The sequence below is a fragment of the Manihot esculenta genome, chromosome 9 (assembly GCF_001659605.2).
Source record: "Manihot esculenta cultivar AM560-2 chromosome 9, M.esculenta_v8, whole genome shotgun sequence".
In the NCBI taxonomy this organism is placed as follows: domain Eukaryota; kingdom Viridiplantae; phylum Streptophyta; class Magnoliopsida; order Malpighiales; family Euphorbiaceae; genus Manihot; species Manihot esculenta.
In genome coordinates this window covers 21,730,443-21,802,531 of record NC_035169.2, presented here as the reverse complement: position 1 = coordinate 21,802,531, position 72,089 = coordinate 21,730,443, and the positions used below count along the sequence as shown (strand labels likewise).

The 72,089-nt window shown below is 35.4% G+C and overlaps 1 protein-coding gene across 2 annotated transcripts; it reads right to left on the bottom strand.

Annotated features, from left to right (window-relative positions):
• Positions 1 to 43,218: 43,218 nt before the first annotated feature.
• LOC110623592 (heavy metal-associated isoprenylated plant protein 7) lies at positions 43,219 to 47,392 on the bottom strand. Of its 2 annotated transcripts, none has more exons than XM_021768586.2 (5): positions 47,233 to 47,392; positions 46,972 to 47,137; positions 46,225 to 46,421; positions 43,868 to 43,958; positions 43,219 to 43,723 (listed from the first exon to the last, which is right to left on the bottom strand). In XM_021768586.2, the coding sequence occupies exons 1-5, from the start codon at positions 47,239 to 47,241 to the stop codon at positions 43,380 to 43,382; spliced, it is 807 nt and encodes a 268-aa protein (XP_021624278.1). In that variant the 5' UTR covers positions 47,242 to 47,392; the 3' UTR covers positions 43,219 to 43,379. The 2 variants fall into 2 exon arrangements, with proteins under 2 accessions (XP_021624278.1, XP_021624280.1); XM_021768588.2 differs by having other exon boundaries at positions 43,868 to 43,960; positions 46,230 to 46,421.
• Positions 47,393 to 72,089: the final 24,697 nt, after the last annotated feature.

Genomic DNA, 72,089 nt, shown 5'->3' with positions numbered 1-72,089 from the left:
GGCATGATCCTCTAGGCAGAAGGATGTTGTAGTGGGATTTCTTCCACTACTTGTACTGCGAACCCTTCAAAGTATGGTTTAAGACGATGTCCATTCACCTTGAAGATTTTTCCAGTTTCTATGCTTCGGATGTCCACAGCTCCATGTGGGTATGCATGTTCTACAATGAATGGTCCAATCCACCTAGACCGCAGCTTTCCTGGGAACAGTTTCAGACGAGAGTCAAAGAGTAAGACTTTATCACCAACCTCAAATTGTTTTCTTGAAAGATGATTATCATGGGAGGTTTTGGTCTTTGTTTTGTAGTTCCAAGAGTTCTCATATGCATCTCGTCTTATTTCCTCAAGCTCTTGCAGTTGCAGCTTGCGATGGTGTCCGGCTTCTTTGAGGTCCATGTTGCAATTCTTTACAGCCCAATATGCCTTGTGCTCAAGCTCAACTGGAAGGTGACAAGCTTTCCCATAGACAAGTCTATAAGGAGACATACCTATGGGAGTCTTGTAGGCTGTTCTGTAGGCCCATAAGGCATCCTCTAATCTTAAGCTCCAATCCTTTCAGTTGGGAGAAACTGTCTTTTCAAGGATGGCTTTGATTTCTCTGTTGGACACTTCAGCTTGTCCATTCGTCTGAGGGTGGTAGGCTGTGGATGTTCTATGCATCACTTTGTGTTTTCTGAGAAGGCTTTCCACTACCCTATTGCAAAAATGGGTCCCTCTATCACTAATGATTGCTTTTGGTACTCCATGTCGGGCAAAGATGTTGGTCTTCACAAAGTCTACCACTGCCTTAGCATCATCAGTCTTAGTTGCTCTGGCCTCCACCCACTTGGATACGTAATCCACTGCAAGGATGATATAAGTGTACCCAAAGGATGGTGGGAATGGTCCCATGAAGTCTATGCCCCAAACATCAAATACCTCACAGACCATGATGGGGTTTTGTGGCATTTGATTTCTTTTGCTCAAATTTTCAGTCTGTTGACACCTAGCACATGTCCTGCAAAACAGAAAAGCATCTCGAAACATGGTGGGCCAAAATAGGCCACTTTCAAGTATCTTATGAGCAGTTTTCCTTGGACCAAAGTGTCCCCCACAACTATATGAATGACAAAAAGTAAGTACAGAGGCTATTTCTTGATCAGGAATGCATCTCCTTATCATTTGGTCAGCACAATGTTTCCACAAATATGGCTCATCCCAAACATAGTATTTGGCATCCTTTTTTATTTTATCTTTAGTGTGCTTAGGCATGTCAGAAGGTAAGTTACCTGTGGCCAAGTAGTTTACCATATCGGCATACCATGGCTCATCAGACTGAGCAAGAAAGATTTGTTCAAGGAGTTCTTCCTTGGTTTCTTCAGATTCAGGAAGGTACTATTCTGAGCTTGACTGCAAAGAAGGTGGGGTGAAAGAGCTTGCTTGTGTTGGGGACTGCTGGGAGAGGTTCGGCGGCCGAAAAGGTTCTGAGTTCAGCGGCCGAATTCCTTCAGTTTGCGGAATGAGCTATTGCGATGGATTCGGCTTCCGCAAGTCAGTGGGGTTCGGCGACCGAAAGATGTTCGGCAGCCGAAGTTCGCCTTCTTTCTGCACAGTGTTTTCCTGAAGTGGTGCGACAGAATCTGGTTCCCGAGGAGCAGTAGGGTTCGGCGGCCGAAAGTGGGCTATGTTCGGCGGTCGAATGTCTTCTGTCTGTGCTACCTCAACTTGCTGAATGCTGCAGATTGTTTCTTTTAGCTTTTGGGTTTCAAATCTGCAAAGATCATCATCTAAAATGCAATCTTGATTTTCATTAAACACATCTTGGCTCAAACAATCAATAATATCAAGTCCATAAACTGGGGACATATCATGTGGATATTTCATGGCATCATAGACATTGTACTTAATGATCTCCCCTTCAAATTCCATGGTAAGGGTACCATCATGCACATCAATTTTAGTTCTAGCAGTACTCAAGAAAGGACGTCCAAGAAGAATATCAGAACTAGTATTGCAACTATCTTCCTTAGTATCAATCACATAAAAATCAACAGGAAAGACAAGTTCATCTACTTGGACTAAGACATCTTCTAGGACACCTATGGGATATACTACAGATCTATCAGCCAATTGTATCACAACTCTTGTTTCTTTGAGTGCACATGCATTGAGAGATTTATAGATGGAGAGAGGCATGACATTGATAGATGCATCAAGATCACACATGGCTTTCTTGATACCAACATTCCCAATTTTACAAGAGATAGCAAACATACCTTTGTCCTTGCATTTGGTAGGGAGTTCTCTTTTAATAACGGCAGTAACTACCTCACCTACACTTACTTTTTCTCTTTCAGCAAGCTTCCTTCTATTGGTGCAAAGCTCCTTCAGAAATTTGGCATACCTAGGAATTTGCTTGATAGCATCTAACAATGGTATGTTGATCTCCACTTTTCTGAAAGTCTCAAGAATCTCCTTTTCCTCTTTTTCTTTTTGCGTTCTTTCAAATCTTTTCGGAAAAGGAGGTGGGATGTGAAAGCTTACCTTTAGATCAGTCTTGTGCGCATGAGGTGGTTCTGATTGAGATGGAGAGGCTTCAGGTGGCCTTGGTTCTTTTTCTTGCTCATGATTAGTATCTTGAAGCTCTTTGCCACTTCTCAAAGTAATAGCACTAACATTCTGTCTAGGGTTGGTTTCAGTTTGAGAAGGGAGCTTACCTTGGGATTCAGATCTGCTGATGGATGCAGCCAGTTGGCCTATCTCTTGTCGCACGCCTTGCATGGTATTGACCATTGTTTCCATCATTGTTTGCATAATCTTTTCAAGGTTCTGATTTGGATTTGAAGGTGCTGGTTGGACTTGATTTCTTTGGTAATTTTGGTAATTCTGATCATTGTTGGGCTTCCCATAGCTAAAATTGGGGTGGTCTCTCCAACCTGGATTGTATGTATTGGAATATGGATCATATCTAGGTTGGTTGTTGTACCTCCCAATTGCATTGACTTGCTGATTGTCTTCTTAGAGGGTAGGACATTGATTAGTGGGGTGTCCTACATATAAGCAGATCCCACATGGCCTAGGAGGCTGGGGTGCTTGAATCTGTTGCACAACTTCTATAGCAATATTTTTCATAACAGATGTTAGTTCAGACATAGTGGGAAAACTTACCTCATTGGCCCTTTGTAGTTGCCTTTCTTCTCCATACTGCCTAGATGAGGCTGCAAGAGTAGATATCAGTTCTTTCATCTCCCTTGGTGACTTGTCTAGGATAGATCCTCCACAGGCTACATTTATGAGTTTCCTTTCTGATGGAATCAATCCTCCATAGAAGAACTGAATGAGGGCTTTGTCTGACATATCATGTTGTGGACAACCTGTACATAGTCTTTCAAACCTTTCCCAATAATCATATAAGTCCTCAGTTGGTCTTTGCCTTATGCTAGTGATTTCTCTTATTATGCCAATTGATTTAGATGGTGGGAAGTATTTGTCCAAAAAGGCTTGGACCATATCATCCCAAGAAGTTATAGATCCAGGTGGCAAATAAAATAACCAATCCTTAGCATGGTCATCTAATGTAAAAGGGAAAGCTCTTAGTTTAACATGATCTTCAGAGATCCCTTGAGGTCTCATGGATGAGCAAATAATTTTAAATTCTTTTAAGTGCTTATGTGGATTTTCATTCTCTCTACCTCTAAACTTAGGAAGAATATTTATTAAACCTGTCTTGAGTTCAAAGGGAACTGTAAGAGGTGGATAGGTGATGCAAAGTGGAGCATAATCACCTATAGGAGTTGCTAACTCCCTCATGGTTCTTTCCCTTTGTGCTTGTGGCCTATTTGCTGGATTTTCTTGAATTATCTGGTTCTGGACAGCATGTCCATCATGGGCAGCAGCTGGTGCTTGAGGTTCTGCCATTGGTGAAAGATTTGGTTGCTGGAGTTCAGGACTTTCGGCGGCCGAATGTTGATGAGTTTCGGCGGCCGAAGGTTAGGCAGAAGGTTCTGCATTTGAGGCTTGCTTTCCTAGCCTTCTGATGGTGCGTTCAATTTCTGGATCAAAGGGCAGAGTGTCCCTACTTTCAGATCTGGTCATGAAAGAAAAATAAACAAACAAGTAAAATCAATTCCCCGGCAACGGCGCCAATTTTTGACAGGAGCGATTGTCGAAGCCGGTAAAAAATAACCTTCTTGGTTACCTACTGTAACGACCCGGAAATCGGACCGCTACCGGCGCTAGGATCCAGATCGGCTTAAGGCCGCCGGGACCCGTAGCAAGCCTGACATATAACCTGTAAACCTGTATAATCCCATACATGATCAACAACATGCATAAAAATTTAAACTTTTCTTTCATTCATTTCTCATACACCAAACTCAACCTGTGCATGCACTAAAACATAATCATAAACTTGACCCCTCTGTGGGATCTCATCAATGCCCCAATGGGCGATATACATGTGTTGAGTTGGCTAACATCTGAATCATCAAATATCTAAGATCATGCATTAACAAGGGATTACAATACTCATAGGGTCAAGCACATCTATAACCTCAATATACCTCATTACATAACATATTGCAATCTCTTACATTACATCATAGTACAATTGTCATGTCCACAATCTAGCTATTACATAGACATACTTCAAAACTCTGGCTAACCTCCTGGTCTATCCTGTACCTGCACAGCTGGGGTTAGGGGAGAGGGGTGAGCTTACAAAGCCCAGTGAGCAGAATAGTGAAATCATATATTAAAATTTCATGCTTTCATGAAATGCAACACATCACAACAAATCACAACAAATCACATCTCGGATGGTATTGTCACCGATAGTCCTCTACATAGTCCAACTGTGCCGGGACGTAGAATGGGTACAACCGGTCTTTCTCTTAACATAACATATCATATAGTCCAACTGTGCCAGGGACGTAGAATGGGTACAACCTGGACTTCCTCTTACATCGTGCCAGGGACGTAGAATGGGTACAACCTGGACTTCCATACCATATCATGCCATAACATTATCATATCATATGAGGACTAAAGGATCATCCAATAACCAATCCACATCAACATCAACATCATAAATGCAATGCAACATATTCGTGAATACTAATGCAAACAACCTACTATATCTCATGTCATTCATGATGCATGGATCATGCTCAAAATTCATATTTCATTTATTTTAAAACTTAAGGTTTATTCCACTCACCTCTGGCTAGCTCTGACAAACTCTGTAGCAGCTAGCTCACTGCTGGGGTCCTCAGTTCCTCGGGTCCGAACCTACACAGGTGGACTCCAATGAGGGACCAAACATACATAAACATAACTCTAATATACTCCCCAAAAACCCCCTAAAACATCATGAAATAATCATAGAAACACATGCATGAAATGGCTGGACAGGGCACTTTCGGCGGCAGGTTCGGCGGCCGAAAGTCCCTCCAGAGCCGAAAGTCAGGCACTTTCGGCGGCACCTTCGGCGGCACCTTCGGCGGCCGAAAGTCCCAGACAGAGACGAAAGTCTCTTTTCGGGGGCAACTTCGGCAGCCGAATGCTGCCTCCACAAAGGGGGTTCGGCGGCCGAAACTCCCTTCGGCTGCCGAACCTGGTTTCTGCCAAAGGGCAGAAACTTGGCTCAAACGAGCCTCTTGCCTCCCAAAGCCTCAAATCATGAAAAAACTAGTTCTAAAACATGCATACATATCATACATTACACCTAGGGGTCTCAAACTAGCATATACCCCAACTACAACACTTCAAACACACAAAATCAACATACATTGTTCATCAAAACATCAAAACCCATAAACTCATCAACAAGCCTAAACATGCATCTCTACCCATAAAACAACTTAATGCTTGTTTAAAACACATAACAAGGGTGGATCCGAGCTTACCTCTTGAAGAAACGAGAGGAAGGCGATCCTAGCTTGGAGATGGAGAGATTGAGCTCTTTGAACCTCCAAGTACCCAAAACTTGCTCTTTACTCACAGATCTTCAAAACAGAAGTTAAAACCCGTGAAAATCATGGAAGATCTAAGGAAAACACTCAAGATCGAGGGAGGGGTGGCGGAGACTCACCTTGGCCGACAACGGGGGAGAAAAAGCTCGCCCGTGCGGACCTAAGGGACCCTTTTATAGGTGGCTGGCCAGGCCACGTTCGGGGGCCGAATGTGCCTCCGCATGCATGCCATGTTCGGCGGCCGAACTTGAGTTTCGGCGGCCGAACCTGGACTTCCCTCACTCATGCTTTTGGGGGCCTAACGTGCCTCCAAAACGCATGCACGTTCGGCGGCCGAACTTGACTTTCGGCGGCCGAACCTGGGTTTTCCTCCAAAAACTTTTCATGCAAAAACTCATTAAATTTTCATACTTAAAACCATGAAATACCTTAAAACATTTTATGAAAACATGTTTCTACCCTACTAGAGGCTTCCGACATCCGAGATTCCACCGGACGGTAGGAATTCCGATACCGGAGTCTAGCCGGGTATTACATCTCATGGTTCTTTCTCTTTGTGCTTGTGGCCTATTTGCTGGATTTTCTTGAATTATCTGGTTCTGGACAGCATGTCCATCATGGGCAGCAGCTGGTGCTTGAGGTTCTGCCATTGGTGAAAGATTTGGTTGCTGGAGTTCAGGACTTTCGGCGGCCGAATGTTGATGAGTTTCGGCAGCCGAAGGTTGGGCAGAAGGTTCTGCATTTGAGGCTTGCTTTCCTAGCCTTCTGATGGTGAGTTCAATTTCTGGATCAAAGGGCAGAGTGTCCCTACTTTCAGATCTGGTCATGAAAGAAAAATAAACAAACAAGTAAAATCAATTCCCCGGCAACGGCGCCAATTTTTGACAGGAGCGGTTGTCGAAGCCGGTAAAAAATAACCTTCTTGGTTACTTACAATTTACAACTGCAGATAGTGTTGAAGGATCGTATCCACAAAGAATTGATTACCTATTTATTTATCTCAATCAAGACCAATAGAACTAATTGAAAGCATAAGTGAAAGCAAGTAATCAGAGAGAAATAGAAACAAGTGCAAGGAAAGTAAAAGGGGGGTTTTGAGATGATTTGATTAACAACTATTGAAAGCAATTAAAACAGCAAGTAATCTAAAATAAGAGAGAAATCAATAAGAGAAAAGTCTAGTTGAAGATATGGATCCACTTTGGTTGTTTGGCTTGATCATTGAAACATGGTTATCTTGATTGAACCAATAGGTTGGTTATGGGGGTGGAAGACGCTTCTCACCACCATGTCTTTCCTTATGAACAAACTGATTAGGGAACGTCCTCTAATCAATTACTAATCAACAAATTGCCAAGGAACGTCCTTGGGCCATAGGCGTCAAAACAATTGCCAATTGCATGAAGAACAAGAAAGATCCAAACCTTAACTACTCAAACGCATGAGATGATGTTAGATCATACAATTCCTTGAGTTTTTACACCAAGTGTTCAATGGACAGAATATTTCCAGCAATTACGGACTAACAAATATCCTAATCCAACAATCAATTAACTTTGCAATCAAGAATCAAGTGACCAATTTGATCAAAACAACAAAGCAATCTTAAGAATTAAGCACAATTGCATGAATATTGAATAAAATCAAAGACAATAGTTTCTGTTCAGATCTCACAACCTTTTAAACAACCTTAGTTTCAACCAAACTTCAACTAGAAAGAGGGTTTCAACCACTCATGGCTGAACCAAAACAGAAAATAGATGAAAAGAAAGCAAGAAGATGAAGAACTAAGGTGGAGAAGGGGCTGCTCTTGCTTGGCCTAATTTGGAGGATGAAAAGCTGCCTTTCTTGTCTTCTTGAAGCCTTTAAATAAGTCTTGAGAGGCTGCCTAGGGTTTCATGGAAGTCCAGGAGACTTTTAGAGGCTGTCCAAAGTGTCCTTGGTGTTGCATGTGCCTTGTTTGTGCATGAGTGAAGGCAAAACCGAGTCACATGTGATAGAAGGCAAGTGGGGGCTCTTTGGTCTTTTTAATTGCTGTCCTAGGTCTCCAAGATGTTGCCTTAAGAGTTAAGAGGCTGCCCATGCACTAATAAGGAAGGTGGAGACTCCTTTTGAATTTTGAATGTGCATGGCACTAAGTAGGAAACATGTGATCTTTGGATTTTCTTTCCTTAATAAGGGGGATCTTGAAATCCAATAATTGAATGTGAATCTTGAAGATTTGGATCTCAAGATACTTCCCTTATTTGGCTCCTCGAATATGGCAACTCGGGATATGGCTTCTTGAATAAGGAAAGAGTGCAATAGAGCGCATTTTCGGCTGTCTAAGTTGAGTTTCGGAGGCTGGACTTTTGGCTATGTTCTGAAAGTTCGGCGGCCGAAAGTAGAGATTCGGCTGCCGAAAGTAGTGGACTTTTGTCTCTGGACGCATGGTTCGGCGGCCGAAAGTGCTGCCAAAGGTCTTCTTTGCATTTTTGGCACTTTTTGGTGTTTTTAAGAACATTTTCTCCAATTTGTCTCTTCACACCTAATATTTGCAAAACATGATTAAAACCACAAAATTAGGTAGAATAGGTGCAAATAAACATCAATAAGATTATGAAAATATGGGCTAAAATATGCTCTATCACACATGCATACAATCATAGCATTACACATCATCATACATTTATCAAGATAGGATTATATATTCTATCCTAGTGGACATGATTTTTCCTAATGTGCTTGCCCTTCTATAACATCTATGAGCCCAACGCTCTAGGTCCGACCATATAAACCTAGGGCTCTGATACCATTCTATAACGATCCGGGATTCGGACCGTTACCAGCGCTAGGATTCAGATCGACTTAAGATTGTCGGAGCCCGTAACAAGCCTATCATACATCCTGATACACCTGATAAAATCCCATACATGATCACACGATATAACAAAAATATAAACATTCAATGAACCAAGGCTCGACTTGTCCATGCATCAAAACTGAAAACATAAAACCCATACTAGAGCCATCATCAAATGCTCCAGTGTGGTGAACATCACATGTCTCAAGCTTAGTTCGAACATAACTCATAAGCATCATGTTAACAGGGATTACAAGAACAACCACTAGGGCAAAACACAATTCTAAAACCATAAAATAATATATGTCCACATCTATATTATTACAAGGGACTATACCAGCAACTCAGCCGACTCTCCCGAGCTAACTCTAATCCTGCAAACCTGGGGTTAGGGGAAAGGGATAAGCTATAAGAGCCTAGTGAGCAGAACATGAACACAGTTTAATAAACATATGATCGAATGAAATGCGTCACAACACAAACAATTCACATCAAGATGGATTTGTCACCAGTAACCCTCTACAAATTTCAATAGTGCCTGGCCCACGACTGGTGCTCCTCAGGACTTCCTCTTAAACATAACATAACATAATAAATCCATAGTGCCAGGGGCATAGAATGGGCCTCGACCTGGACTTCCGTATACATTATAACATATCATACTCGAGGACTAGTGGGTCATCCAACATCCATCCACAACAACAGTAATTTATGCAATGCATCATATTCGTGATTTCTAATGCAAACAACCTAATACATATACATGGCATTCGTGATGCATGAGCATGCTTAAAAAGTTTGAATTCTTTAAAATAATAGATTAGTTCAGTTCTACTCACTTCTGGCTGACGCTCGCCTAACACTGATGCAGTTATTTCACTTTAGGCCTCTACGGTCTCCCATGTCCGATCCTACACAGATGGACTCAAATGAGGGACCAAACATAACCTTTACAAGACTCTAAATAACTCCCCAAAAACCCCCTAAACATACCAAAGCATGCATATAAAACAAGCAGAAGAAGGCTAGGCAGGGGACTTTCGGCGGCAGATTTGGCGGCCGAAGGTCCCTCACAGATCCAAAAGTCAGGGACTTTCGGAGGCAAGTTTGGCGGCCTAAAACCTTTCACAGATCTGAAAGTCAGGGACTTTCGGGGGCAGGTTCGGCAGCCTAAACCCCTTCACAGATCCGAAAGTCAATATTTTTTGAGGCAGTTTAGGTGGCCAAAATGCTGCCTCTGCCTGCAGGTTCGGCGGCCGAACCTGGGTTCTCCAGCAAGGCAGAACCCAATTCTACCCTATCACTCAGCCTCCTAACAGCCTCCAAAAAGGCACAAAATGCACATGCAAGGCCCTAGAAGCTACCAAAAACATCTAACCTACTTATGGGACATCAAAGATTGCCTTAACTCAACATGCATCACAGATTTTTAAGAGAAAAATTTTTTTCATTAAACTTGACCATAAAGCCTTAGAATAAATAATCATGCATCAACAACCCATTGAACCCTCAAAACACTTATTAAAAACCTTTCAAAACATATGTAGAGCAGGGGTTTGAACTTACCTCTTGAAGTCACAAAGGTGACAGCAACATGTCATTGGAGAAAAGGGAAAAAATTTCAAGCTTCGAAGGTCTCCAAGGTTTAAAACTCTAGATTTGAACTCAAAACTTCAAAAGTCACAAAGTAAAACATGAATTCTTGAGGGATTTGAAGGAAAACAATAAAAGGGATCAAAGATGGGCAAGAATACACCTCTGCCTGAAAATGGAGAAGGAAACCTCTCACTTTCGGGCTAGTGGCTATTTATAGGTGGCTGAGGGAACCACGTTCAACGACTGAACTTGAAGGTTCAGCGGCCGAACCTTGTGATTCCTCAACCATTCACTTCTCTTCTTTCATTAAAAACGTTTTTCAAAAGAAAATTTAAATTCATTTAGAAAAACTGTATTTTACCCTTCTAAAGATTCCGGCTTCGAGATTCTAAATTCCAATGGAGATTCCACCGGAAAGTGGAAATTCCGATGCTGGAGTTTAGCCAGGTATTAGATAAACCAAACCTAGATTTTCTAAAGTTTAGCTCTATATAGTTTAATTACACTCTTAATACTTGTATATATTTTGATCGTTAAGATTTAAGAGCTTATCTTTATAAGTTTATGAGTTACTTTGTATATATACTTATTTAACTAAAATTATTTAGTTTTAAACTTATTAGTTTTAAATTAAAACTCATTATACATGTAAATAAATTAAACTATTGGTGAACTATTCGAGACTAAACTCGATAATAAACTCGACTCATCTAAGTTTGTTTGCTAAACGAGCTAAGCTTGAGTTTCTTAATACTAGGTTTGAGTTCAAAAATAAATAAAGTTTGAGTTTGGTTTGAGCTCAAAATGAATAAAATTCGAGTTCGATTCGAGTTTGAAAAATTTTTAACGAACCAAATTTGAACTTTTTAAATCTCGACTCGATTTGATTCATTTATATCGCTATTTATTGGGAAGACTAGGAAGCCGCAACTGCAGAAGAAAAGGAAGAATAAATGAGAGAGGGAAAATAAGTTAGTATTGGCAGTTCATTGGTTCCTTTCTTTTCTATTATATTTTCTATTTTAAGTATGACCCACTTTTAATAATTTAAAAATAATTTTAAGAATTTATGTAAAATCGAGTAATCAAAACTAATAGTGTAATAAACAAGTCTCACTTAGCTAATTGTATAAAACCATAAGTGTTTATTGAAAATTTGTAAAGCTACAAATCATTTTTTTTATCGCATTAATAATTCTTAGTAGTTTTGGATGAAAAAGTTTTTATTTACTAACGATATGTCATCATAAAATACTATTCTATCATAAATTTAATTTCATAATCTAATTTGAAAATAAATGCAAACATAGGTAGATCTTTATAATTTTCTCAAACATAATTTATGTAGATTAACTACAATTTTGCTTGCTTATTAGTGGAAATTCATTCCTCCACAATTAATTGAGTCATTCCATATCACAAAGATCCTAACGATACTGCATCTCTCCTCCTATTTTCTTTGTTTTCTATTCTTCTATGACTTGAAAAGACCAATTCTGTATGGTGTTTACTGCCGAGCTTTTGGTTGTCGTGCGTGTTATAAAGATGTTGTGTAGGCTTGATCGGAATGTCAGCTTCACCCGCATTTTCAGAAAAGCAAATAGTGCGCTGACTGGTCGGCGGGAATCGCATCGTCATGTATGAATCAAGACAGAATCTCGTTTATGCTGAGCCAACTCACTAAAAGGTGTATATATATATAGTTAATTTAGGACTCCTAACAAAAAAATAAAAAAAAAGTATGCAATCAAAACTAATAATGAAATAAGATATCCAACCCGTATCAAATTCAGTAGGGTTAGTTTCACCCAAAGATATCAAAAGGATAAAGAAAATGATTCTATAGTGATTTCAGTCTCGAATAGCCATGTGACAGTTTCAAGGAGGCATTTCACCTTTCAGCACGAAGTAATCCATTGAGTCTATTGCCCGAGGCAATAATTAGTCAGAGAAAGCATAGGCACATTGAATCCAGCCCATGCAACTAGTAATTGACAGACCGTCAGACAGAGTGACATGTAACAATTCTCAACATTGACAACCATAAACAAACAAAAAAAAAACCGAACCCAAACAAATGTTATAAAGGCAATAATAGAAAAGGGCCCAAAACCATTTATGGTTTATTCTAGAAGGCTCAAAGGGAATAACAAAATTGATAACTCAGCAGGGGCACATGAGAGAGGCTAATAGCATGGAGAGGTATCAATTATAAATAAAAGAGTATAGAATGAGAAAGGCATGTTTTGATTTCCTTGTATGTGGTGACTCTTGTGAGTGGCTGATTATACTTTGCTGTAATTAGATTTTTTTTTTCTTGGCTATTTGGCCATTAATATCAGTAAAAGAAATACCCATTGTGATACCCGACTAGACTCCGGTATCGGAATTCCTACCGTCCGATGGAATCTCGGGTGTCGGAGACCTCTAGAAGGGTAAAATCATGTTTTTATAAAATGTTTTAATGTATTTCATGTTTTTAAACTAGAAGGAAAATGAGTTTTTGCATGAAAATAGTCTTGGAGGAAGACCCAGGTTCGGCCGCCGAACCTCAAGTTCAGCCGCCGAACATGCATGCGCTTCGGGAGTGCTTTAGGCCCCCGAAAGCTTAAGTGAGGGAAGTCCAGGTTCGGTCGCCGAATATGACATGCATGCGGAGGCACGTTCGGCTCCCGAATGTGGCCTGGCCAGCCACCTATAAAGGGGTCCCTTAGCCGAAAACGGGCGAGATTTTCTCCCCATTTTCGGCCAAGGTGAGCTCTCCGCCGTCCCTCTCCGATCTTGAGTTTCTTCCTTCAAATCTTTCACGATTTTCACAAGTTTTCACTTTGTTTTGAAGATTTTCGAGCATAAAGCAAGTTTTGGAGCTTTGAGGTTTGAGAAACCCAATCTCTCCCATCTTCGAGCTAGGGTCGTTTTCCTCTCGATCTTCAAGAGGTAAGGGCCGATCTTGAGCTCACTATATGTTTTAAACAAGTTTTAAGTTGATTCATGGGGGTAGAAATGTATGTTTATGTTAGTTGAGCATTGTTAGGTTTTATGTGTTTTATGGATAATGTATGTTGGATATGCATGTTTGATGTGTTGTAGATGGGGTTTAGGATAGTTTGAAGCCCCTAGGAGCTGATGTATGTATCTATGCATGTTTGGATGAGTTGTATGCTTGATTGAAGGTTTTGGGAGGCAAATGTGCATGAGGAGCCGGGTTTCTGCCCTTTTGGCAGAAACCAGGTTCGGCAGCCGAAAGACTTTCGGCCGCCGAACCTGCCAGGGAGGCCAGCCTTTCGGCTGCCGAAGCTTGCCCCCGAAAGAAGCCTTTCATCTCTAGAGGGCAGTTTCGGCCGCCGAAAGTGCCGCCGAACATGCATGAGTTTCGTCTCTGTTTGGAAGTTTCGGCCGCCGAACCTGCCTGACTTTCGGCTCTGGAGGGACTTTCGGCCGCCGAACCTGCCGACGAAAGTGCCCTGTTCAGCCTTCCTTTGCATGTTTTGCATGATTGTTTTGAGGTGTTTTAGGGGGTTTTTGGGGGATGTTTTTAGAGTCATGTTCTAGTTGTTTGGTCCCTCATTTGAGTCCACCTGTGTAGGTTCAGACCCGAGGAACCGAGGACCCCAGCAGTGAGTCAGCTGCTTCAGTCATTGTCAGAGCTAGCTGAGGTGAGTAGAATAAACCTTTACGTTTTAAAGCAAATAAATTAGAAAGTTTTGAGCATGTTCATGCATCATGAATGCCATGTGATGATTTAGGTTGTTTGCATTAGAATTCACGAATATGTTGCATTGCATATTATGATGAATATGATGACGTGGATGGACCAAGGCGACCCCAATAGTCCTATAGCTGTTGTAAGACCTGGCCGGGCTGGGCATACAGTTGATGTAAGACCTGGCCGGGCCAGGCATCCAGATGTCTAGATGTTGTAAGACCTGGCCGGGCCAGGCATACAGATGTTGTAAGACCTGGCCGAGCCAGGCATACTAAGGTTGTAAGACCTAGCCGGGCCAGGCATACTGACACTGGAGGAATTTTTGGTGGTCATGTCCGTCCTTGATGTGAAATGTTTATGATGTGATGCATTCCACGATAGCATGTATTTTAAAATGTTTTATTATTCTGCTCACTGGGCTCTTGTAGCTCACCCCTTTCCCTAATCCCCCAGGGTTGCAGGTACGGGCTAGACAGAGAAGTCAAGATGAATGAAGTCATATGTATGTAATAGTTAGAATGTGGACATGATAAATTGTAGAATGATGTAAAAGTTATGAATAGTTATGTCATGTGAAATGTTGATTTTGAGATTGAGGTCTAGAAATTGTGCTTGACCGAGTTTATATAGTAAATCCCATTTGTAAACATGATCTATGTTTTATGATGCTTATGTTCTACCAAGCTCGTATATGATGAGATGCCCCATTGGAGCGTTTGTTGAGAGCTCCAGTGTGGGGTTTATGTTTATGTTTATGTTTATGTCTATGTATATGCTTATGTACATGCACAGGTTGAGCTTGGTAAAAGAAAAGAAAAGTTCAAATTTTTATGTATGTTGTTGATCATGTATGGGATTTAAACAGGTATACAGGTTGTATGTCAGGCTTGCTACGGGCCCCGGCGGCCTTAAGCCGATCTGGACCCTAGCGTCGGTAGCGGTCCGATTTTCGGGTCATTACACCCATTCATCTCTCTCGGATTGTGTTTGTCTATAAATTATTCTTTACTCTACCAAAGTGGTCCGATCTGCCGGAGTTAGTCCATGCCTAAGATTGGAATGGAGTCGCATGTCGATCAGGTGGAGAGGAATACGACAGCCCTCAAAGATGCCTTTGAATCATTTCAGCTGGAACAAGCTACCTGGCATTCCAAATAAGACCAGCATTTCACCAAACTAGAATCTCTTTTGACTTTCTTCATCTGGGTTTGTAGCTCTGGATGATTCCACCGCTACCCAAACACCCACTATTGATACATCTCCTTCCACTCTTCTTCTCTAATCATCAACACCATCTTCTGCTACTTCCCTTATTGAGAAAATTGAGATGTTGTTGTTTGACGGGGTAGACTCGGTGGGTTGGTGTAATACCCGGCTAGATTTCCGCATCGTAATCCCTACCTTCCGGCAGAATCTCCGTTGGAATATGGAATTCTGAAGATGCTAGAGTCTTCTAGAGGGGTAAAATGTATTTTCTAAAATGTTTTCACATGATTTTATGGTTTTAAATGGAAAAGAAATGAGTTTTGAAAAGAAAAGGCCAAGGAGGAAGAACTCAGGTTCGGCCGCCGAATCTCAAGTTCGGCCGCCGAACATAGGGCTGTTTCGGGAGTGTTTTAGGCTTCCGAAGGTGTCTTCCGAAGGTGGCTTCCTTTCGGCCGCCGAACCCCAAGTTTGGCCGCCGAAAGTGGTGAAGTTTTGCATGAAGCTTTGGCCGCCGAAGGTGGTTCAGCCAGGCCACCTATAAAGAGCCCTCAGATCGGAAATGGGCGAGTTTTCTCCCCATTCTCGAGCTCAGGTGAGTTTATACTCTCCTTTGGTTGTTTTCATGCTTTCTCTACCCATCCTTGAAGTTTTCATGAGTTCTACCCTTGTTTTGAAGTTTTGAAGCTTAAATAGGAGTTTTGGGAGCTTGGAGACTTTTGGAGCTTGGATCCTCCACACCTCCGAGTTAAGGATCGCACTACCCCTCGATCTTCAAGAGGTAAGTGTAGATCCTTGCTTTCCTTGTGTTTTAATGAAGTTTTATGAAGTTTTAATGTTTGTGTATAGGTAGATATGCATGTTTAGGTTTATGTGGGTTTTATGCCCAATGTATGTTATGTGATGTTTGTGTTGGGGGTTTAAGTTAGTTTATGCCCCTATATGCATGTGGGAGAGTGTATGCATGATTGGGAAAGAGCAAGTGAGGTTTTGAGTAGTTTTGATGGTTTTGGCTTATGTGGGTCATAAGCTATTTATGTATGCTTTATGATGTTCTTTGTTGGAGTTTAAGCTTGTTTAAGCTCCTTTGTGCATGGTTAAGGGTTTATGTGTGTTTTTAAAAGGTTGGGTGCTTGTTTGGGGTGTTTGGTAAGGTTTTGGAGGCTGGTATGCACGAAAGGCTGAGTTCCGATGAACTCAGGTTCGGCCGCCTAAGGTAGTTTCGGCCGCCGAACCTGCCTATGGATGCATGGATTGGCCGTCTAACCTTGCCCCGAAAGTTGTGTTTCAGATCTGGAGCAGACTTTCGGCCGCCGAAGGTGATGTTCGGCCGCCAAAAGTGCCTGACTTTCGGATCTGGAGAGAGGGTTCAGCCGCCGAAAGTGCCTCCGAACCTGCATGGCTTTTGGCTCTGGAAGGGACCTTCGGCCGCCGAAAGTGCCCTATCCAGCCCTTTCATGGTTGTTTTCTATGCATGCTTTGAGGTTGTTTTAAGGGGTTTTTGGGTAGTTGCTTATGAGTTGTTTAGAGTGTGTTTGGCACCTCATTCGAGTCCACCTGTGTAGGATCAGACCCGAGGGACCGAGGAGGCCATCAGTGTTAGTAGTTGCAGAATTAGTCCAACGTTTGCCTGAGGTGAGTAGAACTAAACTTAATCTTTTATTTTACGAAATCGAATGCCTAAAGCATGTTCATGCATCCTAATTATATGTAATAGGTTGATTGCACTAGTGTCACGAATATGACGCATTGCATTATTTACTGTTGATGTGGATGGACCAAGGCGACCCCAATGGCCAACGATCTGTCCTGATAAGAGAAGTCCTGTGGAGCTCCTTTGAAGGCCGGGCACCATGTTATGTAATGAAAGTCCTGTGTGAGCTCCTTTGGGGGCCGGGCACCGACAGAGGGAGCTTTGGAGGTCATGTCCAATTCGTGATGTGAATTGTTTGTGCTGTGATGCATTTCATAAAAGCATGTAATTAATGAACTGTTTTTATTGTTTCTACTCACTGGGGTTTTTAGCTCACCCCTCTCCCCTAACCCCAGGTTTGCAGGTCTGAAGAAGATTGAGAAGTCTCAAGGGTTAAGGTCATGTTTATGTATTAGACTAGTACTGTTAGTGTGGACATGTAATGTAAATTGAGATAATATATTGTAAGATAATGTAATGAAATGTAATGTAAAGTAGAGATTTGTTTATTGATTAGTACTGTGCTTGGCCCTAAGACTTGGTTAGTCCCTGTTTAGTACATGATGTATGTAATGTTTTAAATGTTGAGTTGTGTTTGAACTAAACTTGTGGCATGTGTTGTTTACCACGCTAGAGTATTTGATGAGGACTCTAGTGGAGGTCTTATGTTTGTGGTTTGATGCATGCACAGGTTAGGTTCTAGTTCTTTGGATGTGATCCCAGCTTGATGTATGTTATGTTGACCCAGCTAGAGTTTTGATGAGGGCTCTAGTAGGGGGTTCTTTATGTTTCCAGTTATGTCGCATACAGGTCAAGCTCGGTCTATACATCATATGTTTAAGTTTTTATGTTAAAGTTTTGATCATGTATGGGATTTAACCAGGTGATAGGATGTATGTTAGGCTTGCTACGGGTCCCGGCGGCCTTAAGCCGATCCGGATCCTAGCGCCGGTAGCGGTTCGGGCCGTTACAGAGGGGTATCGGTTTCTAGGTTGTTACAGATTGGTATCAGAGCCCTAGGTTCAAATGATCGGACCGATAGGGTATAGAGAGCCCTAGGTTCATATGGTCGGACCTAGAGTGTGTCGGGCTCATAGATGTTATAGATGGGCAAGCACAATAGGAAAAATCATGTCCACTAGGATAGGATGTAGAGTCCTGTCTTGTATAAATGATGATGTGAAATGCCATGATTTTATGCATGTGCATTAATGTTATATTATGTATGCATGTATGTTGCAGGTTCATATGTTTTCATATGAACCGTATGATGCTAATGATTGTTTGTATGCTTGTGTGTTGTTCTTCAGAGGAGCCAGAATGCGAGGTGCTCGTCGATCTGTGGAATCGAGTGGAGTTCCATCTGAGAGGGAAGGTATGGATACCTTTCCCCCTACTCTGCCAAGAGCGCAGTCGTGGGGAGTCAACAGATGGGGAACATCAAGGGACCCTGGAAGGTCTTTTGATGTAAGCAGAGAAGGAATGGCTCCAAGAAGGATGTCAGCTAGTATGAGGGGAGTGGAGTTGGATGTTCCGAGAAGAGATATCAGTTTGGGAATCAGAGTGCTAGAAGAAGGCATGGGAGATTCTCAGGAGGATGCTCAGACTCAGGATTCCAGAATCTCGGGTTCAGGAGGGATTGATCCCTCCACTTTGAGTACAACCTCCACAAAAAGTAAGAAGTGGGGCAGAGGCCTCAGAAGGTCTGGAAGAATTTGAAGTCTAGTCTGGGATTAGGTGGTGGCTCAAGCTCTGGCTCAGGCAGTTCAAAATGCATGAGGTGCGGAAGGCCGCACAAAGGAGTCTGTCGGTATGGGACCAATCTATGTTATAGGTGCGGATAGGAGGGGCACATAGCACGTGAGTGTCCCACTGCTCCCTGGTTGGCCCAGTCCCAGCAGGCAGTTTCAGGTAGAGCGGCCCAGCCAGCAGCTTCAGCCATGTTTCAGGTCAGTGGTCGAGGCAGAGGGACAGGGTCAGCCTTTCTTTCTAAAGGTTCCCGTAGAGAAGGTCCGTCAGCTCTAGCTCGGATCTTCACCCAAGCTCAGCAGGAGGCAAACACATGGAACACGGTGGTGTCAGGTATGCTCACTTTTGAATGTTCTGATGTGTATGTTTTGTGAACCCTGGTGTTTCTCTTTCTTTAGTTGCTCTAGGAGCCGTCGAGAGGTTGAGTTGACAGCTTCTGGGCTAGAGTGTTCTCTTTGGGTCAGTGGACCCGAGTGTGATCCATCTATGGCAGAGTCAGTCTGCCGGTTCAGTTCTGTGACAGTTGAGGGTAGATGCCTTCCACCCGACTTTGAGGTCCTAGACTTGACTGTCTAGACGTCAATCGAGGGATGGATTGGTTTCTGCTCGTGGTGCTATCTTGGTCTGCAGAGACAAGGTAGTCAGGTTCAGAGGATGGGATGGATCAGAGGTAGTCTACTGAGGGGACAGTGTAGGGATGCCTAGAGGTTTGTTGTCAGCCTTTCAGACTCGTAGGGTGCGTAGGAGGGGTTGTCAGAGGGTTCTAGCTCTTGTTTGAGAGTTTAGTAGTCGGGTAAGGGAACCAGCCACAATACCAGTTATTAGAGAGAGTTTTAGATGTCTTCCCAGACGAGTTGTCAGGTTTAACACCTGTCAGGGAAATGGAGTTGAGCATAGGAGTGGTGTCTGGACCCAGAACCATTTCTATTATCCCCTACAGGATGGCACCTGCAGAGTTGTAGGAGTTGTTAGAGCAGTTGTGAGACTTGGTAGACAAGGGTTTTATCCGACCTAGTACCTCACCCTAGATTGCTCCAGTATGGTTGTGGGAAAAGAAGGATGGATCCTTGAGACTTTGTAACGATTGTAAGCAGTTGAACAAGGATGCTACCAAGGACAGGTATCCCTTTAGGATTGACCTATTGGATCAGCTACCAGGAGCTGGTTGTTTTCCTAGATAGATCTGAAATCCGGGTACTACCTGTTGAGAGTTAGAGATAGTATAGTTCCGTAGAGAAGAAGAGAGAAGAGAAATGATCAGTGTAGCGCAGTGGAAGTGTGTTGAGTTCAGGAGAAGGTTAGGTATTGCTAAGTTGTTTCCAATGGAGAGGGTGATTCTTTATGAAGAAAATCCATTCGAATTTCCATGTTCCTGTGTTATGGGAGTTCGTGTCAGGTCCTAGTAAGGTTCTTAAAGAACCAGAGGTAGAGACCTCAGGAGGTCTCACCTATGTTGAGCAGTTAGTGCGGATCATAGACACACAAGTCAGAAAGAGAAGGAACAAGGAAATCCCGATGGTGAAAGTCCTTTGGGATCGCCAGTGTGGGCGAGTTTGCTTGGAAGACCCGGGAGTTTATACTCCAGCAGTACCTGTGTCTCTCTTTTAGGAGAGAGGTTTTTAGGTTTTGCTTGCTTGTTTGCTTGCTTGTTTATGTATGCTTGATGCTATGTTTTGAGATTGCCTGTTTGTTTGTTGAACATTCGGGGATGAATGTTCTTAAAGGGGGGAAGAATGTAATACCCGGCTAGATTCCGGCATCGGAATCCCTACCTTCCGGCGGAATCTCCGTTGGAATCTGGAATTCTAAAGATGCCAGAGTCTTCTAGAGGGGTAAAATGTGTTTTCTAAAATGTTTTCACATGATTTTATGGTTTTAAATGGAAAAGAAATGAGTTTTGAAAAGAAAAGGCCAAGGAGGAAGAACTCAGGTTCGGCCGCCGAACCTCAAGTTCGGCCGCCGAACATAGGGCTGTTTCGGGAGTGCTTTAGGCTTCCAAAGGTGTCTTCCAAATGTGGCTTCCCTTCGGCCGTTGAACCCCAAGTTCGGCCGCCGAAAGTGGTGAAGTTTTGCATGAAGCTTTGGCCGCCGAAGGTGGTTCAGCTAGGCCACCTATAAAGAGCCCTCAGATCGGAAATGGGCGAGTTTTCTCCCCATTCTCAAGCTCAGGTGAGTTTATACTCTCCTTTGGTTATTTTCATGCTTTCTCTACCCATCCCTCAAGTTTTCATGAGTTCTACCCTTGTTTTGAAGTTTTGAAGTTTAAATAGGAGTTTTGGGAGCTTGGAGATTTTTGGAGCTTTGATCCTCCACACCTCCGAGTTAAGGATCGCACCACCCCTCGATCTTCAAGAGGTAAGTGTAGATCCTTGCTTTCCTTGTGTTTTAATGAAGTTTTATGAACTTTTAATGTTTGAGTATGGGTAGATATGCATGTTTAGGTTTATGTGGGTTTTATGCCCAATGTATGTTATGTGATGTTTGTGTTGGGGGTTTAAGTTAGTTTATGCCCCTATATGCATGTGGGAGAGTGTATGCATGATTGGGAAAGAGCAAGTGAAGTTTTGAGTAGTTTTGATGGTTTTGGCTTATGTGGGTCATAAGCTATTTATGTATGCTTTATGATGTTCTTTGTTGGAGTTTAAGCTTGTTTAAGCTCCTTTGTGCATGGTTAAGGGTTTATGCGTGTTTTTAAAAGGTTGGGTGCTTGTTTGGGGTGTTTGGTAAGGTTTTGGAGGCTGGTATGCACGAGAGGCTGAGTTCCGATGAACTCAGGTTCGGCCGCCGAAGGTAGTTTTGGCCGCCGACCTTGCCTATGGATGCATGGATTGGCCGCCTAACCTTGCCCCCGAAAGTTGTGTTTCGAATCTGGAGCAGACTTTCGGCCACCGAAGGTGATGTTCGGCCACCGAAAGTGCCTGACTTTCGGATCTGGAGAGAGGGTTCGGCCGTCGAAAGTGCCCCCGAACCTGCATGGCTTTCGGCTCTGGAAGGGACCTTCGGCCGCCGAAAGTGCCGCCGAAAGTGCGCTGTCCAGCCCTTTCATGGTTGTTTTCTATGCATGCTTTGAGGTTGTTTTAAGGGGTTTTTGGGTAGTTGCTTATGAGTTGTTTAGAGTGTGTTTGGCACCTCATTCGAGTCCACCTGTGTAGGATCGGACCCGAGGGACCGAGGAGGCCATCAATGTTAGCAGTTGCAGAGTCAGTTCAGCATCTGCCTGAGGTGAGAAGAACTAAACTTAATCTTTTATTTTACGAAATCGAATGCCTAAAGCATGTTCATGCATCATGATTATATGTAATAGGTTGATTGCACTAGTGTCACGAATATGACGCATTGCATTATTTACTGTTGATATGGATGGACCAAGGCGACCCCAATGGCCCATGATCTGTCATGATAAGAGAAGTCCTGTGGAGCTCCTTTGAGGGCCGGGCACCATGTTATGTAATGAAAGTCCTGTGTGAGCTCCTTTGGGGGCCGGACACCGACAGAGGGAGCTTTGGAGGTCATGTCCAATCCGTGATGTGAATTTTTTGTGCTGTGACGCATTTCATAAAAGCATGTAATTAATGAACTGTTTTTATTGTTTCTACTCACTGGGCTTTTTAGCTCACCCCTCTCCCCTAACCCCAGGTTTACAGCTCTGAAGAAGATTGAGAAGTCTCAAGGGTTAAGGTCATGTTTATGTATTAGACTAGTACTGTTAGTGTGGACATGTAATGTAAATTGAGATAATGTATTGTAAGATAATGTAATGAAATGTAACGTAAAGTAGAGATTTGTTTATGGATTAGTACTGTGCTTGGCCCTAAGACTTGGTTAGTCCCTGTTTAGTACATGATGTATGTAATGTTTTAAATGTTGAGTTGTGTTTGAACTAAACTTGTGGCATGTGTTGTTTACCACGCTAGAGTATTTGATGAGGACTCTAGTGGAGGTCTTATGTTTGTGGTTTGATGCATGCACAGGTTAGGTTCTAGTTCTTTGGATGTGATCCCAGCTTGATGTATGTTATGTTGACCCAGCTAGAGTTTTGATGAGGGCTCTAGTAGGGGGTTCTTTATGTTTCCAGTTATGTCGCATACAGGTTAAGCTCGGTCTATACATCATATGTTTAAGTTTTTATGTTAAAGTTTTGATCATGTATGGGATTTGACTAGGTGATAGGATGTATGTTAGGCTTGCTACGGGTCCCGGCGGCCTTAAGCCGATCTGGATCCTAGCGCCGGTAGCGGTTCGGGCCGTTACAGAGGGGTATCGGTTTCCGAGCTGTTACACTTGGATTGCTTGCACTGAGCAATATTGTGAAATAAATAACACAGCTGCTCACCTCAAAGTGTCCTTTGTAATGGTTGCCATGGATGGAGCTCCACTCTATTGGCTTTTTTGGCTGGGGCAATGCAAACCTGATCTCTCAGTCATGACCACAATTCACCTTTGATTTGCTTCTTCATTATCGGGGGAATGCTATGGATAATCCTTTTGAATATTTGGCTACAGTGCGCCAAACAGGATCTGTTGCTGAGTACATAGATGAATTTGTGAGAGATGCTCAGGTACCCCTTCTCTCTGATGCTCACTCCTTGGATTATTTTTTGAATGGGTTACAGGCTGAAATTTGTGTTAGACTGCATTCCCATGAAACGCAAGATATGCATTCTATGACGAAGATTAGTAGAGAAGTAGAAAGGGAACTACAATATCATTTGGGCTCTCCATATTCTCCTCAGGCCCTATATCCCTTCAAATATTCGGTTAGGCCGTCATCTAAATCTTCTCCTTCAATTTTTTCTTACCGTCCTTTATCTACTTCAGATCCAAATGACGAGTGTCGAATCCGTCAATTTAGAATTTACTTTCATTTTCTTGATTGATAAGAACTGTAGACAGGGTAAATGAGTATCGATCCCACAGAGACCTTAATCCTATTTAATTTAGATGACCAATTTGAAATAGAAGAGTAGTTTAATACAAAAAGTGAGAAGAGAGAATTTTTTAATGAACGTGGTATTGCCTTGGACAAGCCAATAAAAATAAACTTAAAAGAAAAAAAATAAATAATGTAATTGAAAATTGAAAAATAAATAATTAATTAAAACTGTCAGCTGAAGGTGATCAAATTGAAGTGTTCTGCAATTGATCATTGATTAAAAAAATAATTCATTTTATTATCTATTGTTTGGTTATAGTGGTCAAACACGCGAATCCCACCAATTCTTCCTTATGAATAAATTAATCCGCTTCACGCTTAAATTAATCCCTAGTTAACTAACAACCCCAACACGCGTGTAGATTTAATTAGTCAACTGCATTAAGAGAGAAGAGCCCAAACTTGACCAATAAAAACACGCGTTTTATTTAAATCAAATCTGCCAATTTCTTAACATAAACTAATATGTTAATTACTACTTGTTATTAACCCAATTAAATAATTACAGATTTAATTAGATTAATTAGTTATAAGTTGTTTTCCCAAGAGATTCAATAGGCCTCTTAAATTCTTAAAAAAACAACAATAGAGATGGTGTTTCTCGAAATCAGAAATTGACAAAAAATAAAAATAAGATGAAGAGAGTTGTAGTGCATAACTTCACAACTTGAACAAACCTCAAATTAATTTAACCTTCAACTGAAAATAAATGTTTAGCTACTCATGGCCATAATAAAATTATAAAAATTAAGCAAAAGGAGAAGAAGAGAAAAAAATGGAGAAGAGAGTGGGGGGCAGCAAGAGAGGAAATGAGAGTGAGAGGTAGAATATGATCCCCTAGGTTTAATGCTAGGAGCCTTTATATAGGCACAAAAAGATAAAACTTAATAATTTAAAATAAAATCTATTATTCCTATCTTATCTCTATCCTAATCTGATTGAGTTTGATTCAACTTGATCCCATTTGAAGCTGATCTTATCTTATCCTTGCTTAGGTGACAAAATCTATCTTATTTCCCCATCGCCTTAGGCTACCGATTTGGTCAAGGTTGTAGCCTCCCGGTATAAAAAATCCTTTAATTCAGCCTTTTTTCTTCATTTTCTCAACTTCTGCTCACAACCCTGTCCAAAATTAAATTCAAATTAAAATTAAATATTTATATCAAAATTATAGTAAAATCAAGGAATTAAATTAGGAAAATAATTGTGAGTTTTGCAACTCATCACCAAATAAAAGCCCTAAACAGACCCTTCAATACTCCAAAGATCCTCATCCTTCTCGACCACCCAATAAAAATCCAATCCCACCCATTGCCAGAACACTCTTACCTCCACCGCCTATTTAAACATCCTCCATCCCACCTTGTCAACGTTCCCTTTGTCATTATTCCCACTAGGAATACCAGGAGCTACATTCTAAGGGCCTCTGTTTTCGGTGTAAACAACCTTTTTTTCACTTGCATGAATGTCCCAATAAGTCTCTTAGAACCCTTATTACTGCAGAAGATGAATTGGCTTTAACTGAGGGTGAATTGGATAACTTAATGGTCGATTGTTCTGAGGTTCTTCCTCCTTATATTGACGAAGGCCATTTCTCTATGGTTGAACTTCCTTTCTTTGCTGTTGGGGATATTACACATTCCAAGAATATGAAATTTTAGGGCTCAGCAGAATCTCTCCCTATGATTATCATGGTCGATAGTGGTGCTTCTTATAATTTCATCTCACAATGGTTTGTTGAAACTTAAAAAATTACCTATACAATCAACCTCTCCTTTCTCTGTGAAGCTCGGTGATGGATCCAGGGTATCTTCTACTAGTATTTGTCGTAATCTTCAGTTACAGGTGTTAGTGTATTTGCCCTAAGCCATTATCTTGTATCTTTTTGTATGTCATTTTGGTTATTAATAAAAGATGTTTTATTATCATTATTATTTGTTTTCATGTACATAATAATGATTAACATCCCTGATTACTTATTATTATGTTGATAATAATAAAATATAACTAGTATGATTATTGATTGACAATCATGAGATGATTATGTATATGTTGATATAATTCAATAATCATAAATATTTGCTAGAGAACAAAGTATTGGATAAACCCGCATTGAGATCACTATATGGGTTATTGTCATAAGTGAATCTCAAAGTAGTTATGTCTTAATCCTTTGACTTGAGATTGTTATAGTTTCCAACATAAGGATTGTTATGTTTTGATATAACCAAACATTGTCTTTAATCGGACAATCATAAAGGTTATGATTGTGCATAATAGAAATTATGTAGAGGATATTGAACAATCAAGATAGAATTTGTCACTCTCTTTGAGAGAGATATCTTCTGGGCCCTTCGATAAGTGAGACTGAGAAATGCATGGCCGTGCTCAAATGAATTGATAGTGTGATCAATATCATTTGTTTTTATCAGTCTACTTAGAGATCGAGAAATCACAAGTTTGAACACTATAAGTTTGACATTGACCATGACTTATGTTCAAACTAGATATCGTGTGACAAAAGGATTAATACATGTTCTATTTATTAGGCTTTATCGGACTATCGATCCTCATATTATTTGGATAGTCATAATGTCTTGCTAAAGGCCGATTATGATTTATAGGCCTTGTGAGACTGGGCCTATTGCCAATTAATGTGAGTCTATTGGGTCACACACAAAAACACGTTGTTCATGTGCTATGTCATAATAATTGGCTAAAAGCCCATTAGTATAATTAATAATAATAAAGATGTTATTATTATTAATATTAATTATTATTATAAGATAATAATATTTAAAAAGATCTGCAGTCTATTTGTAACTATTACAGATAAAAGATTTTTCGGTTTTGCTTATCAAAATAAACTATCACGTAAGATATTTGAGTATCTGCGAGATTGTGATAGTTGGTTATGAACACAACTCTTTTACAAAAAGAATTATGGGAAAACAAAAGACTGAAAACGAATAAAAACCTCTTCTACGAATTGCAGGAGGAACGTTTTGGAGAAATCGTTTTTGAGTTGCAAATTGGGGAGCACATAGCTTATTCATTTTTTAGAGAGCTCGCACTCTAGAAAGATAAAAAACATTCATGTAGATACCATTGAGGGTGTTCGTTTCAAAAGCAACACCATCAGTCCAGAATAGTATCTTCTTGTCGAGTCTAATAGGTTAGTCTCGCATCCTTCCTTTCGAAATAAACGAAGCACTCGGATCTTATGAAGGAAACTAGAGATTTTTATTTTTCCGGTGCTTGTTATGGGTTGCAGTAATCTCTAGATTTCCTAACAACAAGCTCAATCCTTATCCTTCACTGCTGAATATTGTTTTTCCACTAAGTGGAGTTGATTTGATATTGGGCATGTCATGGCTTGAGAAATTGGGAGATGTCTAGGTTAATTGGTAGCATATGACATTGTCATTTCTTTTTGGTGACACTCGATCACTATTAAAGGCGATTCTTCTCTCTGCCACACCCCTCTATTTGCTCATGTAATAAACAAGACAAATGAGGTATCTTGTGCTGCCCTACTATGGTTGGTTATTTCTCTCTTGGTTCTAGAAATTACACTACCACCTGCTCCTACTGATACTCACACTAACATCACCACTCTCCTATTTAAGTTTCAACAAGTTTTTTCAGATCTACTACTCTGCCTCCCTAATGCCATTCAGACCACCATATTCCTCTGAAACCAGGAAGATTCCATTACCCTTAAACCTTATTAGTATGGGCACACCCAAAAGGATGAAATTGAGAAGTTGGTTGTTAACATGCTTTCTGTAGGGATCATCAAGCCCAGTTGCAGTCCATTTTCTAGTCATGTATTATTGGTCAGAAAAAAGGACGGTAGTTGGCAATTTTATGTCGACTACCGCCAATTGAACAAGGCCACTATACCAGATAAGTATCCCATTTCGGTGATACAGGAGATGTTTGATGAGCTACATGGAGCTCGATATTTTTCAAAATTGGATTTGATTTCAGGATATCACCAGATTCAAGTAGTTTTGGAGGATGTTCATAAGACGACTTTCTGAATGCATTCGAGTCATTGCGAATTCTTTGTAATGCCCATTAGTCTTATGAATGCTCTAGCCACTTTTCAATCAATTATGAATGATGTGTTTCGCCCATATCTTCGCCGCTTTGTGCTAGTTTTTTTTTATGATATTTTAGTTTATAGTCCCAGTCGAGAATCTCATTTGGAGCACCTTCGGATAATCTTACAACTTTTTTCCTTCATCAATTTTTTGCTAACAAGAAGAAATGTAGTTTGGGTAAGACTTCAATTGAGTATCTGGGTCATATAATTTCTGCCCACAGTGTCGCCATGGATCCCTCCAAAATTTTGAGTGTCTTGCAATGGCCATAACCAAAAACTACCACTGCCATCAAGGGTTTTTTGGGCTTAACAGGTCATTACCGTTGTTTTAATCATAATTATGGACAGATTGCTCGACCCTTGACAGCCTTGTTACAGAAAAACTCTATCTTCCTCTAAAATTCTAATGCTCAGCGTGCTTTTGATCAGTTGAAGTCAGCCATTACCTCTTCACCAGTATTGCAAAACAATTTGTCTTGGAATGTGATGCCTCCAGTTCTGGTATTGGCACGTCCAATTGCTTTTTTCAGCAAAGCCCTTTCTTCCTATACATTGGCCACTTCAGCCTATGAATGAGAGCTGATGGCATTGGTGCTTGTAGTGAATCATTGGCATCCTTACTTAATGGGATAAGTTTTTGTGGTCAGAACAAATCAACAGAGCTTTCGTTACTTATTGGAACAATCTATTACAACTCCGGCTCAACAACAGTGGGTCCTTAAGCTTTTGAGGTACTGTTTCACTATTGAATAAGCCTAGAAATTGTAATCACACAGCTGATGCCCTTTCTCGAAAGGAAGAGGAGTCGTTAACTCTGTTTGTTATTTCTTTTCCTACTTGGTTGGATTGGGACTCACTGGTAGATGAGATATCCAAGGATTCTTTCCTCCAACAGAACATCTCTGACTTGGGTAGAGACCCATCCCTTCATCCTCATTATACTATCATAAATCAACACCTGTATTTCAAGGGTCGTTTCGTACTTCTGCTACCTCACCATGGATTTTCAAATTTATTTCAGAATTTCATTCTACATTATTGGAGGCCATTCGGGTGCCTATTGCACTTATAGGCGGATAGCTGCCTCTTTTTATTAGTAAGGGATGATGAAAATGATAACTCAATTTGTGGCTGCTTATTTGATTTTTCAACGTGTTAAGTATGACCCTCAATCTCCTGTTGGTCTCCTATAGCTGCTGCCCATTCCATAAAATATCTATGGGATATTGCTCTTGACTTCATCACTGGCTTGCCTCGTTCTAATGGTACTGATTGCATCCTGGTTATTATTGATAGACTATCAAAATATGGCCATTTCATTCCCATGAAGCACCCATTTATAGCCAAGAGCATAGTTGAAATTTTTACAAAGGAGATATTCGCTTGCATGGTAAATTCCTTGAACCATGGTAAGGGACAGAGATCCCATCTTCGTTAGCTCCTTTTGGACTGAAATTTTTCGCTTACAAGGAACTTAGCTTTGTTTTAGTTCTGCATACCATCCGCAAATGAATGGACAAACAGAGGTTCTTAACAGGACTATTGAAATATATCTTCGCTATTTTTCCAGTGAACAACCAAAGATTTGGGCCAAATGGTTAAGCTAGGCGGAATACTAGTATAATACAACCTTTCAGAATGTTGTGGGCAAGACACCTTTTAAGATTGTGTATGGTCGTTCCCCTCCCTCCCTCACTCAGTTTCTTCCTGGTGAAACACAAGTTGATTTAGTTGCTCATTCCTTAGCTGATCGAGGTGAAATATTGAGGTAATTGAAGTTTAACTTACATAAGGCCCAACAATGAATGAAAAACACAGCAGACAAGAAACGTCGAGATCTAGAATTTTATGTGGGTGACCATGTTTTCCTCAAGCTTCGCCCTCATGGACAACAATCTATTTTTGCAAGAGATAATAAAAAATTAGCTGCCTGGTTCTATGGTCCTTTTCAAATATTGGCCAGGGTGGGAGCTGTTGTATACAAGTTAGCATTGTCGGCCTCTTCTCGAATTCACTCGGTTTTCCATGTGTCCCAACTGAAATGTGTCATTGAAAATCATACTCCTATTTCCACCTTACCTACAGACTTGGTTATTGATGAGTTACCCATGGCTAAACCGGTAACTGTTTTGAATACACGTACCGTTCATAAACAAGGACTTCCGGTTCAACAACTCTTAGTTCACTGGATGGGCCAATCAATTGAGATGCTACTTGGATTAACACAGCTGATTTCAAGGGCCAATTTCCTTTATTTAGCCTTGTGGACAAAGCTTCTTCTTCAGAGGGATGTGATGTTAAAAATGTAGCAATAGAAAAGGGCACAAAACCATTTATGGTTTATTCTAGAAGGCTCAAAGGAAATAACAAAATTGATGACTCAGCAGGAAGCACGTGAGAGAGGCTAATAGCAAGGAGAGGTATCAATTATAAATAAGAGAGTATAGAATGAGAAAGGCATGTTTTGATTTCCTTGTATGTGTTGACTCCTCATGAGTGGCCGGTTATAGTTTGCTGTAGTCAAATTTTTTCCTCGGCTATTTGGCCATTGATATCAGTAAAGAAACGCCCATTTATCTCTCGTCGGGTTGTGTTTGTCTATAAATTATTTTTTACTCTACCAATAAACCACTGTAAAACCATTAAATAGATCTGAGCAAAGGCACAACTTCTCAAAATAGGGAGATCCAAAAAATATACAACCAAAAAGACCACAGTTGGAAGAATTGCCGAGGTGAACGACATCCTCCGCTGAAAATCGCTTCTCTCTTTTCTCCCCTCTCTTCTCTTCTCTCTCTTGTGACAACTTTTTAATAATTAATCTAGCTCATTATTCATTTATACATATAATTTATTTTACATGTACATCTAAATACACTAAAATTAAATTCTTGATTCGTCCCTATGCTGAACCCAACTCATCGAAAATTGTGTTATAAGCTGCTAATAATATCCGAATGAATGTAACAAAGTTGGGCAATATCTAAACCCAATTAATAATTACTTCACAACAAAAATTAAATTAATTTTATGAGAATATTTATATTTTATTTTATTTTTGTTTTTAAAAATTTCGAACTAAATTGAAGAATTGTACTAAACTGAATTAAAATCGAAAAAGAACTGATAGTATAGGAATCAAACCATACTGAATTGAATTTATTTAATTATTTGATTGTGATTCTGATTTTTTGTGTGAATAATTATACTGAAATCAAATCGTAATCTTACCAAAAAACTAATATATATATATATATATTGGTTTTTATATATGAAATTCAATTAATATGAAAATAGTGTAATAATATAATTTATTTAAATAGAACGAAATATAATTAATAAATTAAATTAATTAAATTATACTTTTATAAACTTTTAATAATCGATTAGTGACTAAAATATATAATAATTATATATATATATATATATATATATATATAATTATTAATAACAATTATAAGTATATACACACATATTAATCTATATATAATTATTTTAATCATTGATATTGTAATAGTATAATTTTATTAATATATATATATATATAGAATAAATTATAATCCACAAATAAAATTGACTAAATAAAATGGTAAAACATATTTAGTAATTAAATAATATTACAATGTAATTTTATTAAAATTATATAATATATAATTTCAAGAAATCGATTTTAAATTTTGATTTCGATTCCTATAAAAAACCATTTCAAAACTGGAACTGCACACTCTCATTTAAAAAAATATAAATATAATATTTTTGTCATTTTAAAAAATAAAATATGTAATATATTTCTATTTTAGAAATTTATAAAAATATATATTTTTGTAAATTAATTATTATATAAAAAATTATTAACTTAATAAAAACTGTGATATTTTGAAGAAATACGAAAAAAAAAATAGCACGTTAAAATATAAAGACAATAGCATAATTTAAAAATAATAAAATAAAATATCATTTTTAGTTAATAATAACATTATTAATTTAATAAAATTTTTAGCTTTATCAGTTTGTATATAAATCACCTTTCATTAATTTAATATATTTTCTGCATGTAAAATTATTACTTTACAAAAAGTAATTATAACTTTCTGTAAATTTTTAATACAAAATATATCATTTCCGTAAAATTTTATTTATTACCTTATGTGTATTTTACCTTGTATAATATGGATATTCAATTTAGTTCATTTTTAATTTTGTTCCAACTTAACTTGAAAAGTTTCAATGTAATGCATGCAATGCAACTAAAAAAATCAAAATTTTTAGTAAATTTTTTTAATTTTTTGATTTAATTTTATTTTTTTATGAAAAATAATTTATATTTAAAAATTATTTTTTATTATTTAATTTTAATTTAAAATATAAAATTTATTAATAAATTTATATATAGAGGTATTATTGAGAATATTAGGAAAAGAGAGTATTTTTTAAAAAAAGTCTTATTTTTATTTTTTTATGAGAAAAAATATTTTCTATTAATTAAATTTTTTAAATATTTTAAATATAAAAAAATATGAAAAATATTTTTTTAAAAAATATTTTTTATGAAATAAATCGATCTTTAAATAGAAAAAAAAATCAAGAAGCTCAATTTCATCATCTTTAAGTTAAATATTTTTATTTATTGATCTATCTTAAAAATTAAGAAACTCAATTTTTAAATTTTAAACTAAAATTGAGTTTAAATTAAGATGTAAGAGCTAACTTAAATTAAAAAAAATAAAAATTGAAAATAATTGTGACAGGGAATTGTGTGTTGGATAAGAAGAACCTTTCCCTCAGTGTGTACATAGAGAAGAATTTAGCATGAAGACGAATTAATAGCGTAGTGGCTATGGGGTATTCAGATGGCGATAGATAAGGCATCTTTCTAATCAGCAATGTATTCTTAAAAAATCCAAAATAATAATAATAATAATAACTTCAAGATAGCAACGGGACTTGGTGGGTTTATATTATAAGAAAAATACAATTAGACAAAAAAAAATAATAAAATTCCAGATATTTGGATAGAAGATCCGTCACCCTCCACACCAAACAAAAGAAATGGGCTTTCTATTATTTCATAACAATTAATCTATTTAATTTTTTTTTTTTTTCATTTTTGAATTTATAGTTCAAAGTATTCATGAGAAGTAACGTTAATAAAGAATAGGTGATTGGAAATTAATCTTCTTAAGAAATTGCTCCCAAGAGATCAACCTAACCAATTGAAACTGATAGAGATTGAGATTAGGCGGTAAGTTTATAATTTCCTTAATGATTTATATCTGAAAAGAAAGGATAGGTGATTGGAAATTTTATTGGACATCAATATCAAAAATTTTACTGGTGGTTTCCGATCTTACATGCAACTTAGGGTTGGATATTCACAAGCCTATATGAAGTTTTGCTGAGTATCAGGAGATTGGTTATGGATCTATTTAAATATCAACATCTACCATAGTTTTGTTTTTATTGTATCCTTTTGAGTCTTTTGGTTGCTTTTACCATTCTCTGTTTGACAATTCAAAAGTTGATAAGCATAGTTTCAAATTTGGTGCTTGGCTGCTAGCATCTACTCATAGAATCAGTTCTGCCGGTGATAGAAGGCTTCAAATTGAAACTGGTGCTTCTATTAGTATGGTCACAAATATGAATGGTAGTCAGTTTATGTAGTTTTTTTGAGACTGAACTATTGCATGGCCAGCCCATGAATATGGGACGTAGAGTTAGTTTTTTAATAGACATGATTACTACATTTGAACATGCAGAATTTTATATTAACAATGCAATCTAAAATTTTAACACACAATAATATCCAATCACATATCAAAATTAATTCTCAAGCATTCTACTACACTCTTAAATAATAAATAAATAAGAATATAGATAATTGAACAAGAAAACAAATGTGAAACCGCCACGAAATTACTATCTTATTAAAATGTCAATTCTTGATACAATACAAAGTTCAATAAAATTCTCACCAAAATTTTATCATCCAAGAAAAATAATGATTCATAAATAAGTCTAAATTTGTGGCTATCAATTAGAGAAGTTTTTATAGCCTTCTAAACCCTAATCCTAGTTGTAAAAGGATTAATTCCAATGTTCAAGAGATTCTTAGTCAAACAGTTAAATTTTCCTTTTTAGATGGACTAAGAGAAATTTTTCTCATTATGAGCTGCACGAATTTAGCTGCCTAAAATAGGCCTAATTAAATTAAAATAAGTCTATTAAAATATTAAAATAACAAATTTAGTCTAAGTGTAATTTGAGCCCAATATGCTATATGGCCATAAGTGTGCTGCAATCAACCTATGTGGCTTCCTTTTTCAGCTCTTTTACTCCTTTGTTTTAATTATGTTCACGAATACTTATCTTGTGGATTTGAATATGTCAAGAACTTGAAATTTTTTTCGCATGCGTTCATTCCATCGCGAAGAACTTGTTATGCTAAGTGTTCAAGTGATACTTTGATTTTCTTTGTACATGCTCTTAATTTTTTGTCCAAGAGATATTGTGACATTCACGTCCATTTTATTGCTCATGTGCTTATCTTCCATGTTCGCATCACCATATCATTATGAACAACTTGATCTTGCATCTACTATTCACGAAGATGATGCAAAACTATTATTGACAAATTGGAGACATTGTATTAGTTATAGCTTTGGAGTAATTATTCTTTGTTTGATGTACTGAAAAAATGTCGACTGGTTCATTAGGATCAAAGAGAGAATGATATGATGTGTCATTAATGCTAAAGACATTAGGGAGAGTATTGTTGTCTTGCAAGATGTTCTCTATGTTGAGATTTGTTTTTTCTCTACCTTACATCTCTCTTTCTTTTCTAGATTAGAAGATGTGCAACTATTTTATCTTTTATTTCTTAGTTTATAGCTAATTCTTTCCTTGATTTTTTTTCTAATTTACATCTTAGTTTCTTGCACAATTGTTTATAAATTCCCATTATAAGCTGTATGCAAATAGAATTATGTGAATAATAAAGTAAATTCTCTTACTTTCTCTTTTCAATTTGGTATTAGAGCAAGGAGGTCCCTTTTTTTTCTTAAAAAAAGAGCGAGAAAGGAGTTGGAACTTCTGAAATTAAATCAAGATCAATGTCAACTAAAGAAATAACTTATTTCTGTGATACTAGTCCACCAACAGATACAAGTTCTTCAACTGAATAGGTCGATTTTCCTTCTAAAACACCATACCAATCGCTTGCCGAGGATTGTTCTATTCCTAAAGGTGAGTTACCTAGAAAACAACTATCAAATCGTGTTAATAGAGGCATTCCTAAATCCACATATGAGTCTCAACTTTCTAGAAAAATTAAATATTCTATGAGCCATTATGTATCTAACCAAAATCTATTTAAATCAAATCAATCATTTGTGAATCAATTATCTAATATATATATTCCTAATAGTGTTCAGAATGCATTAACTGATCCAAAATAGAAAGATGTTATGAATGAAGAATTGGGTTCTTTGAAAAAAAAAAAAACATTGAGTTGATTGATACTCCAAAAGGAAAGAAACGAGTGGGTTGGCGATGGATTTATACTGTAAAGTATAAAGCAGATGTCCCTATTGAACGGCACAAAGCGAGATTGGTGGCAAAGGGATATTAACAAATTTACAGTATTGATTATACAGACACTTTTTTACTTGTAACTAAAGTTAATGTTGTTAGAGTGTTGTTGTCTTTAGTTGCAAACTTGGATTGGCCTTTACAATAATTTGATGTAAAAAATGCCTTTTTACATGGAGAATTATGTGAAGAAGTTTATATGGAACTTCTCCCAGGATGTATGATGCTAGAAATACATAACGGGAAGATATACAAATTGAAGAAATCATTATATGGACTAAAATAATCTTCAAGAGCATAGTTTGAAAGATTCACAAAGTCTATGAAGACATTCAGATACCATCAATGCAATTAAGATCACACTTTATTTTTAAAGAAACGACATGGTAAGATCACTGCTCTCATTGTATATATGGATGTCATGGTGGTTACGGAAAATGATGTGGAAGAAAAAAAGGAACTACAAGAATACTTATCAAAAGAATTTCAAATGAAAGATCTTAGCCCCCTGAAATATTTTTTTAGAATTGAAGTCTCGAGATCTAAGAAGGGTATTTTCTTATCTCAGAAAAAATATGCATTAGATTTATTATAAGAAACAGGTATGTCTGCATATCAACCAGCTAGTACTCTAAAAGATGAAGGCCTGAAGCTATATAATAAGGCAGATCAAGTGCCAACGGACAAAGGAAGAATCAACGACTTGTAGGAAGGTTGATGTACTTTGCACACTAGGCCAGATCTTGCGTATGCATTGAGTGTTGTAAGTCAATATATGCACAATCCAAGGGAACAATATATGAATGTTGTCATGCGTATTTGAAATATATAAAATTTGCTCCTAGAAAAGGAATATTCTTCACAAAAAAATAAAGAATATCGAGAAATTGTGGTATATACTGATGTTGATTGGGTAGGAGTAATAGACGACAGAAGATCGACTTCAACTTCACATTTGCGAGAGGTAATCTAGTTACTTGGAGGAGTAAAAAATAAAACGTTGTTGCTAAATCAAGTGTAGAAGTTGAATTTAGAGGTATGGCACTCGGACTTTGTGAAGCTTGGTGGTTGAAACTCCTTCTTCAAGAATTGAGATATTCAACTGAACAAGCAATTTAGTTATACTATAATAATAAAGCTGCATGTGACATTGCCCATAATACAGTTCAACATGATTGAACAAAACATGTTAAGGTGGATAGATTTTTCATCAGAGAGAAGTTAGAAGATAAATCTTTGGAGTTGCCAAAGATTCAATCTTTAGATCAATTGGCCGATGTTCTAACTAAGATAGTCACAAGTCAAGTATTCTTAAAATTTCTCGAAAAGTTGGGTATGTATGAATCTATGCACCAACTTTAGGAAAAGTGTTGAAATATTTTTTCTCTACCTTAAATCTCTCTTTCTTTCCTAGATTAGAAGATGTAAAACTATTATATCTTTTCTTCTTAGTTTAGAGCTAATTCTTTCCTTGATTTCTTCCCAATTTACATCCTAGTTTCTAGCACAATTGTATTATAAAATTTTCATTATAAGCTATGTAGAATTAGAATTTTGTGAATGATAAAACAAATTCTCTTACTTTCTCTTTTCAATTTGGTATTAGAGCAAATTCTCTGTTAAATTAGGAAGATCTGAGGTTGAAGCTTTCGAGAAAACTAGTGTGATTATTATTTTACTCTGTTTCTAGCAAATGCTGGCTCTTCATGCTCAACATCTATATTTTTTTAGAAATGTTATCCAATATCCTAATATGTATTGTCTATGGTTTCATTTGTTGTGTTGACCTCTTTTGAATATTCCATATCATCACCTTCTCTAGGTGAGGGGGCTAGAGATGAAGAATTAGATTTTTTTTTACTTGAAGAAGCCATGGTTTTCTGCTTGGGAGAAAAATCTAGTCTAACCAATTCATGGCAGGGTTCTTTATAAAGGGATTTCATCACAATGAAAACTTATTTTATTATAATATAAGTGTGGTATAAATAGATACAAGAGAGTCCAATATACAAAGAATTCCTATAACAACCAACTCAAAGCTAACCAATTAAAATAACTGAGTTACAACATAAGATAAATTCAAGTAGCTGATTTTGATTTTATTCCAAAACCGAACCAACATTATATCTAATACTCCCCCCACAAGATTGAGGATCCATCATGGAATCCAATCTTGGACCTTTTAATATGAAATTTTATCTTTATCAATGGTTTTAGCAATAAATCAACGAATTGATTATTGGACAAAATATGAAAAACATGAAGAACTCCTTGTTGAACCAAATCACAAATAAAGTGAATATCTATTTCAAGATATTTCATCTTGGAATGAACAACTGGATTTTGACACGTATACATCGTGGATATGTTATCACAGTAGATGATCGGTGGTGGTACCTTATAGCCGATTTCAGTTAGCAAGGACTTAACCCATTGAACTTCAGCTATTGTTGAAGTCACTGCCCTATATTCAACTTCTATACTAGACTGAGCAACTGTTCATTGCTTTTTAGAACTCCAACTTATCGATACTTTTTTAAAATACATAATAAATCTCGTAGTTGAAGTTCTATCAGAAGGATCTCCCACACTCTGCATCAGAAAAGGCATGAAAAAAAGTTTGGATTGAGAGGTGATAGTAATACCAAAATCAATAGTGGACTTGAGGTATCTGAGCAGCTGTTTCAAGGTTAGCCAGTGCGACTGATTCAAATATTGCATGAACTGCAACAACTTATTAACCGTAAAAGCAATATCCGGTCTAGTAAGACTAACATACTGTAATCCTCCAATTAATTTCTGATAGGCAGTAGGATCCACAGTAGAAGACCCAAAAATCGATTTTCTCAAGTTGCTATCTACGACAATTAGAGTAGACACTGCTTTAGCTCCATCCATATTACCTCTTTCTAGAAGCTTTTGGATATAATGATATTAGAAAAGAAATAGATCAATTTTCATTTGATGAACATCCACACCAAGAAACAACGACAGGAGCTCAGGGTCTTTCAATGAAAACTTGTTTCTCAGAGCTTGAACAAACCGAGATACAAGTAATGAATCATTCCCTATTATAATGAGATCATCTACATGCACATGAAAATAACAACAGATGGCTCTTTTTGGATTAAAAAAAAAAGGAATAATCACATTGAGATAACTGAAACCCATATTGTATAGTAAAAGATTGAAGAGCTTGATACCATGCTCTAGGAACCTGGTTCAAGCCATAAAGAGGCTTAAGTAACTTACACACATGATTAGGCTTCGAAGGATCTTTATATCCAGGCAGTTGTTGCATTGAGACCTCCTCCTGCAAAAAGCCATGTAGAAATGCGTTGTTATCATCAAGCTATGCTAATGGCTAAGAATTCAAAATTGACAAGGTTAGCACTATTCGAATTATAACCGGTTTCACTACTGAGTTGCATGTATCATTGTAATCAAATCTTGGTCTTTGATTATATCCACGAGCTACCAATATGGTCTTATATTGTTGTATAAAGCCATCCGCATTTCTTTTAACCCTATAAATCCACTTACAACTAACCAGATTATGATGAGACTCAGATGGAACAAGAATCCAAGTTTTATTATCAAGGAAGGCGTTAAATTCATTCGATATAGCATTACACTACTCATAAATAGCTAAAGCCTATTTGACTGTAGCTGGTTCCGGTACTTCAGGTAATGGGCGCTTAGAGACATGATTTAAAATTTTTGATTTTTGAATATTGTTATTTGAATGTGTAATCATGGGATAATTATTCATAGTCGGGAGAACGATATTCAGCAGTGGAGGAGTAACAGTCTCGATAGAAGTAGAAGAAGGGGGTGGAAGTCGGTGAGGGCTGCGAAAGAGATGAAACTAGTTGATCATTTGATGATACAGTGGTTTGTAAGTTTGTAGCAATAGCATGAGAGATAGAAGAAACTACCATAGATGTAAATAGAACAGTCATTAAAATAGGATCATTAAATGGAACATTATACCAATATGAAGAAGACAAGGACTCTAGAGATTGTTGAGTTAGAAACGGAAAAGTTTTCTCTTAAAATAAACATAATGGGACTCAATGTACCTATTTTGACTGACATAATAACAAATGTGCACACTTTTGTTTGAAGAGTAACCAAGCAAGACACATGAAATAGACTTAATATCAAATTTAGAGTGCGTATAGAGCCTTAAACACAAATAACAAAGACACCCAAACACACGTAGAGACTGATAATTTGGTGATCGACTAAACAATTTGTAATAGGGAGACATATAATTGAGAATTGGTGTAGGTATACGGTTGATTAGATAAGCTATCGTTTTAAAAGCAAAAATCCAAAATGAGAATGGTAAACTAGCCGTTTGCAATAATGTAAGATCAATTTCAACCAAATGTCGACGACGGTGTTTGGCTACACGATTGTGTTGAGGCGGGTGTGGTGGGGTTTGTAAATGATTTATATAAGATTTCTGAGAGTATTTCTTAATAACAACATACTCACCACTCCATCTGTATAAATGGTTTTTATTTTAGAATTAAATGTATTTTTGACAACTTTTTAAAATACTGAAAATATTTCATAAATTTCAAATTTTATCTTTAAAGTATATAACCAAATATACTTTGTGTAATGGTCCATAAATATTATATAATAGCAAAAGCCATCAATAGAATGAACTAGAACAGGTCCTCATAAATCCGAATAAAGAAGTTCAAGAGGATTAGTACTAGTTAAAAAAAAAAAAACAAATGGGAACCTCTAGCTTTTGTTACAATGACAAGGATCACACACACTTTCCTTAACTATAGACACAAGAAGAGAAAATTTCGACAAAACAAAATTAAAAATCTTCGAATTGGGATGACTAAGACGTTGATGCCATGACACAGACGAAAGACGAACATGCTGACAGCCAAAAGACACCAAATTTTGAAACGGCCTAACCTTATAAAAAGACTGGTCAAGTAGGCTTTTGGCTAAAATCTCTCCCATGGATTGATCCTTTATTAGATAAAATCGAGAAAAAATTCAACCGAAACTTGATTAGAATCACAATATTATTAAACAGATATAAGATTTGTTTTGACTTTTGATACAAATAACATATTGGAAATATAACAAAGCTTAAAAGATAAAGGAAAAGTACCAGAACCAATATGAGTAGTAAAAACCTGAACCATCCGTGAGCTGCAATTCATCATTCCCATCATATGGAGCATGAAGCGAGAGATTGTGCAAGTCATTTGTCACATGGTGCGAAGCTGCAATATCGAGAAACCATGAAGAATCACCATTCTGCTATGTACTCACACAATTTGCTTGTGGCTGTTGAGTCAACAAAGTTCAAAAAAAAAAATCTTAGCTTTAGAACACTATCTAACAGTATAGCCATATTGTTCGCAAAATTGACATTGAATTTTTGATCGACAGCTTTGATTACGATCGAACCCATAAGATTGGAATTTACCATTTGAATACCCATTCGATTGGTTAACAACAAGAACATATGCAGTACCAGTATATTATCGACCATAGCAGCCTTGTTTGGATGATGAAGACTTGCAATAGTTCGATTTTGAACATGATTAGCAGTAATCGGAGCAACCTCATAGGATGGATTAATTTACTTTAGATACAACTCATGAGCTAACAGTTTGTCTTGAAGCTCATCAAAGGAAATTATAGTACTACGCGCATGGATGGCAGTAATGATATCGCGAAATTTAGGTCCAACACCTCCTAGAACCTGAATAACCAAATCAACATCACTAACCAAGACTATCAAACAAAGACAGTTCCTTAGCTATATTTTTCACAGTATTAAGATAATCAGAAACTGAGCAACAGTCTTATTTTTTACGAGATAACTTATCACGCAGTGATAAAATTCTTATAGCCAACTTATTTGCATAAGCAATCTGCAGCTTTTTCTACACCTCTATAGAAGTCTCAGCATCAACAACTACATTTATAACAGAAAATGAGAGTGAAGATCGAAAAGCAGCAAGAATTAATTAATCTTGACACTCCTAATATTCATAATATGGATTTGAAATCTGTTTTCCTTCTTGAGTAACAGACGCAGAAGGAATCTGGACAGTATCAAGAACATACCCCATAAGACTATGACCTTTGAGTAGAGGAAAAACTTGAACTCTCCATGTCAAGTAGTTTGTATTTGTGAGCTTTAATGAAAAATGAGTATCATTGATGGATACAAGAGAATGACTTGAGGCATGAGCAACATTGGTTATATTACTAAACACCATAATTGAAACAAAAGAAACATAAAAAAAATTGAGAGATTTTTCAAATCAGGCTCTGAGACCATAAAGAGATTTTATTAGAATAAAACTTATTTTATTTCTGATATGAGTGTGATATAAATAGATATAAGAGAGTTTAATATACAAAAACTTCCTATAACAGCTAACACAAAACTAACTGATCAAAATAATTGAGTTACAATAGAAGATAAATTCAAGCGGCTGATTTTGATTTTGATTTCAAAACCGAACAAACATTATCTCTAACACTTCAAACACTTTCACATTGAACTGAGTGTTTTCAAATTCCACTGAAATAAAATTGTTTATAGGGAAAATTACTTCTTAGTCCCTGAGGTTTAACGTAATTAACACTTCTGTCCCTCTATTTTGGCGACCCAACACTTAAGTCCCTCACTTTCTCTTCCGTCCAAATTCATAGTCTTTCCGTCCATTTAAACCGTTTGGTCAAAGAGTCAAAAGTGAGAGGTGATAATTTTTTTTCAGAAATACCCTTCTCTTAATGTGAAATTCCTATTTTTTTTCTCTTTCATATTTTCTCCAGTTGCAGAAGAAGAAGAAGAAGTTGCAGCAAGAGTAGGAAGAAGAAGAAGAAAGAAGAAGAAGAAAAAGAAGAAGTTGCAAAAAGGGTAGGAAGAAGAAGAAGAAGAAGAAGAAGAAGAAGAAGAAGAAGAAGAAGTTGCAGAAAGGAGGATAGGAAGAAGAAGAAGAAGAAGAAGAAAGAAGAAGAAGAAGAAGAAGTTGCAGAAAAGGGTAGGAAGAAGAAGGAGAAGAAGGAGAAGAGGCATTTGGGTTTGGGTTTAGTGAGGGTTAATTTTGTCAATTCACGTGTCCCAAACGGCTATTTTGGACGGAAGGACTACGAATTTGGACAGAAAATAAAGTGAGGGACTTAAGTGTTGGGTCGCCAAAATAGAGGGACAGAAGTGTTAATTACATTAAACCTCAGGGATTAAAAAGTAATTTTCCCTTGTTTATATGTTCTTATGCTTTTATAGAAATTAGGATATGGACATCGTCTAATTGAGCTTTTATTTGAGTTGGACCCTCCACATTTATCATACTTTCAAAAAGGAGCCCACCCATTTGAAAAAAATACCTCAACCATGCTACAAAAGAATTCATTGTAGTCTTAGCCAAATGAGCCATTTATGTGGTGTGAGGTTTTCCTTCTATGATTTAATATCATTAAGCCACTGATTCAATCAATTATGACATTTATTTATAAGACTATTCATTGCTTCAAGAGATTCATAAGTTAATAAAATCTTATCTCCATCTAAATATGTTACTTTAATTTGAAACACCCCTTTGAGATATGAAGTGATCAATGAGATTTGTGATAAAGAACACATTCTACTAAGTTCCCATTATTGAGTGTTCAAGCCACTCTTTGGTTTTTTTTTTTTTTTTTAACTATTGCTTTTGGTATTCATATGTTTGATCGATTATATAAGCTATTTAGTTCTTGAATTCTCCAAGTAGATGGATCATTTAATTATCTAATGTCTTATATTCTTATTAAATTTATTTTTATATTTAAATATATAGACCCATGTAATATGAGAAAAATTTTATTCATTATGCAAATAAAGTCTTGATTATAATAAGGCATTAAGAACTATGCTTGTCTTGCTAATGTTTATTAGCATATTATTACATAAAAATTATAAAAATAGCCAACTAAAGTTCATCAAAAGTTCAATATAGTTTAACTGGTCACATGACATAGCAGGCGTTTGGGTTGTCTTCACTAAACATTTCAGGGGCACAACAAGCATACTCTAAGTAAGACTTTGAGGGCCAATATTCATTTCTGTTGGTGTATGCCTTTTCTTCTTCATCATCATCCTTCTTTTCTTCTTTCTTCTCTTCTTCTTTCTTTTCTTCTTCCTTATTCACCTCTTCTTTCTTTTCTTCTTCTTTCTTCTTTTCTTCTCCTTTTACTATGAAAGCTTGCTTTCCGGTCTTCTTGTACACATCACTAATAAGTTCGGTTGGATCAACTATGCCTTTTACTATTACTTGACTTGTAGCAACATTTGTTTCAACTGATTCCACACCTAGTCCATTACGAAACCCAAAAAAAAAAATTTCTTTAATAATTTTACACGATTTATATAGAAAATAAATAACTAATATTAGCTTAAGACTCGATAAATGTATTGAAAACAAATCAAAATATTAAGAGATAATAAATTAAATACCTCTGATCTTTAGAACTCGCTTTTGCAAAGCTTGGGCACATGCTTCGCAATGCATTCGAATGCTCAATACAACAGTTACTACAGGAGGAGGCTGCCACAGATATTGCATTCATCATTAGAAGTCACTATCCAAAATTAATAATGTGAAATTAATATCAGATAATTTAAAGAAAAAAAAAAACATAACTCATTACTCATTAGTATTATATGCATATTATTTTTATTAATTATTTCTAATCAAATTGAAATTAAATGGGATTGGTTTTAGTAGCAAGCTCTTTCCCAACCCCATGTTTGTATGCTAAATTTTATAGGGAAAATGAGAGAAATTAAGAAGGAAAATATAAATGATATTTTCTCTTTATTTTATGAGAGTTATACTCTCCTAAAATAAACAATATACAAAAATTTTCATTAGATAGAAAATATTAATTTATTTGATATCTTTGAACTTTCTAATTTTATTTGATTTTTTAATGATAATTTAAGAATAAATTTAAATGAAAAAAATAAAATTTAATATTTTTAAATTTAAAATATAATTAATGGATAAATTTAGCCTTTTACACATAAGTTGCCTATTTTAATTGGGTCTTGTTTAATTAAAATCAAATTATTTTAAGAAAAGTACACCACTTAATTTCTGATTGGACATGTGGATAAAAGTCAAGAACGTAATTTATCCATTCCTTTACTCTTTGCCACTCAATTGCCCTCAAAATCAGTAGCTCTAATTGTAGTTGTTTAGAGAAAGAGCAAGGTGGGATGTCTTAACTTAAGACGGACCACAGAGGATTAAAAATTACTATTGAGTCTTTGCATTTTTAGAAAATTAATTATTTTATTTTTATTTTAAAATTATTTAATTAAATTTTTTTATTAAACTCTTTAATTTTTTTATTAAAAAATCACTCATTAATTTATTTTAACTTTAATTAGAAAAATTAAATAATATAAGTATTTAAAATTATAAAAATTAAATAATATATGTAATTAAAATTATATAGACTAAATAATATAAATAATTCAATGAAATAATTTATTTTTTAACAGAAAAATTAAAAAGTTGAATTTTATAAAATATATAAATAATAGTAGTAAAATATTATAATTAAATATCAATTATGCTCCATACATTTAAATTTATCTATTGAATAATTTATAATTTTCTTCACAAGGATGAAGTTATTTCCCCTAATACTTTGAATCACACGGGCCTTACAATTCATGACATTGTACAAACCTTATCTTAGCTTTTTGTTTTTTTTTGTTTGTTACCTTCTTGCATGGAGATCTTCTCAGCTTTTCCTAGTGTTATGGACAAGACAGTGTAAAATATTTATTCTGATAATGATTCAATTTTAATGCTCTTAATTTAGATAGATTTTTATATATATTTTAATTACATGGTTAATTTATTCAAATATTTGAAATTATATGGAGTAAATCGTGAATAGAAAAAGAAAATAGAGACTAATTTATTAAATTTTTTTAATTTATAAGTATTAAATAATTAATTTTTTAAAAATATGTATATTAAATTAAATTATAATTTAGCCATTCAAAATTCACACTTGCAATAAGGTATAAATAAGACGAAACACTCCGTGACCGTGATTTTAATAGCACAGCAAGATGAGGGGTCAACCCCTATTTGTAACGTTACTTTCATGTCAGCAGCCAAACAGTCTTCCCAAAATTCACCACTTCCCAATCTTCTCTACTATTTACTTTTTTTTTTTTTAATTTAATATATTAAAATTTTATATATGTTAAAAGTATATTCTATCAAATTAATTAATTTTATAAAGTCACATGCCACGTTCATTTTTTTTATGACATTAGAACTGAAATTTATAAAAATATAATTATCTAACATTTAATAATTATATTTTTATAAAATTTAGATATTAAATAAAATACAATTAAATGTAAAAATGTTAAATGAGTTTCAAAATATAAATTTTTATATATATAAAAGGGTAATCTTTTTATAATATAATGTAAAAAAATTCGTTAATTAATTTATTAATTTTTAAAAATATATTAAAATATATTTTAAAAAAATTTATTAATCGGTGTTTTATTAAATTTAAGTATCGAGTGTTTTTCTATTTAATTTTTATTATTAGTCATTTAATTTTATAAAAATATAAACTGCAGAATGGAGGACATTTTAAATATTTTTAAGTTTTTAATAGATAAAATTAATAAAAAAATTAATTAGTAAAATTTTTAAAATTTTTAAAATATTTTAATTTATTTTTTAAATTTAAAAAATTAATTAATAAAATTTTCTATATTATAAGAGTTAAATAGTAATTTTCTATGCATATAAGAGAGAATTGTTATGTTACCTCCACCATTTTCTCTTCCTTTGGCGGTGGTGATGGATCTTGATTGTTTTGTTCCGGTGGTTCTGGCAGAGGTGAAATTAAAACAACCTTCCTTCTAGTTTTCTTTTTGAGCCTCTCGTATATCTTCAGAGGATCTGCTGCTTTGCCTTTCACCACCACCTTTCTGGCTTTGCTATCTGTGGTTACCTCCTCTACTCCTGCACATATATATCCACAACTAAATAATTTATTATAAATTAATCCTTCAATTATATTCTATTAATTTTTATTTTTAAATAGAATAAAGAAAAAATATATAACTTAGGATTCAATTTGTTAGATTTAAAATTAAATTAAATTAAATTAAATAAATTAAAAACTAAAATTTTAATATTTGTAAAAATTAAATTAAATAAATTTTAGATAGAAATCAAATAAAATCGAATCGGTCTGATTCTGTTTAATTTGATTCGATTTAATTTGATTCGATTTAATTGATCAACGCATTATATTTAGTATTATAAAATTTAATTAAAATATTTTAATTTTAATTATGATATAATTTTTTAATATTATAAAAATAATATACTATTATTATTAATCGGTTCGATTCAATTTTTTTATTAAAATCGAATCGAATTGAATTAACTAAAATTTTTAAAATTAAAAATCGAATTGAAATGAATAAAAAAAAATTCATTCTCACCCAAGTGAATTTACAAAAATTAAGATGGTAATATAGAAAAATAATTTTAAATTAGTATATACCTTGAAATCCTTTCAAGGCTCGAGCAACTTTTCTTGCACAAGCTTCACAATGCATATCAACCTTGAGTACAATCTCAGGAGGCTCTTCCACTTTCTTCTCTTTTTGTTCTTCTTTCTTCTTCCCCTCGTCCTTCACTTCGTCTTTCTTTTCTTCCTCCTTCTTTTCCTTCCATAGCCAAAAAACCAAATAAGCTTAACATCGGATCTGCATAACAAGCATTCATGAAAACCGACAAAAGATATATAAAAGTAAACCCTTACTTCACCCATTTCTGTAGCCGAGGAGATGAACTGATAAATTTAGTTGCTTTTCAGAGCTTGGTTCTGGTCTCTCTCTGCAGTTGAGGTTTGGTGGAGCAACATTTATATGCTAAGTGGAGGCTTCTCAAATTATGACCTGGATTTCTAAATATACGGACACATGGAAAATTTTCTCCAAATATATACAACCAATTAAATCATCCGGTGTCAAAATTTACTGATTTGACTAATTTAGATTCGCATCGAGCAGGTCCATAAATAACTCCTTCCTAAATTTTAAATCGAGACCTCTGATTAAGAGAAAAGAAACTCCACTATCCTATCTCACCCATTGGAATTAATGCATAGATGTTTATTGTAATATCACTGGTTCGACTCATTCAGATTCGTATCGAGCAGATCCAATAAGAAGTAAATAAGTGTTTTTTAAATTTTAAATCGAGACCTCTAATTAAGAGAGAAGAAATTCGTATTATTCTATCACACCTATTAGAGTTAATACATATATGTTTACTGCAATATGACTGGTTCGACTGATTCAAATTCGTATCAAGCATGTCCATTAAGGGCAAATAACTTCTTTCTAAATTTTAAATTAAAACCTTTGATTAAGGTAAAAGAAACTTGTACCGTCCTATCTCACCATTAGAGTTAATGTATTAATGTTTAATGCTATTGCAAATGTATAGTATCTCATAGTTTTTTTGTTAATATACATATTTATTTAATAATATATAGTTAATATTTATTATGAGATTAAAGTAATGGAAATTGAGACTATCAAATAAATCATATGACTTTTTATTTTTGAAATGGATATGACTTTTAAATATTAGATCACATCAAATTAAGCTAATTATATATAATTAATATTTATTATGAGATTAAAGTAATGGAAATTGAGGCTATCAAATAAATCACATGACTTTTAAATATTAGATCACATCAAATTGAGTTAATCTTTTCATGAATTTTGTTTAAAAATTTAGTAATTTTTGTTTGATAATATAATATTATTAATTTATGATAAATTAAGTATTATAAATCAAATTATTATAAAAAAAGTATATAAATCAAATTATATATTTTTTTGAAGAATAATTTTCTTCCCATAAATTACCCCTAAATTGTACTTTTATAACTTTTATGACGTGTGGGGTATCTTAGTCATAAATATCCTTACAATATTTAATTCTTTGTCATGATATCGGTTGTTCAGTACACCTCAAGTATCATTTTTTTTTCTTTTTTTCTTTTTCCAAATTTAATGGAAATGAATATTTTGGAATTTTAATTTTTAAAAATAATGAAATAATTATTATTTATATTTTTATAATTATATATAAAAGTTTATATATTTTATAAATGAGTTCATACTAAAAATTATATATTTTTTATTTTATTGTAATTACATCGTTTTTTTTAAATTAAAATTTTAATTTTTAAAAGAAATCTTGTTATATTATTATTTATACTGTTAAAAAACTAACAGAGTTATCATGTCACTTGTTATCTCACCATTATCTCAGCAAAATTTAGAATTAATCATAAAAATATTTTATATTTTATTTTTATATCTAACTAAATACAGTTTATCATTATGTGTATAATTGGAGATTTATAAAATTATCAAGTTATTCATTTTCACTATTAATTTTTATTAATAATTTTATAATAATAATTTATTTTAATTTTATTTTAACTAAAATTATTATCAACCGATTTTTTTAAATTTATCTAATATACTTATTATTTAGTATTACTTTTAAAACGATCGAGTTATAAAGTATTAAAAAATAATTTAAAATAATATTTAACATGATTCAGTTTGAAAATATTAAAAATAATAAAATACTTTTTTAAGATATTTTTTTAATTATTCTTTTAATTCTCAAATATAATACTAATTTATCAATTTTTTCTAAATTATATTAATATTTAGTGTGAATTTTAAAAAAAATTAATAAAATAAATAATTTATCAAAAAAATTCTATACTTTTAGTTTTATTGTAAATTTTTAAATTATTATTAATTTTACTCTGAAATTTATTGACTTGACATGCTGACTTGGCGAGTACGTTACAATTCTGTTAATTTTTAACGGTACAAATAATGATAGAGTATAATTGAAATAATTTTAAAAGTTAAGTTTTAATCGATAAATAAAAATATAGAATGTAATTGCAACAAAATAAAAAATACAAGCTTTTTTTTTCATTAATTCTTTATAAATTCAATTCTATAAACATAACTTTTCTAAAATTACTATTTTGGGGTCAATGAAATATCAACTAAAATCGGAAGGAACCATATAATTTTTAATTTATTAAAAGAAAGGTAGTTGAAATAGGGTATAACGTGGTAATGTTAGTTTCATTTTTATCGAGCACACGTTTTTCAACCGTGAAATAATAAAAACTATTTTAAAAAATAAAAAGAAAAATATGAGAAAAACATTGATTTGTTTTATTTCATGAGCTTTGAAGGATTGAGTTTTTGCTAGTTTTCCATTTTACGGAATTCTAATATTATAAGTTTGAGTAACATAGAAGTGGATTTAGAAAAGGTCTAAAAATCACACTCGTACTGAATTTAGATCAAATTCAGTTTTTGTATTTTTTTAAAAAATAGAAAATTTCATGAAAGTTCTAACCTGAAATTTAATACAAAAGGAAAATGTTGTATTATAAAAATAAAGATTACTACAGCCCAAATATAAAAAAGCCCAACACCATAAATAAACCCATAGAGCCCTAATCCTAGTAAAAGGATTTGGAGCTTCACACTATTCCGATTAAACAGCAACATCAATGGGAACCTAACACAAAAACCTTTGGCAGCCAACACTTCATCACCAATCACCTCTATATTTGAGGCTCAACCCTCAAATGGAGCACATGCAAGCTCAAAAAACTCAATCAAGTTGCAAGATCTAGAAGATAGGAAGAAGTCATGATAGAAGGAAAACCACCAATGACGCATAGAAGGCTATCCAACATACTGAAGATGTTGAAAAAATAGGATAAAATAATAAAATCTGAATCGTGTTGCATACTGTCCTTAAAGATTTATTTCGTAATCCTCTAAGATTAAACAGGTTCTTTTGGGATTTAATTTTCAGGATCAGAACAATAAGAATTTATTTTTAATTTATAACCCAGCAGAAAATATAGAGAAAAGAGAATAAAGTAGAAAAATAGAATTGCTTTTATTTGTAAAAATAGAGGCTATTTATAGTGGGTTGTAAGCGATTATAAAAATCTTGAGATAATATAATAAAATCATAACGGTCATATTTACTATTAGATTTAAATATCAAACCTGCAACAGCAAAAAAATCTCATAAATAAAATTTTTAACGATCATAAAATTTTCAACGACCACAATATCTTTTGAAATCTAAACTAATTTTACAACAATCTCCCACATATTTCAAATGATTTTCCATTGCTGGATTTAAAAATTTAGTGTATATATTTCGAATCTGGTGTCTTTTGGACTATGAACCAGACCTATATTAATAAGACTTAACATACAGAGCAATCGGTGAAACTTTAGTTTCTATAAATCAAAAACTCTTTTTTGTATGCTAATATTCCATCAATCTCATAACACTCCACAGATCTTGTTGTCAATGTTGTTTTGCGCTAATAAGCCATGCGCGTGTCTAGTAGTTCATAAGTGCTTTAGAGATTATGTCACAATCTCATAGAAACGGCCCCACTCAACACTTATATAGGTGATATCATTAAGTATATATTGCAATTTATACACCACCCATAAGGGATATGAATATCATTAAGAGCTTTCATCTCATCCTCTCATTAATGCAGTCTAGCACTTCTCACACCATAGGAAGGGACAATGACAAATAGTGTTAGCAGAACTAACAAGTGACTTGTTATTACCCATATGAACCTTTTTCATGGGATCTCCAATCATAAAGGCTGGGTTTCTATCACTGTTAATTTTAAATTAGCTCAAGTCTCATTCCCCTTGATGTTTCATCTATTAGTTTTCTCCCCAAAGGTTTAGTTAGAGGATCGGCGAAATTCACTTCTGACTTCACATAATCAATGGAAATAATTTTTTCTTTCAGCAGTTGCTTAATAATATTATGTCTCAGACAAATATGTCTATTCTTACCATTGAAAGTTTTATTCTTTGCAATGGCTATTGCCGCTTGGCAATCACAACGCATTGATACAGATGGTGTTGGTTTTATTCCTAATGGAATATTTGCTAAGAAGTTTCTTAGCCACTCAGCTTCAGTTCCCGCTAATTCCCGAGCAATAAACTCTGACTCCATAATGGATTTAGCAATGATATTTTGTTTGATTGATTTCCATGTAATTGCACTACCTCCTAGAGTGAATACATAACCACTAGTGGATTTTATCTCATCTGAATCTGAAATCCAGTCAGCTTCACTATATCATTCTAATACAATGGGAAATCCACTATATAAGATAACATAGTTCATTGTACCTGTCAAATATTTCATTAATCTAACTAATGCAGCCTAATGATTGTCATTGGGATTATGTGTATACCTACTCAATCTACATACAACTTAAACTATATCAGGTCGTGAAAAATTCATTAAATGCAACAAACTCCCAATGATCTGTGCATATTCAGATTGAGCAACAGAGTCATCTCTATTATTCTTTAATTGACAGTTAGGATCATAAGGGGTACTCACTCGTTTGACATTGAAATGTCCAAACTTCCTTAGAAGCTTCTCAACATAATGCTCTTGTGATAGCATTAGACTATCATTCTTCCTTATGATTCTAACTCCCAAAATCATATTTTGCCTCTACCATATCTTTCATATTAAATTTAAAGACAAGGAAAGCTTTTGATTTATAAACTATATTGTAACTCGTATAAAAAATAAGTATATCATCCACGTATAAACAAATAATCACAGATTCATCATTTATACATTTTGTATATACACACTTATCAACTTCAATAGAGAAAAAACCATCATTCAACAAAACTTGATCAAATTTCTCGTACCATTGTTTGGGAGCTTGTTTTAAACCATATAATGATTTAAGAAGTTTACAAATTTTATTTTCTTGACCAGAAACAATACAACCATCAGGTTGTATTATATAAATTTCTTCTTCCAAGTCTCCATTTAAAAAAGCTAATATCCATTTGATGAATAACAAGTTTATGTATAGAAACTAAAACAATTAATATTCTAATAGAAGAAATTCTAGTTACAGGAGCAAAGGTGTCAAAATAATCTATATTTTATTTTTGAGAAAAACCTTTTGCTACTAGCCTTACTTTATACTTTTCAATTGACCCATCTAGGTTATATTTCCTTTTGAAAATCCATTTACAACCAATAGGTTTAGCTCTTGGAGGCAAATCTACTAAAGTCCAGGTACCATTTTGAGTAATAGAATCAATTTCAGCTTTAATTGCTTCTTTGCAAAAAGGAGCTTCAGAAGATTTAATAGTTTCAGAAAAACTTAAAGATTCATTTTTAACAAGATAAGTATAAAAGTCATTTCCAAAAGAAGTCTCTTTTCTTTGTCTTTTACTTCTTCTTAAATCATCATTATTATTTCCAAAATCATTTTCATAAATATCTTTATTAGGTGCATGGGAAATTTTCTCAACTTTTAAAGGAAAAATATATTAAAAAAACTCAGCATTTTTTTGTCTCAATTATAGTGTTACAATCAAGCACATTACTTTTCAAAACAAGAAATCTATATGTAGCACTATGTTCAGCATAACTTATAAACATGCTATCAGAAGTTTTTGAATTTATTTTTCGTTTTTTAGGATCAAGAAGAAATATTTTAGCAAGACACCCCCACACTTTTAAATATTTTAAGTTAGGTGTATGACCTTTCCCAAGTTCATAGGATATTTTATCAGTTTTCTTATAGGGTATACTATTTTGTATATGACAAACAGATAATAAAGTTTTTTCCAAAGGTTATTAGGTGAGGAGGAACTTATTAATAAAACATTTATAATTTCTTTTAATGCTCTATTTTTTCTTTCCACTACTCCATTGGATTCAAGTGAATAAGATGGAGTAACTTCATGAATTATTCCTTTTTTTCACAAAAGTCTTTAAATAAGATATATTTTCCACCTCTATCTGATCTAATCCTTTTTATTTTCCTATTTAATTGATTTTCTACTTCAGCTTTATATAATTGAAACATATCAAATGCTTCATCTTTGTTTCTAAGCAAATATACTTTAGTATATCTAGAATAGTTATCAATAAAAGTTACATAATATTTTTTACCACCTCTAGTCATAGTTTATTTTAAATCCCCGAAGTCTGTGTGTATTAAACTAAGCAATTCAGATTCTCTATGTGTAGTTGAACATGAATTTTTAGTTGACTTAGATTCTACACAAATCTCACATTTATTTAAACATGTATTGCCGGTGCCAAATATTATACCAAAATATTGCATTTTTTTAATATAAGAAGCACTAACATGTCCTAATCTAGCATGCCATAAATCAAAACAATTAAGCAATTCAGCAGAAGAATATACATTTTCATTTGTTATTGCAGAAATATTGAGAACAAAGAGTCCCTGATTACAATAACCTTTTCCAATAAAAATATTTTTTTTAGTTAGTACAATTTTGTCTGACTTAAAAGACACCTTAATCCCAACCTTTTCCAATAAAGCTATAGAAATTATATTAGCTCTTATATTAGGTATATGGAGTACTTCGTTAAGTGCGCCAAGGTCTTGCCAGATATAAGTTTGAGAAGAACTTTCCCTTTACCAAGGCCACTTGCAGTCTTAGAATCACCTAAATATATATGTTCTTCTCATTCCTCCACTGTAGTGTAGGAGGTAAATGCATTTCTGTTTGTACAGATATGCCTAGTAGCACCAGAGCCTACTACCCATTCTTGCACATTAGCTATAAGAAAAGTTTGAGAAATGATCACAGCAATAATGTCATCTCCTTCAACTAAATTTACTTTTGGTTTAGGAGGATTATCATTTATCACTCTTTTCCTGCACTGAGGTGCATGATGACCCGACTTACCACATACAAAATAATGTCCTTTCTTTTTAAAGGTGGGATTATTAAACATAGGTTTGTAATTAGGTTTCTTATTTTTGTTATTTGATTTGTGCACTTTTCCTTATACAAGATTTGCTTTTATAGCCAACTCTTTACCTTTTACAGCTTTAAGTTCCCTCCTATTTGTATCTTTAATCTTCGAGATGTCAGAAAAATGTTTGGAGTATGGAACAGCAGACAGAAGAGGGCCACCATTTACAGTAGCAGGAAGCACGGCAGCATGAAGCAGAATAGAAGCAGAGGCAGTGACAGTGTCATTGGAAGCAACCGATTCAGAAAAAAAAAGAGAAGTAAAGTCGTACTTCCAAAAGTAAGGACTAAAGCCAAGGAAAGGAAAATCAAACCACTAAAAGAGAAAAATGCCGATGAACAACAATCGCAGGAGAGTGGTGACTAGAGTTCCATTCACTTGTTGATGATTGAGTCACCAATAATAGCAAAAACCTTGGTATTGACTCTTGGAGAATAGCCACCGCCAAAAATAGCCCTCCCTCCGAACTTGCTCTCTCTATTAAGAAAAGCAAGATTTAAGAATACTAAGATCATGTAGTTCATTCATGCAATAAAAGGAGAAATAAATAGACAACCAAATACAAAATAAAAATGAAAAATAGAAATATATATGCCACCCACCCAAAGTTGGAGAATAAACCCACAATTCTAAAAGAGAGGAAATAGTACATCCTCTGCCGTAAATCCTAATTTCAGCAAGAAAACAAGACTGATTCCTTAAGAAAAAGAAAATACAAAGAGAAGAATCTCTCTAAAAAAAAACTAGAGAGAGAAGTTCTTCAATTTTTCTACATTGAATATTTAATATATGAATCTATTTATCTAAATAAATAATTAAATTTTTTTATATATTTTTATAATAATATTTATACTTTGAAATTTTAATAATTAAATAAAATATTTAGGTAACATGTGTGAAAAAGTATAAATTAATATTTTCAATAGTATTTTATGTAAATTATTAAATTAAAATTTATAAAACTCAACATATTAGGGTATTTTTGGTAATAGTAATTTTTTAGAACGATTCCAAATAATTCAACATAAATTTTAATCTATTTTTGGGATGGAGTTAAACATTAAATTTATTAACTGATATGGATTCAAATATAATAATTTTTGCGGGTGCCTTATTCACTATCATCCCTAGCTTTAACATGAAACAGTGTAAAAGAGAAAAGATAGTGATAAGTGAATAAAGATGGCCGAATCCACCCTTGATGGGCTAAGATTCAGGCCCAAGTTGGCTCACTTGTAGAGTTCTTGATACTAGTCATTTATTTTTTATTGTATAAAATAATTAATAATATTATAATCTTAATAATCTATATGTTGTAGATAAAATAGTCTAAACTGAGAACTGAGTTTTAGTACATTTTATTATATATATTAGATGAATTAACATTCTTCACAAGCATATTGATAGAATAATTTGACAAATTAAATGGTTTAGTTCTTGAATTTTGTAATCATCCAAATTAAAGTTCCTTTTATCAAAAATATCATTGTAAAATATAAAAGACCATATTACAAAATTACTCATCGGAAGAAGCTAGTATTGCCATGTGGCCTTTTCTTAGGTAGCACTTGTACTTGAAATAAGCAATTGAACTAGAATTGGCACAACATGATAGAGATAAAGTAACATCGAATAAAGTTTTCAAAGGCCTCATCACAAGATCAATGGCAAAGAAGATGTAAGGGTTGGTTTAAAAACACATTTATCTAATCTACAAAGGTCAATTGGAGCAAAGATGAATCAACATATTGCAAGTTAACTATGAAGGTGCCTTGGCTGAATTCTCATCATTAAAGACACACCATGACCAAATCAGCTAATAGCTTGGTGTCTCACATTTTAAGGACTTTGATTGCTGCCACACATTTAAAAGAACATTAATGTCTTCCATTTAACTATTATACATTGTGTTGTTTGTATAATTTTCATATTAGGAAGTAGTCAACTTACTTTCTATATTTACTTTTTCTTTTTTTGTTTTTGTTAAGTTGTCACTTTCAATTTGTAAGAGTATAAGAAAAATTTTATTTTCATTGGCTGTTATATTTTTTGGCAAAGCTAACTTTCGAAATATTAAAATAGGTGTTACACTATTATTTTGGATTGGAAACAAGATGCACGAATTTGTAAGAGTTTATAACTCATCTTCTTCTTCATTTCAATAGAACATGACTTATTTTTTAGAAATATGACTCCATTAAGAGCTTTTCTCTTCAACCATTCTTGAAGAACTTAAATCACTCTAAACAAATCTGATCAAATTTATTGAGTTTTAATTATATTTGTTGGCTCCTACTATAAGTTAGTGAAGGGTTTCGAATCTGATTTCTCTTCACTTATTTTTCCCTTTGGTTTGAACTTTATTCAAGAATTGGGTCAGAAAAGCTAATATCCATAACCTGATTTTGGCTTTCGTTGGAGTTTCATCAACAAGAGTTAGAAGGTTCCTTAGTTTTTCTTGTGGGTTCACACCATCTTGGTATCAGAGCTTTGGCTCTCAAAATCAGGTTCATTATCCTTATTTCATTTGTTTTTTTTACCTTGTTCTATGTTTTCCTTGTTTGTTCATTCTTCCTTATGTTTTGAGTTTGAGTTGCTATTTAAAATATATCTTTTCTTTGAAACTCATAGCATTTACACCTCCATTGCTTGGATGAGATTTTGATTTCACAAGTGTCTTTTTGTATTTCTTTTTATTCTTTTCTAATTTTATTTATTATGCACGTTTTATGCTTAGCCATCTTTCAAACTTGTGCTTTGTCTCTTCAAAGTCTTGTTTTCTCTATTTATTTGTGATTGTTTATTGCTGCATTCTTATTCTGAATATTTTTCCTTTTATAAACTTTCAGCCTGTCAAGTGCTTAAACAAAGAGAGTAAATAGACAGAAAGGACACAAAAAAAAAAGAGGAGTAAAAGGTATGTAAAAAAATAAATTGGTTGAGTTCTTTTTTACAACTTGGACATTTTCTTGGACAGCTTTCTGAATTTTGTGAGTCCTATCAAACCAATCTAGAAATTCACCAAACTTCATGGGGGTTTAAATATATGAAATTAGACCTGCATATCAAATGTAGTGCATAAATTCATCCATTTGCTTATTGAACTAAATTTACCATCTAATTGCAGTCAATTTTGGTAGACATATCAAACCTATACAAAACTTTACCAAACTTTATGGAGAATCTAAATACATCAAATTAGATCTAGATATCAAATTTGGTGCATAAATTCATCCATTTGCTAGGTGAATCAAATTTACCATCTTATTTTGGCTAATTTTTGCGAGACATATTAAAACCATCCAGAACTTTACCAAACTTGAGAGATGATCTAAATACATCAACTTGGACTCAAGTATCATGTTTGGTGTAGAAATTCAACCATTTGCCTGGTGAACCAAATTTACCACTATTTGCAGTCAATTTCGTCCTTGTCTAGAATTTTGTGTTTTTTATGGTCTAAACTGACATTTTTATTTGCTTTAATGTCAATAAAATAAATCTAATTTAGTTTTATAATATCATTTTATTTAGTCAACATTTACTCAAATTTGGTGTCTTCTATTTTATTACTTCTAGTGTCAAATAAAAATTTTCTTATATACTTGTTTTGTTCCTGTATTGTCACTGAATATAGACTACAACTTGTTTATTGGTTACTTTGTTGAGGATTGACTTAGTTCTCAAGAATGTAAAGAGGTAAAAGGTTAGAGTGTATGAGGCATAAGAGGGCAAAAGACAATTGTGAGGGAAACATGTAAGGGAGTGTGAGAATTTTATACCTAACTATTTTCTTGTAGGCTTAAATTATATCTCAAGGAAGGAGCAATGGGAGGATGAGAGGGAGAAGGATAATCATTTATATAGTTAAGCTGTTGGGCAACAATTTCAGAGAATGATTTGTGATGTTAAATGAATTCAGAGATAGGTTTTAAAGGCTTAAAACTAATATAACTAAATTGAGAAATGGGGTTGAATTTAGGAGGGTGCCTACACCATCCTTGGATAATGATTGGAAAGATAACAATGATGATGAGATGGAGTTTGATAATGATCGAGCCTCTATTGCCAATGATGACTTTAGGCTGAGATGGGTTTGAGAAGGAAGAGGTGGTAGAGGCGAGAGGATACCTATAATGAGGGATCCAAGAGGGAGAGAGAGAGAGTAGATGGGAATGTGGAAAGCATTAAAATGAAAATCCCTTCTTTCTAAGGGAAGAACAATCCTGATATGTACTTGGAGTGGGAAAGGAAGGTTGAGTTGATATTTAATTACCATAATTACTCTGAAGAAAAGAAAGTGAAGCTAGCTGCAGTTGAGTTCACTAACTATGCATAGTATGGTGGGATCAAATAGTGATAAATAGGAGGAGAAATTTGGATAGACCTATTAGTACATGACATGAGATGAAGGCATTGATGAGGAGGAGATTTGTGCCTAGACATTACTATAAGGAGTTCCATCAAAGTTTGCAAATGCTTATGCAAGGCACTAAGAGTGTTGATGAATACTTTAAGGAAATAGAGATAGCCATGATTAGGATTAATGTAGAAGAGGATAATGAGGGTACCATAGCTAGATTCCTATGGGGATTGAACCTTGAATTACTAATGTGGTGGAATTGCACCACTACCTTGAGATAGAGGACATGGTTCATGTGGCTATGGAGATGGAAAAGCAACTTAAGAAAAAGAGGGTAGCCAAGCTTGGAGCTAATGCAAATTTGACTATCACTTCAAATTGGAAGTCAAAATGGTCTATGAATGAGATGAAATATGATGAAAGGATTATACTAAAGAGAAAAAGGATGATGGTAGAGGTAATGGTAATCCACAAATTATAGAGAAGGGAAAAGGAGTGGCCTCTAATTCTAGTGGTAGTACTAAAGACATTAAGTGCTTTAGATGTTTGGGAATTAGGCATTATACTTCACAATATCCAAATAGAAGGGTCATGATTATGAGGAATGGTGCGATAGAATTTGAGGATGATGATGTTGGTGATGAAAATGCTAGTGAGACTATACCATTATTGGAGGATACTAGTGATGTGGAGTATCCAGTAGATGGTAGTGCCTTAGTCATGATGTGTCCTTTGAATACACAAGTGAAGGAAGCTAGTGAGCAATTGCAAAGGGAAAATATTTCCACACCAGGTACTTGATATAAGATAAGGCTTATAGTATGATCATTGATAGTGGGAGTTGTGTTAATGTGGCTTGCACCTTGTTAGTGGAGAAGTTGGGACTATCCACTAAAAAACACCCTAGATCTTATAAGTAGCAATAGAAAATGAGAGTGGTAAAATGAAAGTGAATAAGCAAGTGTTGGTTGCATTTTCCATTGGAAAATACAATGATGAGGTACTTTACGATGTAAACCTATGCATGCTGGTCATATTTTACTTTTTAGGCCTTAACAATTGGATAGAAAGGTAATACATGATTGATATAAGAATTAGTACTCTTTAGACATGAATAATAGATAAGTCACCTTAGTACTTTTGACTCCTATGCAAGTGTATGAAGACCAAATGAGAATAAAAAGGTCCATGGAAGAGAAAATTCAAAGAGAGGTCGAACAAAGAGAGAGTGAAAAGAGTGATAAAGAAAAAGAAAGCAAAGAAAAAGAAAATGAGAAAAATTAAAAAAGGAGTGTTTGGAGCAAAATGAGAGTAATGAGAAAAAGAGAGAGAGAAAAGTGAGTTTGTATGCAAAAGAAAGAGATGTGAGGAAAATATTTTATGCAAGTAGACATATCTTTGCCCTTGTATGTAAGGAGGCCTACTTTGACATTGGCCCTATTTTTTCTAGTTTTTTTTGTTGCTCTTTTGCAGGAATATTAAGATGTATTTCTAGAAGAGGGCATTGTCACCCATTAAAGGCATTAAACATGAAATTGATTTTCATACTAGGGTACTCATACCAAATAGGCTAGCATATAGGAGCAACTCGAAAGAGTCTAAGGAGCTTCAAAGGCAAGTAGAGGACCTTCTAGCAAAGGGACATGTGAGGAAAAGAATAAATCTTTGTGTCATACTAGTGTTGCTTGTGCCAAAAAAGATGGAACGTATAAGATGTGCGTTGATTATAGAGCTATCAATAAAATCATTGTAAAGTATAGAAATCCTATCCCTAGATGATGATGTGCTTCTTGAGTTGTATGGTGCATACATATTTTCTAAAGTTGATCTGAAAAGTGGTTACAATCCAATTAGAATGAGAAATGGTGATCAATGGAAGACTGATTTTAAGACCAAAAATAGATTGTATGAATGGTTAGTTATGCCATTTGGTTTAACTAATGCACCTAAAACTTTCATGAGATTGATAAATAATGTCTTGCGTGCATTTATTGGAAAAATTTATTATTATGTATTATGGTGATATACTTGTATACATCAAGAATTTGGATAAGAATTTGCAACATTTAAAATATGTTTTTGATACACTTAGGAAAGAGCAATTGTATGCTAATTTCAAAAAATGTAAATTTTGCATGTAAAGAGTTATATTCTTGGGTTTTGTTATAAGTGGTAAGGGTATTGAAATAAATGAAGAAAAAGTAAAAGTTATTAAATACTAGCCTATTCCTAAAACTATAACTGAGGTTAGGAATTTTCATGGACCAGCTAGTTTATATAGGAGGTTTGTGTGGGACTTTAGTACCATTGCTACCCATTTGAATGAAGTTGTGAAAAGGAATGTTGGGTTTAAGTGGGTGATGAGTTGTAAAACTCACAATTTTTTCCATATTAATTTCCATGATTTTGTTATGATTTTGATGGTAAACAATTAGATTTTTACTTGCATTTTAATTTTGGACAGGTTTGGAGTTAAAAGTGTGAAAAGGAACCAGCAGAGGTTGCTTCAGAGTTGTTTTAGACTGAAAAATACTGTCTTGCCTAAGCCTGTGACCCAATTTCGACAGACAGATTGTAAAGTTTTTGTTTTGACAGCTGTATAAACTTCAAATTATTTCAGATAGCTGTAAATACGATTAGATCAAAGATTAGGATAACAACCATAGAAGGATCTGCTGATTTATTTTATTTCTTTTAAATTTTGAATATTTTCTTTTATTTCTTTATTGGAAAAAGCCTATATAAAGGTTTTAGAAGTGGGAAATCATCTCCTCATCTCCCGATTTCCCCTCTTCCTCTCGGTTCCACTAGCCGAACCCTTCTCTTCTTCTTCTTCTTTTTTTTTTATTTTTTATTTTTTCTATATTTTTGTTATGGCCTTCGTGGCTAAGTATTCTTTTTCAGTTGAAGATTAATCAAGTTGATATTTTATTTAAGTTGAGAGATCTGTTCTTAATTTCTCTTCATCTTAATTTATATTTTTATTCTTTTTCTGTTTATGAGAAACACAACCTCCATTGAACTCGCCAATGATGGATTTTGTGAAGAAGGATGTGTTAAAATTGCTTGATATAGGAATAATATATCCAGTTTCAGACAGCAGTTAGATAAGTCTAGTCTAAGTCGTACCCAAAAAAATAGGAATAATAGTGTTAACCAATACAGAAGGAGATTCGGTAACCACTCGTATTCAAAACGAGTAGAGAGTTTGTATAGACTATTGCAAGCTAAATTCAGTAACTAGGAAGGATCATTTTCCTTTAACCTTTATTGATCAAATGTTAGAAAGATTGGTAGTAAAATCTCACTTTTGTTGCCTTGATGGTTTTTCAGGTTTTTACCAAATACCGTGGCCCCAGAAGATCAAGAGAAAACAATATTCATGTTAGGAAATCCATAGGTTAACTGCAACCCAAATACGCAGCGGAAAAATTAAAAATCTCTATTTTCCTTCCCGGGATTCATGTGCTTCGTTTATTTCGAAGAGAAGGATACGAAACTAACCTGTTAGACTCGACGAGAACATACTATTACGAACTGATGGTGATGCTTTTTTAACGAACACCCTCTATGGTATCCACACGAACATCTTCTATCCTACTAGAGTGCTAGCTCTCTCAAAATGGATAAACTATGTGCTCCCCGATCTGCAACTCAAAACAAATTCTCAAAAACGTTACTTCCACTTTGTAGAAGCGGATTTTATTCGTTTTAGTCTTTTATTTTCCTACAACTCTTTTCGTGAAAGAGTTGTGTTCATAACCCACTATCACGATCTCGCAGATATTCAAATATCTTATGTGATAGAGTTGTGTTCATAACCAACTATCACAATCTCGCAGATACTCAAATATCTTATGTGATAGAGTCATTTATCTGTAACAGTTACAAATAAACTGCAAATCCTTTTAAATATTATTATCTTATAATAATAAATAATTAATATTAATAATAACACTTTATTATTATTAATTATATTAATGGGCTTTGGGCTTTTAGCCCATTAATATGACATAACACATCAATAACGTTCTTTTGTGTGTGACCCAATAGGTTCACATTAATTGGCAATAGGCCTAGTCTCACAAGGCCCATAAATCATAAGCGGCCTCTAGCAAGACATTATGACTACCCAATTAATATGAAGATCGATAGTCCAATAAAGCCTAATAAATAGAACATGTATTAATCCCTTTGTCACACGATATCTAGTTTGAACATAAGTCATGGTCAATGTCAAACTTATAATGTTCAAACTTATGATTTCTCGATCTCTAAGTAGACTGATAAATTCAAATGAAATTGATCACACTATCAATTCATTTGAGCACGGTTATGCATTTCTCAGTCTCACTTATCGAGGGGCCCAAAAGATATCTCTCTCAAAGAGAGGGACAAATTCTATCTTGATTGTTCAATATTCTCTACATAATTTCTATTATGCTCAATCATAATCTTTATGATTGTCCGATTAAAGACAATGTTTGGTTATGTCAAAACATAACGGTCCTTATGTTGGAAACTATGACAATCTCAAGTCAAAGGATTAAGACATAACTACTTTGAGATTCACTTATGACAATAACCCATGTAGTGATCTTAGTGCGGGTCCATCCAATACTTTGTTCTCTAACAAATATCTATGATTATTGAATTATATCAACATATACATAATTATCTCATGATTATCAATCAGTAACCATACTAGTTATATTCTATTATTATCAACATAATAATAAGTAACCAGGGATGTTAATCATTATTATGTAACATGTAAATAAATAATAATGATAATAAAAACCTCTTTTATTAATAACCAAAATGACATACAAAAAGGTCCAAGATAATGGCCTAGGGCAAATACACTTACACTTCATATGTCCATTCGGCACCTTTGCTTATAGGAGAATGCCTTTTGGGCTCTGTAATGCACCATGGTTAGTATATTTTCAGAATGTGTTGAGAAAATAATAGAGGTATTCATGGACGACTTTACAGTTTATGGTAATTCATTTGATGAATGTTTAATCAACCTCAATCACATTTTGAAAAGATGTTTGGAGTCTAGTTTGGTCTTGAATTATGAAAAATGTCATTTCATGATAGATTAAGGTCTAATCTTAGGTCATGTAGTGTCTGAAAGATGGATTGAGGTTCATAAGGCCAAGGTTGATGTGATTAAATATTTACCGTACCCCACATATGTGAGGACATTAGATCTTTTCTTGATCATGCAGGATTTTACAGGAGATTTATCAAGGTCTTCTCAAAGATCGCTCAGCTATTATGCAAACTCTTATAAAATGATGTGCCATTTAATTTTAATGAAGAGTGTCGAGAAGCCTTTGATACTTTAAAATAAAAGTTGATTGCTGCTGCCATCATACAAGCACCAAATTGGGAATATCCATTTGAAATAATGTGTGATGCAAGCAATTATGCTATAGGAGCTGTTCTTGGTCAACGGATTGATAAGAAACCTCATGTTATATGTTATGCATCTAGAACTTTAGAAAGGCATAAAGCAATTATACTACCATTGAAAATGAACTTTTAGCCATTGGCTTTGCCTTAAAAAGATTTATATCATATTTATTGGACATTAAAGTAATTGTGTTTTCTGACCATGCAGCCTTGAAGTACCTCTTAAAAAAAAAAAGAAACAGAGCCACAACTAATTAGATGGATTTTGTTGTTATAGGAATTCGACCTTGAAATAAAAGATAAAAAGGGATCAGAAAATTTGATGGTCGATCATCTAAGTTGTTTACTTCAACCCCAAGATTTGATTCCTTTAAAAGATGAATTTCCTAACGAACATTTATTTTCTATACAGTTTGTGAGCCCCTAGTATGCAGATTTGGTGAATTACATAGTGACCAAAAACTTTCTAGTAGAAATGTTGAGAAGCAGTAAAGAAAAGTTGAAACATGATGCACAACACTATGCTTGGGATGAGCTGTATTTGTGGAAATTTTGCGTTGACCAAATAGTAAGAAGATGTGTCCTAAAAAATGAAGTAAAGTCAATTCTTCGCTTCTGCCATTCGGAGGCCTATGGAGGTCATTTCGGTCCAAGAAGGAGATCAAGAAAGGTGTTGGAGAGTGGACTTTATTGGCCGATATATTTAAAGACTCCTACATATTTTGTAAGGCATGTTCTAATTATCAAAAAATAGGTAACCTAGGATACCGAGACCAAATGCCTCTTGCCTTGATACCAGTGATCAAAATTTTCAATGTCTCGGGCAAGATATTATGGGTCCATTGCCTTTTTTCATTTCGAAATCAATATATTTTACTTACTGTTGATTATGTTTCAAAGTGGGTTGAGGCCAAAGCTACTAAAACTAATGATTCAAAGGTTGTGTCTGTTTTCTTGAAAAATCATATTTTTGCCAGGTTTGAAATTTCGCAACTGCTTGTTAGTGACCGAAGAACACATTTTGTAATAGGATGATTGAGTCATTGTTGAAAAAATATGGGATTACTCATCGTACCTCTACAACTTATCATCCACAGATGAATGGTCAAGCAGAAGTCTCCAATAAGGAAATAAAGCCAATCCTAGAGGAAAACTGTCAATATTAATAGGAAAGACTGGAGCAATCGACTTGATGATGCATTATAGGCGTATAGGACAGCCTACAAAACACCAATCAACATGTCACCATTTCGATTAGTTTATGGCAAACCTTGCCATTTACCAGTTGAATTAGAACATAAAGCTTTTTAAGCAGTAAAGTAGTGGAACAACAGTCTAAGTGAGGCAAGTTCTAATAAAAATTGCAATTGCAGGAGTTGGAGGAAATAAGAAATGATGCTTATGAGAATGCAAGAATTTACAAAGAGAAGACTAAAGCCTTTCATGAGGAATCAATTTCTTGAAAAAGTTTTAATGTGGGACAAAAAGTTTTGCTTTTTTATTCTTGATTAAAACTGTTTCTTGGAAAGTTAAAAACTCGATGGATTGGTCCATTTGAAAACTCGATGGATTGGTCCATTTGTTGTGATTAAATCATTTACCCATGGAGCTGTGCAAATTCAAAGTCTTGAAATTGAATTTTTTTTTTAAAATAAATGGACATAGGCTCAAACCTTTTCATGACGAATTTGAGCTTAGGAATGAAGAGATTATTGTAATACCCGACTAGACGCCAGCATCGAAATTCTTATATTCCGACGGGATTTCAGCTAGAATATGGAATCCGAGGATGTCAGAGGTTCCTAGAAGGGTAAAAGAAAGGTTTTCTCAAATGTGTTTAAGTGTTTGAAGGTGTTGAATGAGAAAGGAATTGAGTTGTGAAAAGGAAAAAGACCAAGGGGACAATTGCCAGGTTCGGCCGCTGAAGGTGAAGTTCAGCCGCCGAACATTGCATGGGTTTGCATGCAGCTTTGGTCGCCGAAGGAGAGGCGGTTGGCCACCTATAAAAGCCCTTTGACCGAAAATAGAGGGTGTTTGAGCTCTCTGTTTTTGGGTCAAAGGTAGGTTTTGTTTCCCTTGGGATGTGTTCATGAGATTTCTTTAAATCTTGCATGTTTTAATGTGGTTGAACTTGGTTTTTAGAGTTTTTGAGCAAAGAAGGTAAACTTGTGAACTTGGAGACTTTTGGAGCTTGGATCCTCCATATCTTCAAGTTGGGGTCACATCAACCCTTGTTCTTCAAGAGGTAAGTGTAGATCCTTAGTTGTTATCAAGTTTTCAGTGAGTTTGATGAAGGTTTTTGGGGGTTTTGATGCATGAGTTGCATGGTTGTGCATGTGAGGGTTTATGGACCCTTTATGCTTATGTATACTTTATGTTGTTGTTTGTTGGAGTTTAAGCTTGTTTTACGCTCCTATATGCTTATTGTATGAGTTATGCATGTTTTTGTGAGGTTGGAAGCATGTTTTGGGTGTTTGGAAGGTTTGGGAGGCTTGTTTGCGCATGAAGCTGAGTTCTGGATGAACTCAGGTTCGGCCACCGAAGGTGGTTTCGGCCGCCGAACCTGCCTAGGATGCATGGTTTGGCCGCCTAACCTTGCCCCCGAAAGTTGGGACTTTCGTCTCTGGAGGGAAGGTTCGGCCGCCAAATATGCCGCCGAAGGTGGATGACTTTCGGCTCTGGAAGGGACTTTCAGCCCCCTAACCTTGCCCCCGAAAGTTTAGACTTTCGGATCTGGAAGGGACTTTCGGCCACCGAAGGTGCCGCTGAAAGTGCCCGAGTTTCGTCTCTAGAGAGGGGGTTCGGCCGCCGAAGGTGCCGCCGAAGATGCCCTGTCCAGCTTTTCTTTGCTTGTTTTCCATGCATGCTTGAGGATGTTTTAGGGGTTTTTTAGGGAGTTGTTTATGAGTTATTTAGAGTGTGTTTGGCACATCATTCGAGTCCACCTGTATAGGATCGGACCCGAGGGACCGAGGAGGCCATCAGTGTTAGCTGTTACAGAGTCAGTCCAGCGTCTGCCAGAGGTGAGTGGAACTAAACTTAATGTTTTAAATTGAGAAATTAAATGCTTTTAGCATGTTTCATGCACCATGAGTATGCAATAGGTTGATTGCATTAGTAGTCACGAATATGATGCATTGCATTATTTACTGATGATGTGGATGGACTAAGGTGACCTCAATAGCCCAAGATCTGTTAAGTAAGGAAAGACCTGTGTGAGCTCCTTTGGGGGCCGGGCGCTGACAGAGGGAGTTTTGAGGTCATGTCCAATCCGAGATGTGAAATGTTTGTGCTGTGACGCATTCCATGAAAGCATGTAATTAATGAATTGTTTTCATTGTTTCTACTCACTGGGCTCTAGTAGCTCACCCCCTCCCTCATCCCCAGTTTTGCAGGGCCAGAGTTAGCTGTGGGAAGTTAAAGTCAACAGAGTGATGAGTATGAGTTGGCTTTGGTTTTGTTATGTAATAGAGTAGTAGACATGATGTAAATTAAAGGATTAGTATGTAATGTAATGTATAGATATGTAATGTCATGTAATGGATAAAGTTGTGCTTTGCCCTAGTGTATGGTTAATCCCTTGTGATGCATGATCTTTATTGAATGTTTCTTGATGAGAAGTGTGTTGAACCAAGCCTGATGTATGTTATGCTAACCCTAGGGGTTCTATGTGTTCAGACATAGTGCATGCAGGTCACGCTTGGTAAATGGAAGAAGAGTTTTTCAGTTTTTATGTTTATGTTTGATCATGTATGGGATTTTACCAGTTATCAGGATGTATGTTAGGCTTGCTACGGGTCCCGGCGGCCTTAAGCAGATATGGATCCTAGCGCCGGTAGCGGTCCGGTTTTCGGGTCGTTACAATTATAGTTCTGGAAGTGCCACAACTTGGTACTTGAAATGAAGGAGGTCCAGCCTAGGATAGTAAAGAAGAGCGCTGCTTGGGAGGCAACCCAAGGTGATGGGCTTGCCCAAGCCTTTCTATTCTTAGAAGTTTTACTTTCTTTTTAAATTTTTTATTTTTCTGTTGTCTTCAACCTTGGAGAAAATTATATTTCTCTGGACAGGTCCGAACTTTATAAGGATCATACATAGCCTTCCATGGTTATTTAAGGTTTACATGGTAAAATTGCTTGACTTGCTTTATAATTTCTCTATGAAAGGTAATTTTATTTTTAATTTTCACTGCTTTAATTGTTTTTTACTGTTTACTTTTACTTCTCAGAATTAAAACCTAACACCCTTCTCTTTTTTTTTTCTTTCATGACCGTCAAACTCTTCCTTTTTCTCTCAGCTCATCGCTCTCTTGCAGAACAGTAATGGCGAAGCACAAATCCATCGAAGACCAGAAAAGAACAACCAAAGACCACCATGCTGATTCTGGAGTCCTACACAGAGAGCAGCAGTGAAGATACAACTTTCAACCTCAGTGGAAAAGAAACCGCGACTTTGGCACAGGATTAGGACACAGTAGTAGCAGTGAGGAGGTACAACCCGTCTCTCCTCTAAAAAGGAAGTAGAAGAAGAGGATGCCTAGAATCACTGGCATGAAGGCCAGGTACCTACTCGAGGAGCATGAGTTACATGGTAATTTTGACTTTGAGGGCAATGATAAGGAAAGGTATCAAGCTTTCCTACATTCTAATATTTATCAATGCAAAAGTATCAATGATAGGCTACAGAGTTGAATATGCTTGATGAAGTTTATGCGCTGATTGATAATATTGGTTAAAGAAAATTTTTTGCCATTAATTGTCCCTCTTATGTTGAATTGTGTCGAGAATTCTATTCTACTTTTGAATTTTCTTATGATGTCCAAAATTTCAATTTGAATATACCCCTTGTTCATTTTAAGCTAAGAGATAAATTGGTACATTACTCCATTACCAATTTTAATCTTCATCTGGATACTTATGAACATGAATATATGAAAACTGCTGCATATTTGAACTCTTTATGTGATTATCCAGCAGATTGGGATCCAAATTTAGTGTATAAATAGTTAACAGGAAAACCTGCACTTGAATTTTAGGGTGGTAAGTCCAAAGTAAATGAAATTCAAAGCCCTGCCTTTAGGTACATCCATCAATTCCTCTATTATACATTTTCTGGTAAAAATAAAGATCCCACCAAGCTAACCAAGTATGAGCTTTTATTTCTTTGGTGTATGTTGCATAAACATAAAGTTAATTTTGGTTTCTGGTTAGCTTCCCAATTTAAGACCATTTATGCGACTAGACATAGTATCTATTTAGGTTCTGTGATATCTATGTTGGTTGTAAGATTGTGTCTACTTGATACACAACACATTGATTTACACATTGTTGAGCACATTCTTCCCTTAGATATTGATGTACTTAACTCTATGGGCTTACTTTGCCTCAATGAGAGGAAAAAGATTGTGTTTTGTCCTCCAGGTCCTGTCATTCCACCTAGATCACGCTTATTTCGGACAGAGGATAAATTAGACCCATCCACCTCAACACCTCTAGAATCTGATGACCATGCTTGACTAGCCAGAATTGAGACCAAAATGCAGCACATTGATGCCAAACTGGATGCAATACTCTCCCATTTGGGGCTGCCTATACCCCAGACACTAACAGCTTGAAGTTTTAGTGGTAACTTACTCCTCAGGGAAGTTCTCTACACCCTTTCGTGGTTATTTTGTTATTTTTTTTTTAAGATGATGAGCTTCTCCTTGCTTAAATTTTATTCCACATTGAGGAAAATGTGAGGAATAATGTAGGGGGGAAGGGAATAAATAAAAGTGTTGCTTTTGTGATTGCCATGATGACTGTTGTATATATTCTTTTGCTATTGTTTCTATTGTTTTACTGCAGTGTTTTGCAAATTTTTTTTTACCAAACTGTGGCAGGCTTGCCCAAACCTGTATGATATGCCTTTGGTAAATGGAAGAAAAGTTTTTCAATTTTTATGTTTATGTTTGATCATGTATGGGATTTTACCAGTTATCAGGATATATATTAGGCTTGCTACGGGTCCCGACGGCCTTAAGCCGATCTGAATCCTAGCGCCGGTAGCGGTCCGGTTTTCGGGTCGTTACAGATTGGTATCAGAGTCCTAGGTTCATATGGTCGGACCTATAGTGTGTCGGGCTCATAGATGTTATAGAAGGGCAAGCATAATAGGCAAAATCATGTCTACTAGGATAGGATGTAGAGTCCTGTCTTGCATGATGATGATGTGAAATGCCATGATTTTATGCATGTGCATTAATGGTATGAGATGCTATGTTTGATGTAGGTTCATGTGTTTCCATATGAACCGTATGAGTTCTAATGCTTATGTGTTTGTGTGTTGTTCTTCAGAAGAGCTAAGATGAGAGGTGCTCGTCGATCTGTGGAATCGACTAGAGTTCCATCTGAGAGGGAAGGTATGGACACCTTTCCCCCTACTCTGCCAAGGGCACAGTCGGGTGGAGTCGGTAGATGGGAACTATCAAGGGACCCTGGAAGGTCTTTTGATGAAAGTAGAGAAGGAATGGATCTAAGGAGAATGTCTGTAGACAGGAGGGAAGTAGAAATAGATGTGCAGAGGAGAGATAGAGGTCTGGATGTGAACATGCTTGAAGAAGGCATGGGAGAGTCTCAAGAAGGTGCTCAGACTCAGGATTCCAGAATCTCAGGTGTAGGAGGGAATGATCCCTCCACTTGGAGTACAGCTACCTCGAGAGGAGTGAAGTGGGGGAAAACCACTAGGAAAGGGAACAGAGGCCTGAGAAGGTCAAAGAAGAGCAAGTTTTGGAAGAAGTTGAAGGCTAGTCTGGGTTGTGGTGCTGGTTCAAGCTCTGGCTTAGGCAGATCAAGATGTATGAGGTGTGGAAGGCCACACAAGGGAGTCTGTCGTTATGGGACAACGACATGTTTTAGGTGCGGGCAAGAAGGGCACATAGCACGTGAGTGTCCTACTGCGCCCCGGTTGGCTCAGTTTCAGCAAGCAGCTTCAGGTAGAGCGGCTCAGCCAGCAGCTCCAGTTTTATTGCAGACCGGTAGTCGAGGCAGAGGGAGAGGTGCATCCTCTTCTTCAGCAAGTTCCCGTGGAGAAGGTCCGTCAGCTCCGGCTCGGATCTTCACTCAGGCTCAGCAAGAGGCAGACACATCAAACACGGTGGTGCTAGGTATGCTCACTTTTGAGTGTTCTGATGTGTATTGTAATACCCGGCTAGACTCCGGTATCAAAATTCCTACCGTCCGGTGGAATTTCGGATGTCGGAGGCCTCTAGAAGGGTAAAACCATGTTTTCATTAAATGTTTTAATGTTTTGATGATTTTAAGTAAAGAGGAAATGAGTTTTTGAATGAAAACACCCTTGGAGGAAACTCAGGTTCGGCCGCCGAAACTCAAAGTTCGGCCGCCGAACATGCATGCACTTCGGGAGTGCTTTAGGCCCCCGAAGGCATAGGTGAGGAAAGTCCAGGTTCGGCCGCCGAACCTCAAGTTCGGCCGCCGAACATGGCATGCAAGCGGAAGCACTTTCGGCCCCCGAACGTGGCCTGGCCAGCCACTATAAAAGGGTCCCTTAGCCGAAAACAGGCGAGCTTTTCCCCATTTTCGGCCAAGGTGAGTCCTTCCGCCATTCATCACCATCCTTGAGTTCTTTCCTTCAAATCTTTCAAGATTTTCACAAGCTTTTACATTGTTTTGAAGATTTTCAAGTTTAAAGCAAGTTTTGGAGCTTTGAGGTTCAAGAACTCAAAATCTCCCACCTCCGAGTTTAGGACGTCTCTCTCTCGATCTTCAAGAGGTAAGAGCCGATCTTAAGCTCATTTCATGTTTAAAGTAAGTTTTATGCAAGATCTATGGGGTAGAATGCATGTTTAGCTCATAGTTAGGTTTTTGAGTTAATGATATGTTTTGAGCAATGTATATCGGTTTGTGTTGTTGTTGTGTGTTGTAGTTGGGGTTTAAGTTAGT

Bases quoted from the DNA above. Each gene is read 5' to 3' on its own strand.
- LOC110623592 (XM_021768586.2), bottom strand. The intron at 46,422-46,971 runs GTATATACTAAT...ATATATGTGCAG, and splicing joins AGCCTTGAAAGGATTTCAAG to GAGTAGAGGAGGTAACCACA. The intron at 43,959-46,224 runs GTAACATAACAA...TATCTGTGGCAG, and splicing joins AGGAAGAGAAAATGGTGGAG to CCTCCTCCTGTAGTAACTGT.